Genomic DNA, 72089 nt, shown 5'->3' on the forward strand with positions numbered 1-72089 from the left:
ACATTAGCTGGGCATGGTGGTGTGTACCTGTAGTCCCAGCCACTTGAGAGGCTGAGGTGGGAGGATCACTTGAGCCCAAGGGTTTGGGGCTGCCCTGAGCTCTGATTATGTCTTTGCATTCTTGCCTGGACAACAGAGAGAGACTCTCTGTTAAAAAAAAAAAAAAAAAAAAAAAAAAAAAAGGAGAAGAAAGGTTACTGAATACAACTAATACAAAATCAATGTATTCCTTTATATCAGCAATAAAGTTTAAGAAAATGAAGTGAAAAAGTCTTTACAATTATATTTAAGCAAGTATATAACTATGAATTTAATTTTTAAAAAACTAAATAAATGCAGCATGCATTTACCTTGTATGTTGATTGGAAGATGCAATACTGTTAAAATGCTCGTTCTTCCCAACTGATCTATAGATTCAGCACCATCTCAATCAAAATCTAATAAAAATATTTTTTAGAAACTGTCAAGTTGATTCTAAAATTTGTATGCAAATTCAAAGGACAAAAAATAGCTAAGACAACATGAAGAAGAATCAAGCCAGAATATTTAAAATATAGGATATCAATACTTTCTACAGAGCTAGAGTAATTAGAGTAATGAAGGTATCAGTACAGTGGTAGATAAATTAACCAATAAAAAATGAGTCCAGAAGGAACTAACATGTATGAATATTTGATTCATAACAAAGTTTTCACTGCAGAGTAGTGGAGAAAGAATGGTTTTTCAGTAAATGATGTTGGTACAAAGTGCATATTCATAGGGAAAAAATTGGAACTTGCCTCCCTATATTACACTACGCATAAAAGTAAGTTCAGGTGTACTCCAGATTTAAGGACACTAAAACACTAAAACTTCTAGAATACAAAAGAGATTAATTTCATGGCTTTAGAGGTAAGCAGCAATTTTTAAAAGACCAAAATAAGAATTAATATAAAGTAAGAAAATAAAAATGGACCATCTTATAATTAAGAACTTAAAAGTACTAATAAGTTAGTGAAAAAGCAAACCTCAGATCACAAAAGGTATTTGCAATGTATAAATATATATATAAATATATATATTATGATAGAGTAAAAAAAATCACACAAAAAATCAGCAGGAACTTGAACAAACACTTCACAAAAGAGAATATCTAAAATAGTCAAAATACTAAAGAAAAAGGCAGTCAACCTCGTTGGTGATCATAGAAATGCAAAGTAAAACCAGGTAGACCTACCACAGACACACCAGAATGACTGAAATTAAAGCAAGAAGAAGCCATGTCTAGTGGCACACACCTGTAATGCCAAATACTCTGGAAGCTGAGGCAGTTCCTCATCTCAAAAAAGATAAAAAAATTAAAAAAAATTTAAAAAATAGTGAAAAGAGCAAGTGTTGCTGAGCATGTGACGTGAACAACTAGATCTCTCCTATACTTCCAGGAGTGTATAAATTGAACATACTCTGCAAAAGTATATGTCAGTATTTACTAAAGCTGAATGTTAGCACGCCCAATATTTCAGAAATTCTAAGTATATACTCAATAGAAATGTGAACATATATGTGCCTAAAGATATATACAGTAATGTTCATAACAGCATTATTTGCCATAGTTAAAGAAAATGGAAACGGACTAAATGCCCATCATACCAGAATACATAAATAAAATGGTTATATTAGGTTGATGCAGAAGTAATTGTGGTTTTCACAATTAACAGTAATGGCAAAAACGCAATTACTTTTGTACCAACCTAATACATACAATAATATGTATAATTCAGCAATGAAAATGATCAAACTACATGCATGAATCTTACATAATTTTGAACAAAACATAGGCATCAATGAGTACATACACTATATAAAGTACAAAAATAGGTAAAATTGATGGTAAAAGGCATGGCCATGGTTACTTTTGGAAAGGGGAGACCTATAGTTACTGAGAGGGTGTTTCTGGAGGGCTGACAATGTCCTGTTGCTGACAAGATCTGATTACACAAGTGTGTTTTCCTTTTGATGATTCGCCAATCTGTAGTGTGCATATTTTCACCTTTCTCTTGTTTGCTAATACTCGCATAAAGAAATTTGCTTAAAATAATTAAAACCACAATGTGGTGAGTGCTGTAATTCCTTCCACAAAGAGCAATCAGTATGCTCTTGTCCAATAAAAACCTGCGCAAGGAACATAGAGACACTGAATTGTGGGGTTAACTCTGCATGGAGATGTCTGGGAGTGGTACGGTTTTGATCTGTGTCCCCAGCAGATGTTATGTCGAATTCTAACTCCTAGTGTTGGAGGTGATGCCTGGTGGGAGGTGATTGAATCATGGGGTGGAGTGCTCATGAATGGGTTCGCGCCATCCACTGGCACTACTGAATGGGTTAGCTGGTGCTCATGAATGGGTTAGCGCCATCCACTGGCGCCAACCCACTGTTCTCCTGAAAGTGAGTGAGTGAGTTATCATGAGATCTGGTTGTTTAAAAGTGCATAGCACCACCCTCCCTCTCTTTTCCTGCTCCTGCCATGTAAGATGCAGACTCCCACTTTTTCTTCCATCATGAGTAAAACCTCCCTGAGCCCTCCTCAGAAGCAAATGCTGCCATGCCTCCTGAACAGCCTGCAAAACCATGAGCCAATTAAACATCTTTTCTTTATAAATCTCCCAGTCTCGGGTATTTCTTCATAGCAGTGTGAGAATGAATTAATACCGAAAGACACTTAGATAATGCTTTAGGTAGGATTGTGGAAATAAATAGATATTTTCTCGGCACAAAGAGAAGACTGTGTAGACTAAAGAAACAGCATGCATTAAGAAACTTTCCAAGACTAAAAATTCTGGGAGTGTAGCGTCTTCCTGCAACTGCTGAATTAATTGTTAAAGTTTTTGCCACTTGAAGGTCTTTCCTCCATTTTATCAATCCACGGAAGAGAAACGCAGTAAAAGATAATCTACTCCTCACGGGGCTTATTATCCATGGCCTCCCTCCTGCTGACCATCGACTAGACATGTGGCTACTCATTATCCCCAGAAGGAGGGCTCAGGGAAGGAAGGGGAAAAAGTCAAATTAGTTAATTAAGCAGCTCTGGCCAAAGGTTTGGTAGTGGGAAGAGGTTGAAACTAATGACTAAAATAACTCTGTTAGATTTAATGAAACTCTTAGTTTTGGCTTCCCCTGACTATATGGAGAAATGAGAATTAGGCTTTAATTTGCCTTTCAATAGTGTCCCATCTGACACAAGCTCTTATGCACTTAATTCAGCAATTAAAAGTTTTAATGTATAGAAGATGTTAAGGAAAAGAGTGCCCATTTAAACTTGTCATTGATTCCCTGAACAAACGCAAACTATGATAACACAAACCACACTTAGAAGTAATTTTTTTAAAAATATGGAATGCTTCACGAATTTGTGTGTCATCCTTGTGCAGAAGTCATTTTTTAACAGCAAACATTATTATTTTACTGAAATGCAATGAAATAATGACATTTGCTTTCTGTAGTCAATGACATTACATTTTTTTAAAACTAAATGTCACTAATTTTTATTTTCAAATTATAAAACATTTACCAGTTTAAAAAATTACAAACAATGTCTTTTTTCGTTAGAATTGTCCCTTGAGTCATTCAACTTCAATGGATGCATTTTACAATGGATAGCATTTCATTAGATGGGAATGTGGTTCAAAACTACCCAAGAAAGATATCTTCTGCATTTGAAAGCCAGTCTATTGATGTGTGACTTACTGAGGATTGAAAAGATTTATTGGAATACAAGTTTTATTGTAACAATCACATAATTAAGATCACACATTACCCATATCAACTGGTGCACAAATTCATCATCAGTGAACAGATTTTTCATTGACTGCCGGGGACTGTGATATGTTGGGATCTACATATGAGTAAGCAAAACATGGAGAAATTGTCAAACAGCAGCGGTCCATGAAGCACAAATTGGAAGTATTCACAATAGCGATTCACAGTGAAGAGATGACAGAGGAAGGATGATAGGATTTATATTGAGCTAAGAGAAAGTAACCATGGGGAAAATAGCACTATTAAATAGAAGCCATCTGTTTCTGAAATCTGATAATATCCATTAAAAACCCATAGAAAAAAACAGTATTGCAGACCATGAACAAAAATAGATAGTATCTGTGTGGATCTATGAAGTAGTAAATTATCATAGTGATAGGATGTTAATATATGCTTGATGGAGACTTTTACTTTGAAGACAGAAGTTTGAGCAAATAGTGACTTAGACTTGAATCTGAAATAGCCTTTTAATATGATTTGGCTATGTCCCCATCCAAATCTCATCTTGAATTGTTATTCCCACAATTCCCATGTGTTGTGGGAGGAACCCAGTGGGAGGTAACTGAATTATGGGGTCAGGTCTTTCCCGTGCTATTATTGTGATTGCAAATAAGTCTCATGAGATCTGATGATTTTATAAAGGGGAGTTTCCCTGCACAAACTCTCTTCTCTTGTCTGCCACCATGTGAGAAGTGCCTTTCACCTTCCTTCATGATTGTGAGGCCTCTCCAGTCACATGGAACTATGAGTCCATTAAAACTGTTTTGCCTTGTAAATTACTCAGTCCTGGGTATGTCTTTATTGGTAGTGTGAAAATAGACTAGTACACCTTCTGTCTCTGAACTGAGGAAGTTACTGATTTGCATCAGTTTGGTACCATCAAGTTTCTGAGTGGCTTATATAGCTAATTAAAGGAAGACCTTAAAAAAAGTGAGATAACAACCCACCTAATTATTATTTTTTAAGTGAATTTCCAGGTATGGGATATATGGCTCATGAGCACTACCATGATCTTGTCACAATTTTCAGGTTGATATTATCTGATCATGGGAATAATCATTACATGGATTTCTACCTTAGAAATAAGAATAGACTGGAATTGGGAGGACAGATTATTTTCATCTCTGCTATCAATCACTCCAGAGACCCTATGCTTTCAAGATTGTTCAATTATATAGAATCACAGACAAGAAGGATACAGCAATAATTAACCTGGTCTCAGGTGATCCATCCTAGATGAATTAGTCAAGATTTATTTTAAGGAATATTAAAGAATTGGCTTACATGATTGTGAGGACTGGCAAGTCCAAAATCCACACAGAACAGGTTGGCAGGCTGGAGACCCAGGGAAGAGTTGATGTTGCAGCGCTAGTCCAAAAGCAGTCTGGAGGAAGAATTCCCTCTTTCTTCAGGGGACCCCAGTCTTTTCCTCTCAAGGCTTTCAATGAATTGGATGAGACCGACTCACATTATGGAGAATAATCTGCTTTACTCCAAGTCTACTGATATAAATGTGAATCTCATCTAAAAAAATTCTTCCACAGAGTCATTTAGACTGATATTTGGCCGAATAACTGGTACTATGGCTTAGGCAAGTTGACACATAAAATTAACCATCACATTAGCATTCGTACTTCCTAATAAAAATAATCTGATTTGGTCAGTTTGCCACTTCCCCAAAGTGGGAAATGTTTTTCACCAATGTGTTAGAGGCTGTTGGCTTCTTTCATGTCCACTGTGTAATACTCTTTATACTTTCACTGATCCCTGGGATCTTTGATTGTGAGTCAGGAATCAGGGGAGGGTTTGGAACATGCCTATGAACCACGGCAAATGATGCAAAGAGAACTGTTAGGAATCGTTTCCTTAGAAATGGGCAGAGAATAAGGCAGGCACTTCGAATTTCAGTATTTTCTCTCAACCCTATATCCAAAATGTGTGTGTCAATTTGCAATTCTATCAGCAGTAAATGTGCACTGAATAGAAAGTTAGAATGATATTAATCCCTTTAAAATTTTCCCATTTCTCTAACAGGTATAAAATGAAATGCCAACTTGTTGTCATTTTCATTTATTTGAATACCAGTGAGGACAAATTTCCCCAAGTGTTTTTTTCTTTTCCCCTTGAGCAAATGTTTATTCATATTATTTATCCATTCATCTGTTAAAATGTTACAGTATTCTTTATACATTTGAGTGAGCTTTTTATGTACTAAAGATATTAACCTCTTTATACCTTTGTCATATCAAATATAAGCACTTCACATTTAGATCTTTGTCTCTTATTTTAGTTGTATTTATTTTAATTCCAGAAGTAGAAAATCATATATTTTCAAATCTTTCAATTTGATCTTTATTACTTTTTTCTTTTGTTTCAAAATGTATCATTCCTTTACACATCTAAAAAATATTCTCTTTTATTCTTGGCTTATATACATACATATATATGTACACATATATTCATATATATATATATAAATTAAGTTTTAAGACTACCTACAGTCTATTTGAGAGAATGGTATCTACTCCACTAAACACTCAGTTTTCTTTATTCCTATATACTTGCGAGATTATATAATTGATTAAAAAGTAAGTTATATATGTACAAATATATGCATAAACATGTATATGCAATTGTATGCATATTTGTCTACTAATACATACATATGTATATATAGAAATGTCTACGTCTATCATTTATTTAAAAAGAAACCTCTTTATCTTGACAAGGAATTATCCATCTGACAAGGCATTAATAACCAGAATATATAAGGATCTCAAATCACTGAACAGAAAAATAATTTAACAATTCAATTAACAAATGGGCAAAATATCTGAATAGACATTTCTCAAGAAAAGACATACAAATAGCAAATAAGTATATAAAAATGTTCTCAACATTATTGACAATCAGTGAAATGCACATCAAAACTACAAGGAGAAATCATCTTGCCCCAGTTAAACTGGCTTTTATACAAAAGACAGGCAATAACAAATGCTGGTGAGAATGAGGAGAAAAGGGAACCCTCGTACACTCTTGGTGTGAATGTAAATTAGTACAGCCAAGATGGAGAACAATATGGAGGTCCCTCAAAACACAAAAACACAATTACCATGTGATCCAGCAATACCATTGTTAGGTATATATATACCCAAAAGAAAGGGAATCAGTATATCAAAGAGATATTGCTTTCAATGGCAAAAATTGTAATTACTTTTATACCAACCTAATATACGCACTCCCATTTTTATTGCATTAGTATTCGTAATAGCCAAGATTTGGAAGCAACCTGAGTGTTCATCAACAGATGAATGGATAAAGAAAATGTGGTACATATAAACAGTAGAATACTATTTAGCCATAAAAAAGAATGAGATTTTGTCATTTGCAACAACATGGATGGAATTGGAGGTGATTAGGTTAAGTGAAATATGCCAGGTGTAGAAAGTCAAACTTTGAATGCTCTTGCTAATTTATGGGAACTAAAATTTAAAACAGTTGAACTCATGGAGATAGACAGTAGAATGATGGTTACTAGAAGCTGGGAAGAGTAGGGTACAGGGGAAGTGAGAATAGTTAATGGATACAAAAAATATAGTTAGATAGAATGAATAAGATCTAGTATTTAATAACTCAACAATGACTACCACCAACAATAAATTATTATACATGTAAATATAACTTAAAAAGTATAATTGGCTGGGCACGGTGGCTTACGCCTGTAATCTCATCACTTTGGGAGGCGGAGGTGGGCAGATCACCTGAGGTCAGGAGTTCAAGACCAGCCTGGCCAACGTGGTGACACCCCGTCTCTACTAAAAATACAGAAAATTAGCTGGGCGTGGTGGCGGGCACCTGTAATCCCAGCTACTCAGGAGGCTGAGGCAGGAGAATCCCTTGAACTCAGGAGGCAGAGGTTGCAGTGAGAAGAGATAGTGCCACTGCACTCCAGCCTGAGCAACAAGAACGAAACTCCATCTAAAAAAAAAAAAAGCATAATTGCACTGTTTGTAACAGAAATAGATGACAAATGCTTGAGGGGAGGAATACCCCATTTACCCTGATGTGATTATTATGCATTGTATCAAAATATTTCATGTACCCCATAAAAATTTCAAAAAAGAAAAAAAGAGAAAGAAATTTCTAGTCAATATCCATTTCAAGGTGCATCATAAGGTTGGAAGCACGCCATTTTCTAAACTTACACAATTCCTATTTTGTTCAGGAAAACATATGCTTAGTTATAAATAGTCGTCCCTCCTTACTTTCCTGCAATAGGAATAGAGATGTGACCCCGCCCTGGCCAATTAGATGTAAATAGAAATCAATGAATGGGGCACCTGAATAGTAATTTAAAGGGAGCCATATTTAGTTGGTATATTTCTTTAGCTGTTTATCTTTCTCCTTTTCTCCTTTGTCCTATCTAGAATAAGGATCTGGTACCTGAAGGTAAAACAGCTCTCTGGGGGAAGTGAGAATAAAAGCCACACATTGGGGTTGGTGTAACACAAAGCTGGAATTATCTGGGTTTTTAATGGCATCATGGAGAAGTCTTACCAGCCTTGACTTGCCTATGTCTCCCCCAATTTTGGTATGCAAGAAGAAAGACCTTCGTGTTGTTAAGCCAGGGTAGGCAGTTTTCTGTTTTCTGCAGCTCAATGCAGACCTAACAAATGCATTTACTTCTATCTAGGGGTTGTAAGGCTTTTTATTTATCTATACCACTGAAAATGGCAAATAAATCATGCTTCTTGCTTCTAAAACAATTACCAGTTTTGTTTTTAAACATTACATAAGGTAATATAATGTTTATAGAGACACTTTAATTTTAAAGGCAAGTTAAATAAATAAACAATTCATATTTCATCTCTGATATAGAAAACACATTGATCTAAACCATAGGTCCACATTTATAATTAAGCCATAGCCCTTGACACAAAGAGTTCGCATTCTAGTGGGTAAGAAAAATGTATATGGATAGTTGTGATACTGTCTGACAAGTGCAATAAATATAATATTTCCAAAGCTCAATCCAAACCCTTCTCAAAATCATTTTTTCTTTATTTTTTCTTTATTTCTCAAAATCATTTGCCTTTTATCACAGGGCAGCATTATTAACTCAAGTCCCATCACTCACCCAAGACTCAAATTTCAGGATCTTGCTTCACCTTTATGCTTGCAATCAATCCAATTTCCCTTAAATGTGCACCACATCTATCTCCATTTACAGTACCACTGTTTATATTCAGCAACCACCTAAGAATTATTGCACTAGCCAGTTGACTGGCTTCTGTATCCTTCATCTTTTTTAACTCCTTTACGTTTTTATATCTGTTACCACAGTCATAAAAGTTTTTCTTTAAAATCTGTTTTTGTTTCCCAACATCTACCAGATAAAACCTAACTCCTTAAGGTGACTGATGTGTTAGTGAGAGTTCTTCAGGGAAACAGAATGAATGGAGTAGTTATAAATAAAGAGATTTATTATTAGAGGTTAGCTTATGCCTGTAAGGAGGCTGAGAAGCTCCATGATCTGCTCTCTGCAAGCTGGAGCGCCAGGAAAACCAGTGGTATAGTTCCAGCCCAAGTCCAAAGGCCTGACACCTGGGGAAAAAAAGGTGTAAGTCCATGTCCAAATCAAAAGGCCAGAGAACAAAGACCTCCAGAGGATAAAAGAAGAGAGATGGTCCAGCTCAGCAAAGGAAGTGAATTTGCCTTTCCTCTGCCTGTTTGTTCTATTCAGGCCCTCAACAGATTGGATCATGCCCACCCATGCTGGGTCAGGCCATCTTCTTTACTCAGTCTATGAATTCAAATACTAACGTGCTTCCAGGGACACCTTCATCGACACACCCAGAAAGTAATGTTTTACCATCTTTATGGGCATCTCGTAGACCTGTCAAGTTGACAAATAAAATTAACCATCACATCTGATAAGGCCTATAACCCAAACTAGGTGCCCACAGCGTAAGTGCCAGCCACCGTGGGCAACTGGGAGTTCCCGGAATGTGTCATGCTCTTTCAGGGCCCCTCCCTATGCTGTGGGAACCCTTCTATTCTCTTCTCTACCTGACTTGTAAGAGTCTTTGTGGAAGCTTTTCTTTTCTTCCCTGGTAACTTTAGTTCTCTACCCTCTCCTGGCTCGTAGGACTTTCTTCATTTTTTCCTTCCTTGTCTCTCTGTCTGCCTTCCCTTCTTCCGCCTCTTTCTCCTATTCCCTCTTTCTTTTTCTCCATTGTTCCCTTCCTTGCTTTCTTTTTTACTTTCTTCCTTTTCTTTCTTTCTTCCTCTTCTCCCTAATCTTTATACTAGAATAATTTGTTGATATATTTGTGCTTTGTAAAAGTCCATGAGGTCTTGCAATAGGTCACTTTGTGTTACAAAGAACCTGGTTTTCATTTTTATTTTTTTGATCAAGATGTTAAGATTTAATTTCAAAACATATGGAAATAATTGCATACATTTAACATTACTGTTAAAAAAATCTCTTAAATCCTTCAGGAAACAATAATATTATTTTTGAGACAGGGTCTCACTCTGTCACCCAGGCTGGAGTGCAGTGGTGCAATCACGGCTCACTGCAGCCTTGACCTCCTAGGTTCAAGCAATTCTCTCATGTCAGCTTCCTTAGAAGCTGGGACTACAGGTGCGCCCCGCCATGCCTGGCTTAGTTTTATTTTTGTATTTTTGTAGAGACAGGGAGTCACTCTGTTGCCCAGATGGGTCTTGAACTCCTGGGCTCAAATGATCCTCCTGCCTTGGCCTCCCAAAGTGCTGAGATTACAGGCATGAGCCACTGCACCTGGCCGGTATTATTATTAACAGGAGTAATAACTAATACATCAATTACATTACTATGTGACAAACTTTGTGTTTGAGCAAATATTCAACATGTATTTGTGTGTGCACAATCTGGACAATTATATATATTGATAAATATATAATGTACATGATTATAGGCATTAAATGAAAAAACATGAGAAAATATATAATTCGTTTTTTAAATGTGTATAATTTTTTGCTGAATTCAGTGTTAAATTTGCATAAGTTAAATACATATATATTGTGACTCACTTATATTCTGGTTTTTCATTGCCCCAAATTTGATTAAAATTTATTCTTTAATCTTTCTGAAGTGGGTTTAGTTTACAGAATGAGGAGTAAATCTAATTAAGCTATTCAAGGCCTCATCAAATTTTCCCCAGACTTTAAAAAAAAATCCAGAGAATAAGATCTAATTTCATAACACATGGAAATAATTGCATACCTTTAACATTACTGTTAAAAATCTCTTAAATCCATTAGAAAATAATAATATTGTTTTTGACACAGGGTCTCACTCTGTCACCCAGTCTGGAGTGCAGTGGTGAGATCACGGCTCACTGCAGCCTCCAACTTCTCTTCACCAGCAAACAACCAGGCCTAGATCTCCAAATTCTGAAATCCAGAAATGCTGTCCTTTCTCATCTCAGTATTCATAAGGTGGCAAAAAGCACTCTCCTTTTCAATCTTCAACTCCCTACCCCCAATACAGAGTTTCATACTGGCCCTGACTAAACAGCAGATCTTCTCTGCGCTCAGCATCCAGGGCTGCCCAACTTACACTCAGAGGGCTAATTAATACCTGCCCCCTCGTGGTAAAATGTGTTGTCTTTAGGAATGTGAAAGCTTGGCTGCCCTAAGAGGTGAGAGATAAATTTATTCCATCCTGAAGAGATTATGGCCACAAAACAAAGTCTGATGTAGTTTCTCCATAGGCCACCCTGCTAGTATAACCTCTCAGTTACTCTCTCTGATTTATGTTTCCTCTTTAAATTCTGATTCGGATATTTTGATGATCTGCTCAAATGGCTTTTGGCTCAAGTCATTCAGCTGGGCCCAGGTTTGGTAGCAAATATGCTTGCAGAAAACCCACGCTAAAGACATGTCAAACAAACCGGGCATAAAACACAACGTCGAATCCTATTTTTTTTTTCTGAATCTCCAACTCCCAAGTAATGTGTAGTTAAGGAGCACAGACAACAAGTTAATTAGGTGCTCCCCATAATTCCCAAGCCATGTTCAGGGCCCTGCCTTCTAAAACTTTCAGGGGTTACTAAAGTATCTGTCTCAATGGACCTGTGCTTCCCATTTCACCTGCTGAATTTTCAGGGAAGCAATATAGTGTCAAACTGTGGTTCTCAACCCAGGTGATGTGCCTGCCTCCCAACTCCACCTAGGACACATTTGGCAATTTTCACGTTGCGTGCGTGTGTGTGTGCGTGCACGCGTGTGTATGTGTGTGTGTGTTTTGAGGGTACCAGTGCCACTGGCATCTAGTGGGTAGAAACCAGGGATGCCGTCAAGCATCTTATGATACACAGTAAAGTCCCCATCTTCAACTAATAATCCAGTCCAAATATCAACTGTGCTGAGGTTGTTAGGCCCTGGTGTAGAGGTTTAAAGGTTCTGGAGTTAATCAGACTTGCTTTGTATCCTAAATCTGTCTATTAGGTTCTCTAAAACCTAAGTATCCTCATATATACAACACGAAAAATAAGTTTTACCTTAGGGTGGTGTAATGGCTAAATGAACTAATCCATACAAAACACTTATCCACTTATCAGTATCCACAGAAGAAGCACTTGCCATATATGTTATTATTATCACTATTTTTATTAACACTTCTCATCTCAGTTCAAAAGGAATAAAGAACTTTTCAAATTAAAATGAAAGACATATACTAGAATTCTAATAAAAATGTATTTGATACAAAAAAATTTACGTACAATTTTAACCATCCTGCAGTAGAAATGAAATATTTCTTGCATTGCTACTCACTGGCACAATTGTTTGCTTTTGGTAACTTTTTTCATAACTGAAAATTGTTGCTCAAATATTTCTGTTATACCAAAGGAGTAACTCAGCATATGTGCAAGTAAGTCATTTAAAATAGTTACCAAGCACCATCAAACATATTATTTCTCTCCTGATTCAGTTCCCTTGGGTCAAAAGTCCTTATTCTTGGAGCTGGTAGAAAGACTTTCTCCACTGACGCTATAAATGTTGTCTCTCTTGAGATATCTTATGTTTGTGTCAAGCTTGCCGTCTTTAGGTACTCATAAAGTCATCAGTGTTTAAGGGAGCAGACCATGACAGGGTCCTTTCCGCAGCACTGGGCCATCTCTTGTCACGGGCACCCAGGTATCTCATAAAAGTCTATCATGCAAGTAGTGTCTTCAGTGTCTTCTCTCTGGTTCTCATTTCTCACAAGCGATTTCTTGAATTCTTGGAAAAAGTTTTTCATAGTAAAAAGAAATAAACACAGCTCTGTGTCTACCCTACTTTTCAAAAATTATCTCCTCTGCAACTTCATTTTAATAAAAACCTGCAAACGAAACAACAACTTTAAAGGTAAACTTTGATTAAACACAAGAATTTATATTCTCTAAAAACAAAGAACTTTGTCTCTTCACTATGAGCTACTAATAAGATAATGGAAAATTGCTTTATATTTTTATATCTTAAGGTGTACCCTGGGTGATTTGTATCATGTAAAGACACTGACTGCCCTGAAAATACATTGAAGTTTCTCTGAGGATAGAAATTGATTTCAATTTTTCTCTTCTTTCTCTATCTTTCCCAAACACCCCCTCCCCCGCCACCCCACCACAATTTAAGTGTCTAATTAGCTAGAGCATTTTGTTAGGTATAGCATTCTGTTAGGTATAGCATTCCTTCAGAATATACTCATATAAAATTTGAGCATTGTCTACACTTTTGAATGGGTTGCAGTAAATCCAATCCTATGTTAGTTTACAACTCTTGCAGTAAAATCACGGGATTAGAGAATTGTGCGTTGGAATGAGCCTTGTAGATCTCAAAACACTGAATTGGAATGTATTTTATAGGCTATTGGGTTCTAAATTTGGATATAAGGAAAGCAAAGGAAAGAAATGAGATGATACAAGTAGGCCCCACAGAGAGAGGGGACTGTGCTTCCTAAACTGAGATGGGAGATGTGTGAGTTACACCTAAGTTACTAAACTAAATACACATATAATTGGTTTACTTAAGGAAGAGGTCTAAGATCCAGACCCTGAGCATAGTATTATAGAGATTGTATCATAAACACATGCCATCTGGGTTATTTGTCTAACTGCCTACAACCAAAGTATTCCCTAACAGAGATAATTAGGGGAAAAGACAGGACATTCTATACAATTATTAAGAAAGGAGAATGAAGTGGAACAAAGTACTCGTGAAAGGTTCATACTTCAGAAATAGACGGTTTGCTATGGTTTCCATAGACGAATAAAATAAATGATAATCCATCAGCTTAGATTGCTCTTAGAAAGCAAAGAAAGCAGTGTGGTGATTCCACAAGAGCTAAAAACAGAACTACTATTTGACCCAGCAATCCCATTACTGGATATATACCCAGAGGAATAGAAATCATTCTTCCATAAAGACACATGCATGCAAATTCTCATTGCGGCACTATTCACAATAGCAAAGACATGGAATCAACCTAAATGGCCATTAAGGACAGATTGAATAAAGAAAATGTGGTACATACACAGCATGGAATACTATGCAGCCATAAAAATGATATCATATCTTTTGGGGGAACATGGATGGAGCTGGAGGCCTTTATCCTTAGCAAAGTAACACAGGAAACTACAATCAAATACCACATGTTCTTACTTATAAGTGGGAGCTAAACGATGACAACTCGTGGACACAAAGGGAACAATAGACACTGGAGCCTACTTGAGGGTGGAGAGTGGGAGGAGGGAGAGAAGCAGAAAAAATAACTGCTGGGTACTAGGCTTAGTAACTGGGAGATGAAATAATCTGTACAACAAACTCCCATGACATGAGTTTACCTGTATAGCAAACCTGTGCACATACTCCTGAACCAAAAATAAAGCTTTTCTAAAAAAAGAAAGCAAAGAGCAGACCCAAATAACATTTGTAGTACCTGAAGACTTATGTGCAAAATAGATCATCAACAGATATATGCTGAATGAATTAACAAACCCAAAGAAACGTTTTCTGTGTTTTTTGTTTTTCACAAAAGACCCTGTGTCTGTCTGATAATATGTTTGAGGGAAGATTTGCATTTTGGAGGCCTTCATATTACAGAAAGTCAACACTTACATGTGTTATCTTTATGTCTATAAAAATAACAACTGAGCCAACATGAGAATCATAATAGTGTTTCCTTATTTTCTTCTGTGACCAGTTTCAGTGTCCTTAAGGAGTGGCGATATGAAAATATATTATCAGTTATTATGTGACTTTGTCTTGTTTACCTCGCAACCTTCTTGCAAACTTCTGATAAAATATATGTGTGCAATAAATATTTGTTCATTGAGAAAGAAAGGCTATGGAAAAAAAGATCAGGGAGAGATAAAAGTAAGGCTTTGAGTTATCAAAATGAAGTTGTCTAAAGCAAATTTTTTTGTTTCTGAGTTCTGGAAATACAGAAGAAAACAAACAAATGAACAAGCAAACAATGAATAATTTCTGAAGTTTTCCAGTCTTGGGTTCTACCTGAGTATTATGTGTCCCATACAGAAAATTTCACTTTCCCTTCTTTCCCTCTAATGCCCACCTACTTCTTCCAAATCAAATCAGTCTTTTTTAATCATGTTTAAGACACCACCATGAATAACTTATGGTTGTGTTATAGAATTATTTATTGACTTTCAAGAAGATGATTCTACCTTATTAACTGCTAGGTTCTGCACCGAAAAATTGAGAGTCTGTAGTCTCTTTAAAAGGCAACTAATTTAACAAGGAAAGATTCACCAATCTCTTTCCTGTCATTTTCCAGAAAAAAAAAGTTTTGAATAATTTATTACCAGCTTCCTATTAGTAAATCAACACATGGCACAAATAAATGATTCCTTGTAGCTGGGGTTGTCCTTGTCATTAGAAATAGGTAACCAGGGCCTTTTACGCTTGATGATAAATGTTTTTCCAAATATTTTGATTAAAAAAAAATTTTTTTTTTTGAGATGAAGTTTCGCTCTTGTTGCCCAGGCTGGAGTGCAATGGTGTGATCTCCACTCACTGCAACCTCCGCCTCCTGGGTTCAAGTGATTCTCCTGCCTCAGCCCCCCAAGTAGCTGGGATTACAGGCATGTGCCGCTATACCCCGCTAATTTCATGTTTTTGGTAGAGATGGGGTTTCACCATGACGGCCAGGCTGGTCTCAAACTCCTGACTTCATGTGATCCACCCACCTCTGCCTCCCAAAGTGCTGGAATTACAGGTGTGAGCCACCATGCCCAGCCTTGATTAACTTCTTAAATAAAATCAAGTGTTTACTCACTTTAATCTCCCATGGATTCGGAACACTGGCAGAGGATTAAAAGTATTGTTAGAAATTAATTGATCCCAGGCCAGGAGTGGTGGCTCACGCCTGTACTTCCAGAACTTTGGGAGGCCAAGGCAGGCAGGATCACTTGAAGTCAGGAGTTCAAGACCAGCCTGGCCAACATGGTGAAACCTCGTATCTACCAAAAATACAAAAATTAGCTGGGTGTGGTGCCAGGTGCCTGTAATCCCAGCTACTCTGGAGCTTGAAGCAGGAGAATTGCTTGAACCCAGGAGGTGGAGACTGCAGTCAGCTGAGATGGCACCACTGCACTCCAGCCTGGACAACAGTGAGACTCCATCTCAAAAAATGAAAAGAAATTAATTGATCCCAGAGATCTCATCGAATATCCACAATGAAAGTTTAGGGTAGTCAAGATATAGGCCACACTTTTAGATGTCAGATATTGAATCAGCTATGGCAATGTAGACATGATCCGCTCTATGGTGAGATATGTTGTATGCTGCTTGCTATGCCTACTGTAGGCGCTTAGTAAAGATAGGGGGATGGAAATGTAAATACATGTATAAATTCAATCTTGGATTGCAGGTTTCTCCTCAGAAAAAAATACAAAAGTGACAGTTTTTCATGATTTAGCACTGATTAACATCATTCACAGCTTCTTTCTTCTCTCTCTCTCTCTCTCTTTTCCTTGGTGGCATAAGGACAAACTTTACTGAGCCCCTCAGCACTAGTTCTCTTTCTCCTGCCCAGTCTTGGTTCCCTAGACTATCCAGTCCGGCGGGCAGCAATGAGACCCACTTTGGCCAGCAGAGGCATCTCTGCAGATGGTGGAGGGCTTGCCGATGTGCCGGTGGCTGCCATCTCTGAAATGATGCTCCACAGCGTTCATGTTCACACCCCACCCCGTACTTGTGGCCAGGAGTTCCTCTTTGCCTTATATTTGCGGTATGCCCAGCCAGCCTTCAGGATGGGTTTGTCAATTTGGCCACCTCCAGCCACCACACCAACCACAGCTCTATTGGCTGAGGAGGTAACCTTCTTGGAGCCAGAGGGTAGCTTTACACGGGTCTTCTTGGTCTCAGGGTTGTGGGAGATAACTGTGGCTTAGTTCCCTGATGCCTGGGTCAGCGTGCCATTGTCTCTAGGCTTCTCCTCCAAGCAGCACATGATTGTACCCTCAGGCATGTTACCCACAGGGAGAACATTGCCAATGTTGAGCTGGGTAACATTTTACTATTTCATATTAAAATGAGGTTTAATATTTTATAATAATGGTGCTAGAATTTCAATTCATAATTTGAAAATGTAACAAGAATTTTTTTAAAGACTCTGTCTCTAAAGCCCTCCACAAAATGTGACCTCTTCCCACAATCAATTGAGACTTGCAGTGGCAAACCCCTCTCTTGCTGAATTTGATTGATCCACCTTCCATCCTGATTTCCGTGGAGACCCTCGACTGGTGCTGTTGAAGCATTTTTTGTCACGGGGCAGGAAATGATTCTTTCAGAACATTTAGCAATAAAAGCAGTGCAAAAATAAATCGACATCCCTGACCTTTCTCTTTCCCTATTTTTGGCACCAAACCTTTTGCTCCAAGTTGTCATTTTTCTACCCATGCTCATATTCACCTTCTTATTCTCCAGGTGTCCCTAAAACTTCTCCATAAATTTCTCAGTGGCATCTCCATTTCTTTCTGTTTCCAGTTATGTCCCCATGACTGGGTTTGAGACCGTTAGTATCACGTATTAATTATTCATCTTCTGTCATCTTCCTACCTTACATTCCACTACTGGTAGTAATTTAGCTGATAATTTTTTGTATTTTCAGTAAAAGCCTTGTTAAATGAAAATCCTTAAACATGTATTCTCTGAACAGGTTCACACCATTATCTATAATAATAATACAGATTGAGTATCCTTAATCTGAAAATCCAAAATTTAAAATGTTTCAAAATCCAAAACTTTTTAAAATAATTTTATTTTATTTTAGGTACTGGGATACTTGTGCAGAATGTGCAGGTTTCTTTCATAGGTAAACGTGTGCCATGGTGGTTTGCTGCACCTATCCCAAAACTTTTTCAGCAGTGACATAATATTAGAAGGAAATGCTCCTTGGAACATTTTAGATTTGGGATTTTCAAATTTGGGATGCTGAACCATTATAATGCAAATATTCCATGATCCGAACAAATCTGAAATCCAGAATGCCTTTGGTCCCAAGCACTTTGGATGAGGGATACTCAGTCCGTAATAACAGCCGCTGTGGTAATAGCTATCTTTCACTAAGTAGCTACATTATTCCTGGTACATTTCTAAGCTCTTTAAAACATATGTATTGTCTCGTTTAGCCCTTACCATCACTTGATGGAGTTTTATTGCAATCCCTATTTTACAGACGAGGAAACTGACGTAGAGAGTCTAAAAGTAGTATCTCAGACCACATGCTTGTAGGCCTACAATTCAAGCTCAGGCTCTTCTGCCTGGAGACTTTATGCTTTACTACTCTATAGTGCTCCTAGATGTGGGAGAGCTGACCCACAAGGTTTACATATTCTAAATTTTAGCAACTGATGTCAAATTGAAGTTAAAGTGGACTCTATAAATTTAACTCCCATTATAGTTAGTAATAGTTATAGTTAGTAAACATGAATAAGAGCTGCTATTTGATAGCAAAACAGGTGACAGTAGTCAATAATAATTTAATGGTATATTTTAAAATAACTAAAAGAGTATAAGAAGATTGCGTGTAAAGGGATGGACAGCCTATTCTCCATGATGTGGTTATTATGAATTGCATGCCTGTATCAAAACATTTCATGTACCCCATAAATATATACACCATGTAGCTACAAAAATTAAAAATTAAAATTAAAAAAATAAAAATAAATTTAACTCCCAGAAATATTGAACAATAGTGGTGCTTTCAGTCTTTTATTTTTATCTACCTACCAGATCAGGAAAACCAAAATCTCAGGTTTTAAAATGTGTATTCCTGGGTGTTGAAGGCCGAAAGAATGAGGGTCATGATCAACTCAGCATACCACTGAAGGCCATATGAGTAAACAGCAAACTATTTCTCATGAAAGCAGGATGTTGGCAAACTGGCAAACTGCGTCTGCTGCCCAGAAGGAATGCTGAGGGCAGTCACGACCCAGGCACAAGTGTTTCTTATGATTAGGCACATCTGAAGCCTGTTAGCAATAAGGTGAACCTGTGATCAATTAAGCAGCTGACCAATTGTTACCTCCTCCTCCCTGCTCTTTCTACTCAATAAATACGAAGGGCTGTAGAAGCTCAGCATGGCTGCCTTTGCTCGTTAGGAGCAGGGAGCCCTTTTCTTCTTCCCCTGGCCCCTTCCTTTAAAACAGTTTATTTTGTCTGAGGTTTTCATTTCTACGTTCGTCCCCCTTCATTCTGTCTCCTAATGACGGTCTCAAGTAGTAACAGTAGTAACTGCCGCAGTGACAGTCTCAAGTAGTAACTGTGAAAGTCTACTACACCTGGGGGCAAATTTTAGCCATAAAAATACACTGAATTCTTCAGTACATTAGTCTGAATTGTTGAATGTTGGAAGTGAAAGAATACAGAGAGGTACTCTAGGCTCCTATTTTATGATGGTAAAACCTGAGTATCTGAGGGTTAATATGACTTCCATAAGTTTCCACATAGAAATACAAGGTTTGGGGAGAGCTCAGATGTTTTCTATCTTTTAAAGTGCTATTTCTGCTCATCAGCACTGCCTCCTAAAACCACTTCTTTAGAAATTACACTTAATTAAAGGATTCCATGTTGATTATTTGATAGATGTGCCAAAATACTGCACTGGACATTGAATGCTCACACTAGAGGTCAAAGAAGGCATCTAGGAAGGCAGGAGGTAGGATAATAAGTCCTCTTTTCTAACCTCTTGTACTATTCTCATGAAAAATAAAATACTAAGAGAATAGAAAATGAAGGAAAACCCTGTACGTAGAATCAGCCTGTACGTTTCTGGCTACCCACCAAACATACTTATTTTAGCATTTGTTTATGATACAGACTTTGTGATTACAAAAGCAGCCATAGATTATCCAAACCACTAATGTGAAGATGAGTAACAGAATTGTGAAATTGGAATGCATCCCAGAATTAATTTTAGATAAAGGCCTGTCATGCCATATGACAGACAAGTGATTGAGGTCTAGAGATGTTAAATTACTTGCCCAAAGTAACACTGCTAGTTAGTATCAAAACCAGAATTTGAATTTAAGTTTTCTAAACATATCCATTTCCATAAAAGTAAGAATTGATCTACTCAACTTGTTCAACAAATGGCTATTAAGGGATTATTAATTGCCAGGCAATAATCTAGCCATTGACGATTTGATGGCAAGGCAGATATCTTTACTATTTCCCTGGCATTTATCACCAGTGGGGTTAGAGAATGTGGAGAATGACTCCCCCACCTCCAAGTCTCAGCTCTCGGTGTTGACGTCCTTGTGGTGGGAGCACCACTAGGAAAAAGTTTCTGACCTCCCTCTGCCCATTAGGCAGGTAGAGGGAGGTTTTCTTGTCTAATCAATGGGCTTGGATATAGAATTAGGCATGCTTAATCAGCACCTGCTTTCCTTCCTATCAGGTAGCTTCTATTCTGCTCTACTTCTCTCCTAAGCATGATTAGGACTCCAGTGGTCTAGTACCGTCTGTCTCTAGGTGAATGTCTTAGCCCATTTGGGCTGCTATAACAGAAGTACCATAAATTGAGTGGGTTATCAATAACAGAAGTGTATTTCTTATAGTTCTGGAGTCTGGAAAACAATCAAGGCACTGGCAGACCCAGTATCTGATGAGGGCCAGCTTCCTGGTTGAAGATTGCCAACTTCTTTGTATCTTCACATGGTGGAAGGCGCAAGGCAGTTCTCTCTGATTGTTTTATAAGAGCATTAATCCCGTTCATAGACGGCTTCTCCCTCATGACCTAATTATCATCTCCTAAATGCTCCATCTCCTAATACCATCAAGTTGGGGGTTAGGATTTCAACATATGAATTTTGGAGGGAACATAAATATCCAGGCCATAGCAACAGATCAATCTCTTTAATTCTGGAATCAATATCAGGAGCACCTCTTACCTTTATATAGAGGCACCTATCTCTGTGAGAAGTAATTTCAGTAATAAAAACAGCTGTTTACTCTTATTTGCTGACTCTTTTGTTCTATTTCTCATTTGGTTCAAAAATTGCTGAGGAAAAGGAGTGTTACATTTGGGATCGCCATCAAACCTAACACAAAAATTCAGATCAATTGTTATGTAGCAAAAGTCGAAGGCCCTATAGAAACATGCAAGAGTAGTTTAGAAGATATGAAGGCTGTACTATCACATTTTAGGTCATGTAATTCTGATTTGCTATCTATATTTTATTTGTGAATTAGTTTGCTTTTTTTTTTTTTTTTTTGAGGTGGAGTTATGTTCCTGTTTCCCAGGCTGGAGTGCAGTGGCGTGATCTTGGCTCACTGCAACCTTTGCTCCCAGGTTCAAGCGATTCTTCTGCCTCAGCCTCCCAAGTAGCTGAGATTACAGGTGCCCGCCACCAGGCCCGGCTAATTTTTTGTATTTTTAGTAGAGTCAGGGTTTCATCATGTTGGCCAGGCTGGTCTCGAAATCCTTACCTCAGGTGATCCACGCACCTCAGCCTCCCAAAGTGCTGGGATTACAGGTGTGAGCCACTGTGCCCGGCCTAGTTTGCTTTTAATAATGGGCCTGTCTTGCTTTTGAAATGGCATCTTTCATACTGAAATGATATTATAATTCACTAGAGAGAGATTCATTACAATGTGTGCCTATTCTAAAACTCCCCCAAGAGTTTCTTTGCTCACATAGGTATAGGATAGTGACTCATACCACGGACCTTTGAGGCGTAACTAAAGCAAAAACCTAAAATATTTTCTTCTTTAAGAAAAAAAACAGTCTTCTGGTCAACTACATATCAAATGCACTTATGATTTTTATAGATGTAGCCTAAAATGACAAATATATAGCATAAACTCTTAGAGTTAGCTCAGAAGAGCAAAGTCGGTCTGTGATGGTTATGAAGGTATGGTCTGTTTTAAACGTTACTTGTTATGTTCTGTTAACAGGGGGCACTAGAGAGTAACAGGCAGGAGAAGAAAGGAACTGTTCCTTCTTTGCCTTTCTGTTTCTGTTAATGTCACTGTGGCAATGGCAGTTGGTTCCAGTTCCCCCCTCCCACCTTCTGATTTGAAGAACTAGTCCCAATGAATTCCCAACAGAGACCAGCACACCCCAACAGCAGTGCCCCCTCCATAGAGGTCTGGCTCACCGTTCCACAGCGTCCCCCTGTTCCACCATCTGACTTGTGCCTCTCTTCAGAGATCAGAGTCTCACTCCCCTAGCACTTACTGGATTCTAGCAACTCTGACTTCTTCTCTTTGTCCCTGATCTCATGAGTGAGGCCGCTTCCTGCAATTACTGTCCCCATCTTCTTGGCATTTCCAGTCCTCTAATACTTGCCTAACCAGTTCTCTATATGATATTTCCCTGGTTTCTGTTTTCCTGCGTGGACTCTGAGCAGTTGCCCAATGCTAGTTATACCATATACATTTAGGAAAAGTTAAACTCCCAAATGGTCTTTCTCCAACCACTCTGGATCCACAGCTAACATTCAATATCCAAGTCAGTTCTAGAACACGTCAGCATCATCCACTCATCAAATCAGTAGTAATGTGAACAGACTGGTGCTCAGTAGCACTTCTAGAAGTAAAACGTTAAAGAAGAAAGTTCTCAAACAAAAACCCTTGACCATCATACTAATTGCACGGTATCTTTGCAATTAGGGCAAGGGTCAAAAGCCAGCAATATGAACTGGTTTCTGAGAAATAAGCTTAAATTATTTATGCATTCTTTAAAATTGTTTCTAAGATACATTATTTTACAACTGAAGTTGCCTCCAAGCAAGAACAACGAGAAAGAATGAGACAAAGAAAAGGGGTGTTTGGGGGTACGGGGCAAAGGAAACAGAACTACTTGTTTTTGCCTTATGTTGAAATTCCATTCTTCAGACTGATTTAGCAACTATAATAAAACTCACTCAGCAGTTTGAAAGACTAAATAAAAATTCTCCTCGTTGCTTTTTCTGAGCCTGTAAAAGATTGTAGTTTTTAATGATAATCCATTTGTGGAGTCTTCCACTGCCCACCATCTCTGCCTGTGATCAGGTTATATTCTGGTGCCCTGCTATAATCAACTTTTGATCTTCAGCATTACTTGAGTTTCTAAATATGATAATCTCACCTATCAGTGTGCCTCTCCTTTCTTTGTTTGCATTTTCCTTTTATTTTATGGCTGTAGAAATAAACACATGTTATCTCTGGATCTTCATAGCAGGAAGGGATATATGACTTGATAAGCTTTCTCACCAACTGTTGAAAATAGTCAGATTCCAGCCCAACCAAACTGGAGTTAATATGTTGCTTGCAAAAATATGTCAGACTTTTTATTATGTTACTCTTTTAAAAGGTTAGTAATTGTAGAGCTTAAATGGTCAAGGTTAAGGTGAACCTTATTATTACCTGATTATGATATTTAATGTCTTTAGTTGTGAAATCAGTTCCATCAGACATGGGGCCTGGTGTCTATTGAAAGCTTTAATGATGTGGCCCGGGGTCCAGGCAGATTTTACTAGTACACTTAGGTACATGTGTTTTACAAGAAGGATGGAGTCTCTGAGTTAAAATGACTGCAGTTTGCAGCTTCTCTTCCGAAAATTAACTCATGGAGGAAATTCTGGTCTCCTATGGCACTTCCTCTGTTTTTCTTCTTTTGAAACATAAATTAGCATTAGCCCAAACACAGGGTCTTGAGGAAATATGGAAGTTAGGTATAAAGCTTCCATTGGTAGCTCTTGGCAATTCAGTAATTAAGGTGTAACAAAACTAAATGCATCTCTACTGATTTAATGGCTTATTTGTGACATGTAATGAAAATTTGCCTGTATCTTTGAAAGACATTGCCTGGGCTTGGATGGATTCTGATAAACACTTTGGGAAGGGAACATGCGGAAGGAAGGCATAGTTAAACACCACAAAAAAATTTAACAGAGGTTGGGGCCAGGCGTGTTGGCTCACGCCTGTAATCCCAACACTTTGGGAGACTGAGGCAGGTGGATCACCTGAGGTCAGGAGTTCGAAACCAGCCTGACCAATATGGAGAAACCCTGTTTCTACTAAAAATACAAAATTAGCTGGGCATGGTGGCGCATGCCTGTAATCCCAGCTACTTGGGAGGCTGAGGCAGGAGAATCGCTTGAACCCAGGAGGCAGAGGTTGCAGTGACCCGAGGTCGCACCATTGCACTCCAGCCTAGGCAACAAGAGTGAAACTCTGTCTAAAAACCAACAAACAACAACAACAAAAACACAGTTTATATCCAGAATGATAGAATCATCATATTTTAGAGGTGGAAGTGTTCATTAAATTCAACCTCATCTTTTTTTCTGGTAGGGAATCTGAGGCCCAGAGACAAAATGTGGCAATACCAGAACTAGAGAATAACCTCCTATTCCCAAGCCCAGTCTCCTTTTACGACTCTGTGCCCTGTCTCTTGTCTCCAGTCATCTGACTGACTTGGCTGCAGTGACAGGCATCATCTCCACTTCCCACAAATATGTATGTGGTCCCACAGGCCACCAGGCAACTATCCAAATGGCCTTTAGATTTTATGCAGAAAAGTTGAAGGACTGTTCACTTGCAAAAATTCATTGGTTTTATATTTTAAAGACTTAAATGATCCCTGAAATTGCTATCCTGGTCCCATGTTCTGTCTCAGGATAGCAAAATATATAGGGCATCCCTGTGATCGGACACAGACTTCTAAAATCAACACGATGTTTCTAACAGCCTTGTTCACTGATACCCTCAACCCTATTTGGTAGTGATCATGAAAACCCTCTGCCTTTAACAGTTTATTTTAGAATATGTTGCATAGCTATTTCTGAAGCTATTTACATGGAGATAATGATAAATATGCACCAAGTTTCATGTACGGAATAATGTTTCATAACTTCATAAACAGATGTTGATGGCATGGAATGATGTTTCGCAATCACTGAAAACAGCAGAACTTCTGGGCTTGGGACTCTGGGGTTGAGGTCCCCTTATGCTCTTGATTAGCATAGAATGTGAGCCTACACTGGAATCAGAAGAATAAAATTGTGCCCTAAATTTAGATTAGAGAAGGATTTGGGGCTGGTTTTGTGTCTGGTTAAACCATCATCACCTAAGATTATTGTTTCAGTGTGTGCTTCCTGGAAATATGTATCCCAGAATATTTTTTAAATTTTTATTTTTAGAGACAGAGTCTTGCTCTGTTGCCCAGGCTGGAATGCAGAGGGGGACAATTATAGCTCACTGCAGCCTCGAACTCTTGGGCTCAAGTGATCCTCTCATCTCAGCTTTCCAAACAGCTGGGACTATAGACATACTCATGCCCAGCTAATTTTTATATTTTTTTCTCTTTTATTTTTAGAGGTGAAGTCTTACTACTTTGCCCAGGCTGATCTTCAACTCCTGGCCTGAAGCCATCCTCCCATCTCAGCCTCCCTAGTAGCTGAGATTACAGGCTCAAGCCAACATGACCAGCTCCTCCAAGAATTGTGTATAATAGTTTCTCTGCCATGGTATAGCTGTGGTTGGGAAAACCTTCACTGTGCCTTCACATTCAGGTTGGTTAGGTACTTTTTAGACTAATGAGTTCATGTGTTCTCTGGAATGAGTAGAGAAATGTTCCTTGAAAACCACCACAACTATCTTGATCAGATAGAGCTGTCATACCTGGTCCCTGGAATACTTGTGCTTTTATATTATGTTTCTATTAATATTTTATAACACTACTATGGTTTCTTTTTATCTAAAAGCAAAGAGAACTGTAGATGTTCTATGCCTCAGGCTGGATTGCACTGTTATGCTTAAAATCTCTATTACCTATCTTTCAAGAGAGGCAAGAAAAAAAGGACAAAAAATATGCTAAGTTCTCTCTTCTTTATCAACAGTTTCCTAAGTTATGGAGACAACATTCTTTATTATGATAATTATGCCCATGTCTTAAACCAATAATTAAAATAGAAAAAAAGCAGTAAATATGTATTTTCAAAAATAGTAGAACCAGGACTTCTGGATATATACATAACAAGTTTAAGGATCATGATGAAAAGACATATATGTGTATTCACACACATCTATAAGCTTACGTATCTATTCACAATTATTCATAAAGTTAGTATAGTTATTGCCTTTATCTGATTCCAAGATAATCTTCAAAGAACCCATTAGCTTTAGTAGAAATTCAGACTTTAGTCATCATCCACATTAAGAGTTTGTAAGAGATGGGATTCGGAGAGTCAGATGTGACCTACCATGGTGAAGAGGCCTGGGGCAGGATGAGATTAATTCATCTCCAGTTTGAGGGTCTTTCTAGTTTATTGGGATGCCAAGGTTATGTGTTTTCAAGTCAATGATTCTCATATGAGGCCAGGAAGGGGAGTTGCTGGAAAACGTTTAAACAATCCTCTTCCCTGCCCTTTCCTTTCCTTTTACATGCTTTCCCTTACCTTCCTTTTCCCATTCCTCTTTATCTCCACCCCATTTCCTTCTCTCTTCTTGTTGATGGTGGTGGCCCATGCTGCGTGTTCCAAGCCGGAAATTAAGAGCACTCTTGACTAAAGTTATACCTTTTTCTTTGAAAATTTACTTGTTTATTCCTATTCTAGACTATTTCCCTCAAATTCAAGCAAGATCAGAAGTACAAGTTCTAAATTTTATAAGGTTCTTCCCCCAAATTTTAGTTCTGTTTGGAACCAGTTCTTTTTTTTTTTTTTAATTATACTTTAAGTTTTAGGGTACATGTGCACAATGTGCAGGTTAGTTACATATGTATACATGTGCCATGCTGGTGTGCTGCACCCATTAACTCGTTATTTAGCATTAGGTATATCTCCTAATGCTATCCCTCCCCACTCCCCCCACTCCACAACAGTCCCCAGAGTGTGATGTTCCCCTTCCTGTGTCCATGTGTTCTCATTGTTCAATTCCCACCTATGAGTGAGAATATGTGGTGTTTAGTTTTTTGTTCTTGCGATAGTTTACTGAGAATGATGGTTTCCAATTTCATCCATGTCCCTACAAAGGACATGAACTCATCATTTTTTATGGCTGCATAGTATTCCATGGTGTATATGTGTCACATTTTCTTAATCCAGTCGATCATTTTTGGACATTTGGGTTGGTTCCAAGTCTTTGCTATTGTGAATAGTGCCGCTATAAACATACGTGTGTATGTGTCTTTATAGCAGCATGATTTATAGTCCCTTGGGTATATACCCAGTAATGGGATGGCTGGGTCAAATGGTATTTCTAGTTCTAGATCCCTGAGGAATCGCCACACTGTCTTCCACAATGGTTGAACTAGTTTACAGTCCCACCAACAGTGTAAAAGTGTTCCTATTTCTCCACATCCTCTCCAGCACCTGTTGTTTCCTGACTTTTTAATGATTGCCATTCTAACTTGTGTGAGATGGTATCTCATTGAGGTTTTGATTTGCATTTCTCTGATGGCCAGTGATGATGAGCTTTTTTTCATGCATCTTTTGGCTGCATAAATGTCTTCTTTTGAGAAGTATCTGTTTATATCCTTTGCCCACTTTTTGATGGGGTTGTTTGTTTTTTTCTTGTAAATTTTTTGGAGTTCTTTGTAGATTCTGGATATTAGCCCTTTGTCAGATGAGTAGATTGCAAAAATTTTCTCCCATTCTGTAGGTTGCCTGTTCACTCTGATGGTAGTTTCTTTTGCTGTGCAGAAGCTCTTTAGTTTAATTAGATCCCATTTGTCAATTTTGGCTTTTGTTGCCATTGCTTTAGTGTTTTAGACACGAAGTCCTTGCCCATGCCTATGTCCTGAATGGTAATGCCTAGGTTTTCTTCTAGGATTTTTATGGTTTTAGGTCTAACATTTAAGTCTTTAATCCATCTTGAATTAATTTTTGTAGTTCTTAAATATTTTAATTTGTAGATATTGCCTCCATGTGAGACATTCTCATGTGCCATCTTGCTCTATGTGTTATGGAATGAAAATGTAATTCAGTACTTCAGGAAAATGTTCTTTCACAGAGGGAAAGGCTACCCATGGCCAGGCACAGTGGCTCACACCTGTAATACCAGTGCTTTAGGGGGCCAATATGGGAGGATTGATTGAGGCCAGAAGTTCCAGATCAGCTCTTCAAAACAGACCCCTTCTCTGCATAATAATAATAATAATAATAATAACAAAAATTAGCCAATTGTGGTGGCACACACCTGTGGTCACAACTACTCAGGGGGTGAGGCTGCAGGATTGTTGAAGCCGAAGAGTTTGAAGCTACAGTGAACTATGACTGTGACACTACACTCAGCCTGGGAGACAGAGCAAGGTCCTGTCTCTAAAAAAATAAAAAATAAAGATTATATATGCTGGACACAAATTGTTCCTGGCATCTTTCCCTTAGTTTCCTAACTTAAGGCATCAAATGGAGTATAGATAGCACAATCTGATCTTGGAGTACCAATGCTGAGAGGTAGGAAGATTGTAATATTTTTCTTGGGCCCGAAATATTTATATTCCCCTTATATACTTCTTGTTTTATCATCTATTGTTTCTCCTCATAACATTACACTAAAAAATAAGGAAAATAAGGGTATGTCTGCATTCTGTCAAATAAATATCTTCCATTTCAAGTTCATTTTGCATCCTAAGTGTGATAACAATAGAAGAAAGCCATAATGGAATGGAGTGATGTCATTTGATTTACTTTACACCATGAATTCCTTTTCAAATAATTACAGACTGGTTGTGCCCCCACAATACAAATCTTCATGAATTAGTTATTTACCAGTTACTTATTGTTAAACAATCTTCCCTTAAATGATAGGTAGTGTGACCTATTTTAGGAAGCACTGTTTTGGGTCCAGAGAAACCACTCTTTCTTACTAACTGGGTTCTGAACACTTTGAAATGGCAAAAAGTTGCAGGCAGAGAACATATATGTCACCTTTATTTTTGACAGTAGAATTAGGTATGTTAAAACAAATGGCTTTGCCAACACTAAACCCTAGAATCAGACAGAGTTACCCATGTCAGGGTAACATGGGTCCAGGAGAAGTTCCCTAAGATGGAGAAAGTAGTGGGAGTGGACAGCCCATGGGCAATTTGTACATGAGAAAAGAAGGGTTTCCAAGACGGGGAGGGTCAGGGATGAAAGGTGCATGCCCAGTTATTCTTCTCGGATATGTCAATCCTAAAGATATCTTCATCTCTTCAGAGGCTGAGTGAATAAAGGGTTAGAGAGAGGTCAGAAGGATATTTAGGGGAAAGTCATTCCTCATAGGAAACAGTAGTGAGAAAAAAGCCCTTTTAATACCCTAGACTACTACACCAACAATAATTTAGATTCTGGCTCTAGCTTCCTAAATAACTAGCTCTAAAACCTTGGATTGTGGTTCTCAATCACATCCTCTACAGAAAAAAAGGCTGTAGAGTTGGTGAATTTTAGGGCCTCTTCACTTTTATAATACAACAAAATTACTGTCATTTGTCATTTGTTGAGCACTAGTCCTAGGCACTGTGTCAGAACATCTTACACTCTCCTTTATTTAATTCTCAGAAAGTCCATCACTTTATAAAAATCCAGAGGGTTAAATGGTGGTTTATGCTATACAACTTAAGTAGAATAGTCAGCATTGCAATTCAAGGTCAATGAGTCACTCTGCTCTGCTCATGATATGTGAATTAAGGTGCCACACACAATACATGAAGAAAAAAGCACTTGGTATCTTGGTATTTTTCTTTGAGTCTATCAGCCACCAAATAGTTCTCAAAATTACTCAAGATTTATATTACAACCAGCTATTGTAGCACAAAATAGAAAACGAATGTCTTCCCCAATCTGGAAGAAAAGAGCTCAGAAACGACTCCTACTTATTAGAAATTACTGAGTAAAGTTGCAAATTGATGAATTTGCAAACTAACACAAGAATAGAAAATCAAACACCTCATGTTCTCACTCACAAGTGGGAGTAGAACAATGAGAACACACGGACATAGGGAGGGGAACATCACACACCCAAGCCTGTTGGTGGGTGGGAGGCTTGGGGAGGGATAGCATTAGGAGAAATATCTAATGTAGGTGACAGGTTGATGGGTGCAGTAAACCACCATGGCATGTGTATGGTTATGTAACAGACCTGCACATTCTGCACGTGCACCCCAGAACTTAAGGTATATTAAAAAAGAAAAAAAGAATCTCCAATCCTCATTTCCAAGACTTCTCCAAAGCTAACAATTTTTATGTAGGCTGTGTTTTTGTAAAGCTTTTTATTCTCTCTCTCTGTATATGTACACACGCACATACATACTATAATATACGAATGTATATTACATAAAGAAATGTTTGTTTATTTGCAAGTGGTTATACATAAAATATGCCGCTCTACATAATTTTATAGATCTTATTTGTTAATTTTATAACTTTTTATCATATTAATTCATATGGATCTATTCCATCCTTTTTATCTGTTGTAAAATATTTATTCATATGACTATATTATAATTTATAGTCTGCAATTGATGGACTTTTTCATTGTTCTCAATTTTTCAGTGTCCAGGTGGTGCTGAGGTGACTATTGTAGAGCTTGAAAGAATGTTTAGGTAGAAGAGACTTTGAGAAGTGAACTTACCTTGTCATAAAGTGTGGGTATTTTAAATATTCACATATATAGTGGCTCTGTTAAATTCCATTTCCATCTGCAGTATGTGAGAATATATTTTTAAGTTGTCATATGATTGACTTCAAAAAAGTTTGCCAAATGGATGATTACAAATAATATTTTGTAGGTTATAATTACCTATTACTAAGGTTGAACACTTTTTAATATGTTTATTAAATCATATTTTCTTTGTTAGTAATTGCTTATATACTTTGGTTATTTTCTATTGAGTCATTTGTTCTTTCTTTTTTTATTTTTATTTTTTTGAGACGGAGTCTCACTCTGTAACCAGGCTGGAGTGCAGTGGCACGATCTCAGCTCACTGCAATCTCTGCCTTCCGGGTTCAAGTGATTCTCCTGTTTCAGCCTCTTGAGTAGCTGGGACTACAGGCACGCACCACCACGCCCAGCTAATTTTTGTATTTTTAGTAGAGACGGAGTTTCACCATGTTGGTCAGGATAGTCTTTTAATTTGTAGGAGTTCTTAAATATTTTGGATAGTATTTATGGTACATGTTGTATATATTTTCTCTAAATCTGGTTTTTTTTTTCTATGTTTTGTTGCTAGCTTGATTTTTTCATTAATAGACTATTTTTGTAGGGTTAACATTTACAGAAACATTGAGTGGAAAGTACATGGCATTCTGGTGGGCGTTATCATCCCCACATCCTTACACATGCTCTTGCTTTATTTTTAATTTCTTCGTGATATCTCATATTACCAGGAGCTTTTCATTTTGATGTAGCCATATTTGCTAATCTTTTATTTTACAAGTATTGTTTATTTGTTTGTTTGTACTTACTTGAAAAAAATCTTTCCTATCTAAGGTCTTTAAGGTAATGTCTTATATTTTCCCTTTTTTATTTTAGGCTTTCTTTTCTCTACTTAAATTTAACTACACCTTTTTTCAAATTTGCCTGTCACCTCACACATTTTTTTTCCATTGAGTACTCATACCCTAGTTACCTCACCATTCAGATGTCACTTCCATGCCATTTCTTCCCCTGAGTGTTCTCTCGTTCTTCAGGTTAGCAGCAATCTTCTTGCCTGCCAGAGAGTCTTGCAAAAAAAAAGGTAATTTTCTTTTCTTCTCCTGAAGTTTTTATATAGTACTTAAAATAGTCAAGACAGTATTATGTTTGTTTCAGTATATTATTCTTCCAAATAGTTCTTGAGAACAGGATCTATAAATCTTGATATCCCCAAAGAGTCCTACTCAGTGTCTCAAAGAATAGGTTTACCATTAACTTCTGTAAAGAGAAAAAAATGTATGTTTAGTTTGGACAACTGAATGCTCATCTGGGACACACAGTAATTATTTCCAAATACTTGAACACCTATCCTAGGTTAAAGGAATTGAAGTGGTCCTATATGGTCAATAGATCATTGCTAAGGGCAACTATACAATATTTTTCTCAATACGAAGAAGAAATTTTCAGCAAATAGAATTCTCTGAAAATTGAACGAACTCACAAAGGAGTGACTTCGTTATTCCCAGCTTCATTCAAGCAGCAACAGTGCATTAATATTTCTTCTAAAGACCTTTGTACACACAGTAGTCCTACTGAAGGAATGAATGACATGTTAGCTCTATTTATATGCTTTGTGAGTTTTAATTTTAAACATTGACTCTTGATATTGGGGTTTCTTCTCCATCTTTCCAGACATCAGTTACACCCATCTCTGGGGATCACTTTATTTTTCTTTAAACATGATTTGCTTTTTATTTACAAAAATGCTTAGGGTATTTATCATGTTGTTTTCACCACTCAAATAGATGATTTTATTTTCATTTTTTGGATAATAACTTATAGAGGTTAAATGAGTTCTAGGAGGTTCAATATTAAATTTATTTAACTGCTGAAACCTTGTCTACAAAACCAATAAATACACATACTGTGCTGAGAAATAAACATATGTTTAATACTCTATGTACTCTTTATTAAATTGATTTATTTTATGTTTCCAAATTTGTGTATATAAATATTAATGTAGACATTCTAGGTGAGATAAACATAACATGTTAAAAACAGAACAAAACAAGTCAGAAGCTTGTGATTCCATATTCTACTTTTTTTTTTTTTTTTTTTTGAGACTGAGTTTCACTTTTGTAGCCCAGGCTGCAGTACAGTGGCACAATCTCGACTCATTGCAACCTCTGCCTCGCGGGTTCAAGAGATTCTACTTCCTCAGCTTCCCCAGTAGCTGGGATTACAGGCATATACCACCACTCCCGGCTAATTTTTTTTTTGTATTTAGTAGAGACAGGGTTTCACCATGTTGGTCAGGCTGGTCTCGAACTCCTGACCTTAGGTGATACACCCGCCTTGGCCTCCCAAAGTGCTTGGATTACAGGCATGAGCCACCGAGTCCGGCCCCTTGTTTGTATTTTTAATTTAGACTCTAAACTAAATGGCAGGAAAGCAGCATTTTGACAATGCTATGTATATTGCCCAGAATATGGATGAAATTTTAGTAAATGTGAAGTAAAGCATAAGGAAAGCCATTACTTCCAGACAGAAATTTGTTTATTAACTAAGAACTAGGACATTTTCCAGAGTCAGAGTGCAATAAATCAGCAAGGCAGGATGATAGGAGAATCCTAAACGCAGATTAAACATAATTGTAAAGAGTCTCTAGCAGTATTTGTTCTTCTTTCAACAAATAATTTTCATGCTTTAGCTAATTCCGAGGCTTTTTCTTAGGCATGGAGAACAAAAGCTGAGTACCAGTGAATCTTGTTTTATGGCTTCTCTGGAAGAGAAGATTTGCTGAAGTCTTCTATTTTTGAGCTCTAGTCACCACTGCTATTTGCCTGTTCTTACAATCAGTCAGTAAGAAAAGGATGAAATAGTTCAACTTATTATGCTCAAGATAATGTTATCTGTCAGCTTATTAGCAAGGTGCTAGTTAAGTAGTTGACAAAAATATTAATGACAATCAAAGCCATCTGAATGAACTTGCATGCTGGAATCTGCAGTCAAACAATGGAGGCCCCATTTCATCAGGAAAGGTAGGTGATAATCACACTATCAGACAAGTGACAGTGACAGCCAAAGTAAGAAAGCCGGTGATGGTTGTATTTCAAATGGAGTCTCTTCGGTAAGTCCATTGTAATAAATCTCAGAAATAACGACGTTACCTTCAGGGTCAGCTTTTAGTACAAAGAGCAATAACAGAACAATAGAACAAAGAAAAGCTAGCAGGTGATACTGGCTGTGGTTAATAAGCCTGGGAGTTATATTTGAACTTAATGTAACAAGATTCTTAGGCTGAATAAAGAGATTCAGCAGAAAATTAGACATTCTACTACTTAGTAGAATCTTCCCCATTGGGCAATTTCCAGCTGCTATAAATTCTGGAAGTTGGTCAATAGCATTTCAGAGGTCTGCTACTACTGCACAAATACCTCAGAGGTGGAAAGGTACTGGGTATACAGCTCAGAGACCTGAAGCTTCTAGATAAATAGCTCAGTGGTTGGCAGCTCGTAGGCCTGTAGCTCGAATAGTGATAATTTCTCATTAAATAGCTTTGGGGTTGGCAGCTGTTGGAAATATAACATAATGGTGAGACGTAGCTGGGTATGAAGCAAGGATTTTGGTAACTTTTATACCCCAAAGTACTCAATCTGCAGTGGTTTAGAGTTTGGAAACTCTTGGATAAGCAGTTAAGTTGTCCAAAGCAGTTGGAACCATTGCGGAGGGTTTGGCAGGCTTTGGATGCATTTCGAGTGGGTATGTGGCAATTGCATACATACCCGTTGGTCTGAGTGCATGGGCTGCAGCTGGGGCTGGGGCTGATGTTGGTAGTTTCACAGACACTGAGGGCTTGGCCTGCTGATGGGGAGTTGCAGGGCACAGAGGAGTTTGACGGGTCACAACGAGTGGTGCTGCAGGTCTTGGGCTCACAGCTGGGAGATTCGCAGGTTGGTGCTTCACTGTAGGATTCTTGGCAGTAATCCAGGAGCCAGAGATTTCCTTGGTAGCTACTGGGTAAGCAGTGTCCAAAGGTAGGGCTTAAATCATTGGAGCTAAGAGTAACAGAAGAAGTCACTGGGATATAACAGTGAGTTCTGTATGATGGGGTACTGCAGACCCCAGGATAGCCTAGAGTAGACATGGAGCCTGCAGGAATGCTCAGTGGTCGCTGTGCAGTGTGGCTGTGGCCTAAGGACGTTTTATAGCTTCCCTGGTGATTGTCAAAAGCCTCTCTAGACTCTTCCTTCTCTCTGCTTGGGGCAATAACACAGCAACATCTCATTAGTGTGTTGGTTAGCCACAGAGGCTAATGTTTTCACACATGTAAAAATAAGTTTATTTTAATTCTTCAAAGTATCCATAATCACCACTTTGACCATCACCCATCACTCATCATCTGTAGACCATACCTTCAGCAAATAGTGATTTTCATGTTAATAGGCAAACTCTCATCTGTCAATCAGAGGTTAACAAGAGTTCATGGGTCAATGGGCTTCTGCAACATGGTTATTTAAAGGTTCACAAGGACTCAAGTAAAGCAAGGAACCTGTATTTTTCCACTCTGTTAACTACTGGAAAACACTGAAGGACTTAATCATATACTCTGAAATAAGCCAAGTAGTTTGTCTGTCTCAACATGGTTACTCAAAAGCAGGCATTGACCTTTCAAGAGTCAGTTTCTCCAAATATGTGCTATACTCTTACCCGTGCAGGGTCATATACAGGTAACAGCTTCTCATGTAATGTATTAGGAGAAGTTCATAGGAAAGACTCACAGCAATACTTGGGAAACTTGGTCACCAACACCTGGCTAAAAATGAACTTGTTCCCAGGGGGCATTGGTTGCTAAGCAACCAAGACTTCTGTTAAATCCCTTCTTAAAGAGTGTCTGCAATATGCACTATCAAATAAACCCAGCTTTGCAAGATGATACCTTCCTAATTGACTAAGATTACATATCACGTGTTCCATTGCCTGCTGTAAACCCCAATTGCTGTCAGATGTAAACATTTTCCCCATTTTCCCCCAGATAAGTTCTCTTATTCTTTATCTGCTTTCTTTTGCACTTACACTTTATTTTCTCCTGTGTTGAAAAATGCAGTTATTTTTAGTTTATCTCAACAAAAGGAAATAACTGTTTAAAAGTTTTATCTGAATAAACTGTATAGTTCTTACGAGCACTGTATATATTAAATAGCACTTTTTACTACTCAGTGTGAAGGCTAAAGAATTTTTTTAAAGATTTTAATTTAAACTGAAGAATTGAAATTTTGTTCTTCAAAATATAAAATTATAATTTATAATTCCAGCCTCCATTGAATTGGAAACAACAATGCATTTATTAACTGTGAACAGTTCAGACAGAGAATAGAACAGTCTTCTTCAAGGTAGGATCAGCTATAGGGATAGTTTTTAAAATTAACTCTCTTTATAGCAAGCTATGAGATTTCTCTCACTGTTTTCGGTTACTTTTCAGTTAGATTTTTCAAATGCACAGCAATTTAAACCTACAGATATTCTCTTTTTTAAAAAAATCTCCATTTTCTCAGTGCTTTTCTCAGTATTTATTCTGTAAGTTGACAATAAGCAATTCTGTATTAAACATGTTTTGCTGCCTTCTACAGTTTCTCTCAGGCGACAAAGGCCACAATCATGAAACCATATTTCCAGCAAATTGTTTGGCTATAGAGAGCCTTGGGATTTTGTGCAGAAAATGTTAGTCCTGAGGCAGGCAAAATAGGAAAGAAGATACATAGGCAGTTAGTTGATGGCCAACTTTCTGCTAAGTTACTGAGCCCCAGTGATACACAGAAAAGCCACAGGTTGATGAAGCTTTATTTCTACATTTCTCTATTGTATCATTGTTGCCTCTAGTCTTTTTTTCTTAGGCATCCTTGAAGCAGGTTTGAGGGCTAACACCATTAACAAACACAGAATGAGTTAAGTCAATTACTGTAAAGCTCACATTCTTCCCTTCCATCTTAAAATTAAATAGTGAGGTATTTTGAATTAATTTGATTCACACAGGTGTAAGTCTAAAAAATAATGTGGAACATCATCATATGGCATGACCAATATTCAAAGCATGAGCCATTACAACATATTGAAATTGATTTTGGTATGATGATTTTGGTATGTTTATTCTAAACAAATAAACAATGAGATTTGAGAAAGGAACCCTAGCTCACTTCCTCTCATTTGCTTTTATGTTTCCCCTCCTTCCTTACTCAGAATGTCACACACCTATGGAAACATCACCCCATCCCATTCACACCATCATTTTCTGTACATGATACCTCTGCAGAATTGTCTCCTACTCTAATCTCAACCTTTGAAAGAGATGGAGCACACAGCATCAGAAATATAGCAAATATCAGGTTCATAGTAATGGCAGGCTTGAGTAGAAAATAAAGACCATTGTCGTTTGAGTGGCATTGTGGTCTGAAGGCTTTGGAGAGGCATATGCATTTCTCTGTTTTCACTTAACTCCTAAAATAATGTTTTCTTCCATTAATTCCCCTGTTATTAGTATTTGTTGTGTGCGGAAGACTGAATAATGCACCCATCTAAGAGGCTCACTTTCTAGTACTGGGAAATCTGTGAATGCTACGTGACATGACAAAAAGGGACTGTGCAGGTGTGACTAAATTAAGGATCTTGAAGTGGATTATCTGGCTGGACCTGATGTAATTTCCAGACAATATGAGGATGGAAACAGAGTTTGGAATGACGTGGCCACAAGCTAAGGAATGTCAGCAATCGTTATAATCCAAAAAAGGTAAGGAATGGATTTCTGCCTGGGGATTCCAGGAGGAATCAGCACTGATGATAACTTCACTTTGGGTCAGTGAAGCAGATTTTGGACTATTAGCCTCTAGAACTGTAAGAAAATACACTTTTGTTGTTTTATGTCTTTCCATTGAGTTTGTGGTAAGTTGTTACAGCTGTCACAGGAAATACACTATGCCAGAAAAGTATAGGAAAATATAACAGATAGTCCTATGTAGTTTGAGAAGTTTGCACTCTGTATTCAGGGAAAGTTTAAGATGTAAGGAATAAGCTTCCTAGCTATCAGATAATTCAGAGAGATACCAATACTGTGGAATACGCAACAAACTTCCTGTATCTAATGAGCCAGTAGACTCCTTTCCTCATGAAAAAAGAGTTATGGAACTCTTTCCCAATTTTATCCAAAGGTTAAAAATCCTTTAGGGTAAACAGAAGATCAAATAAAGCTAAATTTTCCAGTAAATGGCCCTTAAACAAAGTAATAGAGGACACTTTTCTAGTCTTTTAGGTCAAACAAAATTTTATATTCCCTTTTGCTACTATATATATAATGTATTTTTCCACTTGCCAAAATGGTGTTAAATTAGGCAAAACTGATCTTATGATTGAAAAAGCAAAATGTTTATGAATACATACTTATATAACAATTGAATTGAAAATATTGAGTCAAAATGATTCTTAAATTTAGCATTGGTAACCTAAAATATTGGTTACTTGCTGTTTACAAGTAGCATTTATATTGCTGTAAATGTAATGCAGCATTTACATTGTGGGCTTAATAGATCATTAGTGGTTTAAGAAGCTGAAGAACAGATGAGAAATATAGAAAATTTTAAGAAACAGAAATAAATGAAGGTAAAGCCTTTAAAAAATGATAGCACAAATGGGTGGAAAGATAGAAATTTTCATGCTTAAATTCAGGGAAACATGGTATACATGTAATGAAATACAACTGTAGTAAAAGTTAAACATTTTTAAATGGAACTGTCAGGACTGTGCCCTAACGAGTTCTGCATTACTGTCTTGCTGATTACCATTTAAATGTATTTATTAGCATGTACCTTGGAAAATTGTTCTCTCTCAGTATATCAGTATCTTATGTAAAACTGGAGCTAATAGCATGTACTTTGCAGGACTTTCCTGCAGATGCAATGAGATAATAAATATGAAAATACCTAGAAAAGTGCAATGGACATAGTAGATGCAAATTAACTCTTTTCTGTCTAATTTTCTAACGCTCCACTTTAGGGAATTCCAGTCACCAATTAGACTAAAAAATATTATTCGCCATTTACTTTGATGTTGTAAACACATAGTACTACAATAATCATTGTGTCCTTTAAAAGTAAATGCTAAAAATGAACAATTCTACCTTGTGTAGTTAAGAAAAATGACTTGCTTGACAACAGGTTACTAATGACTCCTCTTGTATAACTCAAATCCTTCAGTGTCATATATCATTAGCTAGTTCCTGGAAGCCGTATATGTATTGCTAGCAATAAAGGCTCAATGCTCAAATTCCCTGGATTCTAATCCTGTTTCTGATGCTCAGTTTGACTACCATGTGTTTCTGTAACTTAATTTCCACATCTTCAAAATAAAGCTAATAGTAGTATTTGCTCCATAGGTGGCTGTATTTATTAAATTAAATAAATACTACTAATAGTAGTATTTGCTCAATAGGTGGGTGTGAGAGTTGGTCAAGCACAGCATAGGAAATATAGTTTTGTGTAGCTGATGTTTTGATGTTAACCTTTATCATTATCATCAGCCTATAATATTTGTTAGTATTATTATTTTTTATTGTCATTATTGGATCTCATCTAAAACTTACTGCATTTTGTATGTGTACATCAAAAGCAAGAAGAAAGAATAAAGAAGGAAGGAAGCAAGAAAGGAAGGGATGGAGGGAGGGAAGAAGGAAGGGAGAGGAAGAAGGAAGGAGGGAGGGAGGAAAAATGGAAGGAGAGAGAGAGGAAAGAAGGAAGGAAGAAAGGAAGGAAGGAAGGAAGGAAGGAAGGAAAAAGGAAGGAAAAAACAAGCCAGATAGGCTGTTTGAGGCTAGGTAACTTGCTATGTTGTGTATAAATTATATGTTGATCTTAGAAATTAAATTTGGAGGAATTGAATAAGTTGAAGGCATTTACCACCATTTAAATGGGAAATAAGGATCCCAGAGAGGGCATACTCCATAAAGGTACACATCATTAAAGTTAGTCCACCTAGAGAGAAAGGCTGGGAGGGGCTGTGGCAGAGAGGAAATAGTTTTATTTGAAGTTTAGGTTTGTCATTCCAGAATTGAAGATTATGGTCACCAAGTAATTGATAACTTCCAAGTGGCTTCTAGATTAGTCAAAACCTGAATAAATAAAAATAGAGATAATATGAAAGACAAAGAAAAGTCTTTGAACTATAACTTATGTTGGTCTTCTGGCAAGTTTCTTGACCTATTGAATTTTCTTTTCTGTAACAATGAGGATGATAGTATCTTTTCATACATGCATTGGAAGATTATTGATCATGTAGTGGTATGCCCGGTACATTGAAGATGATCAATATGGTGGAATAGTTATTGGAATATGAGCAGTTGCTTGTAAGAAGAACAAGTTCCCAGTGAGTGGGTGGAGTAACTGAATTAATTAGTTACATACATATAAGAGAGAAACAGGTTCAAAGTAATAACAATTTTCTCTATGCAAGGATCCATGGGTGGGAAGGGGGGAGGACTTAAGTTTCGCTCAAGAGGAAAAAATATTGTGCTGTCCATTGTACAGAACTTAAATTTATGTAACCCCTATGTGCTTAATCTTGTGGGGCAGGCTAGACATTGTAATTTGTTCTGTTCAATGGTAATTTAGAAGACATGTGTAGCGCTGATGAGCAATTAATTTTCCTTACTATTTTCTCTCTGCCTCTACTGGCATTATTCCTGATAGTGAAGATCCTCTATGCCTGGGTCCCAGAATGAGAATGATTTGGAAGCTGAAACAATGAATGTGTAGTAGGGGTGATAAGTAGACCATTCCAATTTTAAGCATCTGGAATTTTGAAGTTGTTGGTTGCTATGGCAAAATGTAGTCTATTCGGGCTAAATAATTCTCTTTTTAAGTGTAGAAAATACAGGTGCATATTTAATGTTTAAGTAGTAGGACATGTGCAATCAGATTCTTGAAAGGATCTATCTTGCCTGCATTTTTCAGATACTCTTTATTTTCTTTCTTTTCATTATATTTGTTTAATGAAACTAACAGTCCTTAACTTCATTGAAGATAATGAAGAACCAAAAGATACTCTTTTCTATATAATTTGAAGACAGTTTATTTATAAATAACCATGAAAACTTGTCTTCCTATTCAAGGACCTATTACTGGCATAGAAATCAAGAATCCCTGGCAGTGAAAATTTTCTAGTGAAGAAACAATTACAATCTCTTAGAATTTGATCAAGTAAAATGGTACAGGTTAAAACAGCACCTGAACTATAAACACAATGATCCATCAGCCTAAGAACAAATCTTCAACCTAAAGATAAAATTTCTGTAAAACGCTGTCAGGCAAGACACTGAAATGACAATTCAGCATGTTCTTCTAAGAAATGGAGATTACCAACCCACAAAATCAGAACAAGCTGGTTGGAAACTGCTGTGCATGAAGGAAACAGGTTGGAAACTATGAGACACATAATTCAGGGATCTGAAGCTGTTGGATATAGAACCTATAGGTTGATTACCATAGGAGAAATAGCTCAAAGGATAGCAGGTCCTGGACACAAAATTCAGTGGTTGACAGCAGCAAAAAATAAAGCTCAGTGATTGACAGCCATAAGAGAGGTAGTTTTGAGGGTGGCAACTACTGAAAAAAATAGCGTTGAGATCTGTTATGCATTGAGGATTGGCAAGAACTCGAGAAATAAGGATTGATAGAAAAACAGCTAGTTGAGTGGCAAGGTCTGGAGACACAGTAAGTAGTAGAAAGTAGCAAGAAATTTCACAAATTGCAGGCACACGACTGGATGAATGGTAGCTGGAAGGTTTACCACATGTCTCTGGGGAGTTTTCTAGAAGCCAAATTCAGCGTTGGTTGGACAAGCACAGAGCATGGTCCCAGTTTACATGAGCAGGCCAGAGTGCAGTGGATGAGGTGACAAGGACATGGCAGTAACTCCCAAGACAGCAGAAGTTGTAGTTTCCGTAATAGCAGATGCTGGCTGACATGATAAAGTCTGAAGTAAGGCTTTCATTCAGATAAGTAACAAAGAATAGCTTATCTAAGTCTACATCAAACTAGACCAGATTTCTTCTATACCTTGATAACTATATACCCAGACTCTCTGCCTCCTCATATTTTAGATTAACTTGCATCATAATATCTCATGAACTTAGTGTTGTGTTGCCTATGAAGATAACTTTCTTCCCATCCATAAAATAATTTTGGTTTTAATCTTCTATATATCTACAATTGTAATCTTTCTCCTGTTTATCAGGTTTGAGAATGTATGTGATGTAATCACTTGTGTATTTTATCTGCTTTGCTTCTGCTTCCACTCCTAAATAATGCTTAATTAAAAGGAGTCCATTTGAATGGATGTTTATCCTATTCATTATCTACAAGGAACCCCACAGTTAGGAAGGCATAGTCCTCATCCTGGAAGAAGAGATACAATGTTGCAATGCTTAGAGGAGGTGTTGATGTCCTAAAATAATTTCCATATATCAAAGTTTCTTGGATTTTCCAGACAAAATATCTCATGCTCTTCCCTGTTTTTCATACTTAGCTGAAAATCTAATTATGTGATGTTGCTATCTGTATATTGTCTTGATAGTCCATTTTATATAAGCATATTAGGGTACATTTTAAAGAGCTCAGCTCTGACAACTTAATATTTTTCATACTTAAAAGTTGTGTTTGATTTCCAAAGACTTGAGAAAAGACACATAATATTTCTACATGGTAACATTGATGACATGCTTGCTTTTATACTAGTGCAAATGTCTTACATGTACCTGTGGTCTTCAAATAAGAGGATAAACATGATATCAATAGCCATCAGCTTGTGTACTAGCTTTCCAGAATTAATGGATGTCTTCACCTGAAGCAGTTTATCAGGAGGACCAATCTGGTCTTCATGCAATTAGCTAAACAAGGATTACGCAAAACTATAATATCACATAAAAAAAAGATGTCCGAAGACTGCTTACTTGGATACTATGGAAGGAACAACAATCCTTATTTTGGATTCTTCCCCAAACAAGCAAGTTAATGTTTACAGACATCTATTTCCTGGAGTCTCTTGTCTTCCCAAACCAAAACATTCCATTCTCAAGCATCTTCTCACTTATCAACAGTGACGGAGTTGTTCATGAGCAGAGGACACTAAAGATTCCAAGTAGCCACTCGGTATCTTAGAGTATCATTGATGATCCTTTTGTTGAATACTTTCCTATTGTACAATAGTCCTGTTGTTCCTGCATTGTTCGTTGAAGATTCTGGAAGGCTGATTATTATTTTAATTTTGAGGAAAAGATATTGAAATATCTTTTTAATTGGAAGCTTTTACAGAGCATTCAGAAAAGTGCAGATATCTCATCACACATGCAAACATGCACAAAGGAAGAAAAGAAAAAAGAGACAGAGAAAACACACTTATGATATATTTTTGATATTTATTTACATAAACATGACATTGGTACAGATGGAGTATAAGGTTCTTCCTCTGAATTTCACATTTTTTTGTTTCAGATAGTGAAAGAAAAAATGTTTGACATTTCACATGGGGAATTTTCACAGTTAATGTGCTACATTCTTGTTAAAGAAAGCCTCAGATCACATCAACGTAAAAGAGGACTGTTAGGGGTAAAAAGGAACAGAAGAGATGGGAATCATCAAGGATTGAGATAAGTTTGAGAATCTGTCTGACATTTTTCCATCTGTTCTGAGAACTTTAAGCATTCCAGATAAGTGAAATCTTTCAAATCCTTATATGCTTCCAAAGAAGATTCCTCCAAAGTGAAATATCTTAGTTGAGGTGTGTGCACCTCACCTAAATGCCTCATAATTTAGTTGAAGTTTATGTTCGCTTCTTACATTCTTTGTGAAATTTGAAAACAAGTGGTAACCAACTAGTCTATAAAATATTTTCCTCAGCATATCGGCATGTTAAATATGCGTTTCAAAACCAAAATTAAAGTTTTTTTTTAAACCATAGTGATAATAGATTTGATCTCAATAGAACTGCTATTGAAATATATCTGGTAACTGGAAAGTCATTAGGGCCACAGTTATCAAACTAAATATAATCCCATCATTAATCATCAGTAATTAAAATTTAAGTTAGATGTGGGGCATGTAAATGAGAGAAACCTGGTATCATCAAACAATGTATTACATCTTGATGACAAATGCCAGAGAAGCCCTATACATATACCTACCTGACACGTGTCTTGATTTATTATTTCTGATTCCATTTATAATTTCTTCAAATGTCTGTAGAGACTAATGGTTCTTTAAGTTTAAAGAATCTCCATGTAGCTACCTGGCTTAATAGCCTGAGATCAAAAAAGCTACTGAGAAGTTATATATTTTGTTTGAAATGATTGGTGGAGGATATGATGAAATTAACATAAAGTAATAAAAATAGCATTTAAGAGTTCACATTTTTACCTTGGGAGGCTAAGACGGGCTGATCACCTGAGGTCAGGAGTTTGAGACCAGCCTGACCAACATGGAGAAACCTCTTCTCTACTAAAAATATAAAATTAGCCAAGTGTGGTGGCACATGCCTGTAATCCCAGCTCCTCAGGAGGCTGAGGCAGGAGAATTGCTTGAACCCGGGAGGTGGAGGTTGCGGTGAGCCGAGATTGTGCCATTGCACTCCAGCCCAGGCAACAAGAGCAAAACTCCGTCTCAAAAAAAAAAAGAGTTTACATTTTCATTCTCACATACTAATTAACATGCTAAATCTTATTTAGAGTTTATAAGTCTAATACATCCTCCATATTTCATTGGAGTTCTTTGTAAAATACAGATTTTAATGACTCCTAATTGCCTATATAATAAAGTACACACTCCTCAACAAGGTTCATAAAATCTTCAATATCTGGGATCAACATGTATTTTCAACTTCTCTTCGTGATCCTATTCCAAAACCCCCATATTTCCATTTCAATTTAATGTTCAAATTTCATAAAACCCTGCTTTTTAGTCACAGAAACTCTGTGTAGCTACACCCTTCTGGAATATCCTTCTCTATTGTACCTCTGCAAATTACATTTTTAAAAGCAGATTAGAAATGGCTCTCTCAGAGATATTTTCTGCATCTCTTTACCCATATCCATGCATTATGCCTTAAACATTGCATTTGATTTTCTCCTTTCACTATAGAGGTTGGAAAAAATGTTCATATTGGCCTAATTTTCTTGGTTGTGTGTAGAGATAGGGGGAGGGATCACTTTGTCAATTCCTCACTCATCCTTTCTTAGAGATACTCTGACTTAATAGAGTATTGGTCCCAACATAATGATTTATAATTATTTTGTTCTTGTCAAACGTATATCATCTTGGCCCAGGATGAATAATGCTCATTCAAGAATTTAATAGCGCTATGCAGTACATCATCACATTTGAAACATCACATACTTTCAATGCATACAATAGGCAAATAATACCAACCAAGAACCACATCAAGAAGAGGAGTGCTCCCATTTCTTTCCTTTCCTTCTTCCTATATCTACAGAACTTTATTCAAAAATTAATTAATGCAATTACACAGGATATTGAACCTGTTTGCTTAGGTTCAATATCTATGAGATAAAGATATTTTATAGACTATCCCTCTAGTCTCTAAGACTTTGACCTCCTTGTGGCCAGAGATATGTCTTATTCGTATCAATTTTACTAGTTGCCAGTTCCTTGAACAACGTAGACAGTCAATAAATGTTTTTGAATGTTAGATGAAAGAAATAAACTTTTTTTACACTGAGATCAGATTTTTAAAAATCCAAGCCACTTATTTGACATTGTTCCTTTGATTTTCTCTTTTTTCTTTATTAGCCACTCCAATTTAATATCTAGAGTCAAATTTTTGATTCTGGTCCTAAAAATTTCATCTCCTATATTTCCTTATCTTAGTAAGTTTAAATTAATCTACTCAATTTCTCAAGCCAGAAATCAGAGTACCAAACATGATTCTTTTATTTCCCTTATTTCCCACTTACAAACAATAAGCAAGTACTGTTTCTTTCTTCAAAGTATATCTCAAATGTATCTGCTTCTTTCCATATATGTGATCTCATCATAAATCCTCCAAGCCTTCCTCATTCTCACAACTATACACCTTACTGATCTGCTTCACTCTACCCTTCTACTCTATTTCTCCTCTGAATTTCTTCCTCTCGTTAAGTAAATTCAAGTTTCTGACCTATTTCATTTTCTTTTGTTGCAAAGAATTTCTTTTAACATTTCTTCCAAGGCAGTTCTCCTGGCAACAAATTCCCACAATTTCTATTTGTCTGAAGGATAAGTTCACTGGATACAGAATTGTAGGTTAGTTTATTATTATTATTATTATTATTATTATTATTATTTATTAGGATTTGGGGGGACAGGTAGTATTTGGTTACAAGAGTAAGTTCTTTAGTGGTGATTTGTTAGATTTTGGTACACCCATCACCCAAGCAGTATAAACTGAACCCAATTTGTAGTTTTTTATTTAAAAAAACCTTTCAATATTCTGCTTCAGTTTTTTCTTGCTCGTATGGTGTCTGATGAGAAGTCTAATGTGATTCTTAATCTTGCTTTTCTATAGGAATGATGTTTTCTTCCCTTTAGTCTCTTTCAAGATTTTCTCTTTGCTTTGCTTTTCTGTAGGTTGACCATGATATGCCTAGCTGAAGGTATTTTGGATTTATCTTGACTGGTGTTTTCTGAACTTCCTAGATCTATGTTTTTTAGTGCCTATAATTAATTTTTTGAAATTCTCAGTCATTATGGCCTCACATAGTTCCTCTGTTACTTATTTTTTCTTCTGATATTTTCATTATGTATACATTACACATTTTTTGTAATTGTTTTACAAAGTTGACCTCCAAGCTTTTTAAATGCTGCACCAGAAACTGACACAGAAACTGGAAGTCCAGAAATTTTTTTTTCTTTTTTTTGGGGTGGAACCTCACTCTGTCACCCAGGCTGGAGTGCAGTGGTGCAATCTCGACTCACTACAACCTCCATCTCCGTGGTTCAAGCGATTCTCCTGCCTCAGCCTCCTAAGTAGCTGGGATTAAACGTGCCCACCACCACCCTCAGCTCATTTTTGTGTTTTTAGTAGAGATGGGGTTTCATTATGTTGGCCAGGCTGGTCTTGATCTCCTGACCTCAGGTGTCTACCCACCTTGGCCTCACAAAGTGCTGGGATTACCACCACGTCCAGCCTACTATTCTATGTAGTAGAATATTTTTTTTAAACATCTATTTTTTTAAACATCTCTGTAATTAATTCATGTAGCTATAGAACTGAAAAAAATAATTGCTATGATCGTTGATTTAGGTGCCCTAAATAGGGACAGAGTAGTCTGAACATTGTAGGGAGTGACTACACCTTCCCAAGACAGAGGCTCCAAAAAAATGGAAAGGCATTTCACAGTTGAAAATATGCCTCTTATATTTAAATTATCTAATCACATTTTCCTATATTGGATTATATTTTATATTTGTGAATATTCGGAAGGAATCATTTCAAGGTGGATGTATGATAAAATTAGTCACATATTTCTTGTGTTTGTAGAACATGTTTACTGTTTCTATTAGCTGTGAACCATTCAATTACGTTGAATTTTAATCTTCAGTATTGTTACAATATGATGTTTTTTCTGCTTTTTTGGTCTCTTTGGAGACTAGCAACATAATCAAAATTCACTGGTATATCAAACTGTATCAGAGAAGTAACATTAGTATTCAGTTATGTATCATGAGAAAAATAATATTGTTTTGAATTCAAATTTGAACTCTCTCACTTACTAGTAATGAAATTTGGGCATGAGGTTTAATCTCACTAAGGCTGTTTCTTCATCAGTGAGACAGAACTAATGTTAACAATCTTGCAAGTTGTGAGAAAAATTAGGTTTAATATTTATAAAAAGCCTGGCACCAGATATATGAAAAAAATCATACATTTTTTCTTCCATTATTTTTTCTTCAGGGACTGGTGTTAACAGCAGAACTGAAATATTTGAAAATCAAATAAATGATTGTAAAATAAGGCATATGTTCTAGAACAGGTGAATGTGGTTTTGAATCTCAACTGTGCCCTAAAACTTTATGTATGTATGTATATATGCGTATGTGTGTATATCTCTATTTATCTATATTTTAGTTTATTCTTGGTTTATTCTGAACCTAAGTCTTCTCGTTTGTAAAAACATAATAGTTTTGGTACAGGAGAGTGGTTATGAGGATTAATGTGGTCATATATAAGATGTGCCAGGCACATAGTAGTTATTCTCCATGTTCCCCATCCAATAGTAAACACTTCTGTCAGAACCGATCAAAATCAAGCCATGGTACCCACTTACGAGCATCAAGTTGATTTGACAAAACAAGTAACTGAGAAACTGGAATTTGAAAAATAGCAATTTTAGGAAAGAGGGCTATAGTCTTGTAGTTAAAATGCACATTGGAAGTATTGGAACAGTGTGGTACAATAAAGCAAGAGCATCAGATGTTTGAATTCTGCAAAACAAAGTTATATTTTCCATAGTTGTATCAGAACTTTAGATATAATGTGGTAGTAGATGTAGATGTTCTTTTTTTTCCCCTCAATTCTGTCTCAAATTAGTCCCTGTTACAGAAAGCTTTAGATGTTCTACCAAGTCTATGCTCTCCTCTTCTTTCTGGACACATGATTGCATTTTATATATAACAGCCTCTTGTGAGGTTAGGAAAGGCCAAGCTGCTGAGTTCTATGCTAAACTGCAATGGAGTGCAACCTCTGGGGCAATGCTGACAGTCACATCATAGTCAAGTCTCTGTCAACTAATCCCTGACTGCATGGAGGGCTTCTCTGCTGATTTTGTTCCTGCCCAATATTGTTAGAAAAACAAGAAGAAGTTTAAACTATTGCATATTTGTGGTCTCGTTACAACACTTAACTTATTCTAACTTGTTCTAAGCAGGAGCATCCTGCTTACTCTAAATTTACTATTACTCGAAGGATACTGATTTCAAATTCCATGTAGCCATATAGTGCATGAACACTTTGACAGTCACTAAGTCATATTGCTCCATGTACTTTGATTTTTTTCATAGGTCCTTTAATAAATTATCTTCTCTACTTCTGGAAACCTTCAATAGTCTCCATAATTAATTCAGAGTCTAAAAGTCATCCATGTTACATAAAGTGATTGACATATCTTAAGGGAATCACTAGACAAAAAATAAGGTACATGTAAATGATAACATACGAAAAAGTATGATTTCTATACCAAGATATGATTTATTAGAAATAAAATAGATGAAAATAGTTTTACCCAAATTGAAAAACATCAAGCTTTAAAATACTATACATATATGTGTGTGGGCATGTGTGTGTGTGTGTGTGTGTGTGTGTGTATGTGTATGTATGATAAGAAATCCAGAAGCAAAGAAAAGTTGTTAAGAATGTTTGGTATAGAATTGGAAGAGATAACATAATCCATGTAGAATAAGAAGCCACTGATGAATGATCTATCAAAGCCAGTAAGCATGAGTTTTTGTTCCAGCTATTCATGATGATTTTCTTTCATAAGTATACTGACAGTTGCTCAAGGAAAATAAATATGGCTGAAAGTTGCTCTATGTATAACTTATGGGTCTCTAGCAGTCAGACTTGTAGCTAAGAGGTTGGCATCCATAGGACAGATTTCTTAGGGGTTGATGATCATAGGTCAGGTAGCTCAGTGGCTGATGGCCATAGGGAAGGGAGTTCAGTTGTTGACAGCCATCGGATTGGTAACTTGGAAGATGGCAGTTCAAAGGCTGTCTACAGGATTCTGTACAATAAGAACTGGAACTATGGGATGAGATAGGAAGACAGCTGGTTCCTTGATGGGATACGGACACATCAGAAACAATGGAAGAGTAGACAGAAGGGCCGCAGGCACCACCCTCACCACATGACTTGTGACAGTTGTTATGGTACGTGAGCTCCACAGTTCACCTCAGTTATGCAGAGAGCACTGGGTGAGGTGACAGGAACTTAGTGGGGATTCTAAAGGGAGTGAGAGCTGTAGTTTTCAAGGCAGAAACTGCTGTTAAGACATAGTGGAGACAGAAGATCAAGCCTTGATTAAATTGCAGAGAGCAGGTTGCTGAAGTGTAGTTGTTGTCTATGTGACCTATCGTTTCTATATACCCTGAATGCTGGGTGTTGGCTTCCTCTGTAGCCCATCCTCCTGCTCCTATTTTGGAATCATTTGTATGACATCTTACTAGAATTTTACTTAGTCGCCTGCCAAACAGTCCTCCCACCACCCTATAAAATATATATTATCAATATCACATCCTTCAAATAACTGTCATTCCAAAGTCAATCTGGTCTTCCTTGCTTAATCTTTCTTACAGTATAGGTAAACTGCTTCTTTAGAAATCACGTTCCTTTGTCAGTCTTGACAATTCCTTGAAGTCACTGCTAAAAAGCCACAAATGGATCTGCATAATTGGAGAGAATTTCTTTATGGCCATTTTTTTTTCATAGAACCAAACTATCTATATATAAATATTTAAAAGTATTAGTGAGATTTTTTAGAAGAGCTAAATGATGAAAATTCTTAATTTGGGAACTGAACCTTATTTTGCATTCTTCTGAGACATAACCTAGATCCAAAACCTATTTCATCTCTGGGAAATTTGACATCACTTTCAAGTGTGTCTTTCCAATGAAGAATGTTGGCCTCAAAAGCTTTGACAAGCTTTACTAAGATCAACACCCAATGAGCATATAAGTCACTGTTCTATATTTTGTCAGCATGAAACTGAAGGTGTCAGCGCACATGTTTTGATAGGTGCTGTGTAAGAAAGAGGCCATCTTGCCTTGGATGCTTGCTAGGTAAATCTCAGCATGATATTGCAAATATGAAGAGAATGCTTATGTTTGTAACCTGTTTCTATATTACTATTTTCCAAGGAATATATTCCTGTACATAAAAGATTTTGAAATAATTCACGTTTTTCTAATTAGTTTGCTAAGAGAGGCCGTTTAATTTACAATGAAATTTTTTTCCAAAAATGCACTTTTTGGTTGATTATTTGGAGTCAGAATGTATTTATACATGGAAAGCAAGTGAAAATTCCTAGACTAGTCTTCCCCAAAGAAACATATTTTTAGCCTAGTAACACAAATGAACTCTATGACTCAATTTTGACCACATTAGGATAAATGGATCTTATTACTTCATTGAGGGGTTTCATTTGAAGAGACTACTTAGATTATGGCACGTCTGCAAACCTGCTTTTGGTGGTACCCATTGCGGTGGGAAAATAGTAGATCTTATCTAGAACATTGTTCCTCCTTCTAGTTCTCAGTGTGAGAATCATCTTTTTCAATGGTGAAGGAACAAGAGCTAACATTTATGGTTCAAGCAAATGTAACCAGAACTCATGATTTGGCACTATCTAGTTATAAAGCTCTTAACATAACTTTTCTACATTTCATTTTTCTTGACTATAAAATGGGCACATTAAACACCATTTCACCAGTATCTTTAATGATTTAATTTTTAAAATGTATATGAAAGATTCTGAGCATTATCCACTTAGCACACCCTGGATGAAGTGGCTTATGCAAATTAGTCTGACTGAGACATGAGGCACCGAGTATTAGTCAGGGTTCTCTAGAGGACAGAACTAATAGGATAGATATATACGTGAAAGGGAGTTTAGTAAGGAGAATTGACTCACAGGATTGCAAGGTGAAGTCCCATGATAGGCCATCTGCAAGCTGAGGCGCAAAGAAGCCAAATAGTGGCTCAGTCCGAGTCCCAAAACCTCAAAAGTAGGGAAGCCGACAGTACAGCCTTCACTCTGTGGCCAAAGGCCCGCGAGCTCCTGGCACACCACAGGTGTAAGTCCAAGAGTCTAAAAGCTGAAGAACTTGGAGTCTGATGTTCGAGAGCAGGAAGCATCCAGCATGTGAGGAAGTTGAAGGCCGGGAGACTCAGCAAATCTGCTCATTCCACCTTCTTCTGCCTGCTATTTCTAGCAGTGCTGGCAGCAAATTGGATGGTGCCATCAAGATTGAGGGTGGGTCTGCCCCTCCTTGTCCATTGACTCAAATGTGAATCTCCTCTGGCAACACCCAGAAACACCCAGATACACCCAGAAGCAATAATTTTCATCCTTCAATCCAATCAAGTTGACATTTACTATTAACCATCACACACAGTAATCATGGCCAACATAGAATTGACTGAGCTGGTTTTCTAGATTGCTGTCACACGCTGCCTTTTTCAACTCAGCTTGTGGAAAAGGGCAAACCTTCCCCCACAGAGGAAAGACATTTCTTAGTTGAGGGTATATGAGTAGCTGAACTTTCTTGCTCAAAGCCTTTAAATCTCTCATGGCTCATTTATGCAAATTTAGTAATTAGATAAAGTCTTTTCCCCATTTGAGACAACAGGAAACTTACACACTGGTGTTGAGTATATATCAGTTCCTGTGTATGCATATTCAACAGTCATATTTATATGAATCCCAATGATATTGGTAGCACTATAAATACCTTTTATGATCTTTGGATAAACTGGAAATCAAGTAAGTCAGATTGTAATTATTTTTGTTGAGTGTCTGTTATAACTAGCAACATACTCCACCCTCCTTGCCTTGAAGAGTGGAACATGTATTTTTAAAGTTTGGCCAACTGACCATTAAATTTAAAAAATGGATACCACAGGCAACATATCTTTCCTAATCCTACAAAGAGATGTTCTCTAATAATTTAGGACCCTCAAACCAATTAAGTTCTCACATACCCACAAAAGTTCAAGTGTCTCCATGATTCATGAGGAGTTATCCTTTATATTTATCAATAGCCAACCATGGAATTGTGCTATTGTGTGAGTGGATTGATTAGCCATGGTTAGATCCCCATCATCAGATACCCATGACATAATTAATTGGGCATTACTGAACATAAGGCCTGTTTTTCCTTTTTTTGATTCAGTTAGTATACAAGTCTATATTTAGTGGAGTATATAATGCTGATTTACCTCCAATATACTATATTTTCAAGTACATGTATGGACAAAAATGCCACAAGTATCAAAAGAATGGAAATGTCACTATCTTTCCCCTGAGGCTATAAAAACGTAAAAACAAACAAACAAATAAAAGCAACTGAATTATTTGTAACTCCAACTGCCTTCTAAACCTCGGTCTACTTACAAGGAGGTTGATTTGTTATTTTGAGAACATGGATTGGTGCAGATGTCTAAGTTTGGAAGTAAGATTTAGAGAGTGCTGAACTTTTTTACATTCGAGAATGAGAAGATTTTGGAGCTCCCAGAATTAATCCAAATGTGAGATAACTGGAGACAAAAGAACACAGGGGCTGGTATGGGAAAGAGTTATGCTATATGCACTGTCAAATGGCCCCACTATTTGAATAATCTTTAGAGTAACATTATTGATTCGTTTCTTTTGGAAAATAGTAAAGGGCTATGTACAGCTTCTGGGTGGATAATGAGATAACTAACCAGAATAGAATCAGTAAACACTGGGCCATAATACCCAGGGAATTAGTAGAAATGGCAAGATGGCATAGGATTTCACAGATCATGGAAATGATAGGGATCAGAGTCAATTATAGCCAAGAATAAAAGGAGGACAAAATTCTGCCTTATTTTCTAGCCCTATCTGTATTTCATATCATGAAATTGTAAAGCTAGGGAAGATCCCAGTAAATCACCTGGTTTTCTCATTTTATTTAGAATTTGTTTCTCTTTATGTCATGAGGATAGTTTCTGTTTCTACATTTTGAAATTTATTAATATTTTCTTCTGCAGTGTCTAATCTTCTGTTAAAGCCATTTATTGTGTTTTCCACCTCACTCATTTTAGTTTTTATCTCTGTAATTGTGATTTGAGTCTTTGTTTATATCTTCCATTTCTCTAACATGAACAATATTTTCTCTAGCTTCTTAAATATATAAATACAGTTATATTAATTGTTTTAATGTCCCTTCCTAACAATTCTGTCATCTGTGTAATTTCTGATTAGTTGTGGTTGATTTATTTTCTCCCTATTATAGGTCGTATTTCTCTGCTTCTTTTCCTGCTTGGTAACTTTTGATTGAATGCCAGATATTATGATTTAACATTTTGTGTGTGTTGTATATTTTTGTATTCTTATAAAAACTCCAGTGATTTGTTCTGGAACACAGATAATTTACTCAGAAACAGCTTGATCCTTTTGAGTCTTGCTTGTAAGCATCATTAGGTAGAACTAAAGCAGCATTTAATACAGGATAATTTTAGCCCCAGGACTGAAAGAAAACCCTTCCTAGTTTTATACCAGTTTTCTACTCTGTCTGTTGAGAATATAAACTATTCTCAGCCATCTTTGGGCTCCGATTATCTCTCTTCTAATTCTTTTGGGTGTCCCTACACTCAGCTTCATGTAGTGCACTGATGGTTATAACTCAGTGAAGGCTTTGATGTATCCTCTGTAGATCCCTGCAACCCTCTTTCTATTCAGTTCTCACAACTGTCTTTCATGGAATACTGTGCTTTATTTGCCTATTATCCAAAGTCCTGAAAACGCATGTTTTAGATATTTATCTAGTTACAGTATTACTTCAGATGGAAGAATAATCTTGTCTCTGCAACTCCATCTTGCCTGGAAGCAAGTCCAAATCATCTCGTTTGAATCTCTGTTTTTGTACAGATAAATATCCAATAAATAAAGAAAATCAATTTACCATAGTTTTTGAAGATAATTAAATACAGACTGCGTATTTTGTAGAGTCATAGAGATAGTTTTTCTTACTGTAAAGATCTTGTTTGTGTTCAACAATCACCATTCCTATTTTATGTTAATCCATTGTCTTCACTTATGGTTGTTTTGAGTATGAAGATCAGTTTCTTAGGATACTTTTCAAGCAAAAGAAATAAGTTATGCTTCACTTAAGGCCAACAAGCCCCACTTCTTTATTCTCATATGTATATAAAAGTTCTCAAGAAATTTCTTTGCTTTTTTTAATTGTAGTTATTGTTGTTGTTTTAGAAAAACAGGGAGCAATGTTCTACCAAGGGACCCTCAAAGGATGAATCTGGAAAGGAAAGGAATGTCTCAGCTATCAAATATTTAATTCCCTACTAATGCAATAAAAAGTGATATTGTCATTGCATAATTCTTCATATATATTGCATGGTCATCTATGTCTTGGATGTAGCTTTTTCTCTTCTTTTTCATAAATATTTTTATTCAATAATATGTCAAACGTGATATCATAATAATTACCAAAGTGGATAAACCATTATGAAATGTAAGTTTACTATGAAGAATATTTTGATGAGTCTTTAAGCAACACCTTCCTAAGGCCAAAGGCTCAATGAATCTGCAAGGGTTTGTGACGTCTAAAACATTATCTTCTCACATGGAATATATATACATATATATATATTCCTCACAAGAAATATACAAGATGAAACTAGAGATCTTCTTCTAGAAAAAAGGAGTGTTCAACAACAAAATGAAACAAAAGTATGAGGTTTGTTAAAAAAACACAAGAGCCAACTAATGTAGCTCTTAATGGTCAAAGCTGGAAAATTTTGAGCAAAAAAACCACACATAACATTAGATTATAACCCAATGTATTGTATTTATGCATTTATACAGATATAAATAAATAATTGTGTAAACAGAAAGTAGAAGAGAATAGGCGAATATTCGAATGGAGAAGGACTCCAAGTAATATACACAGACACTCCTTAAAGAGGTAAAGAATGATTCCCACTTAAATGTGAACTGCACAGAGTGGATTTCTTCCAAAAAATACAGTATGAAAAGGGGGGAAAAATGAGTAACTTCACAGCGGAATCTTGATGAACACTACTGCAGCAAAGTGATCGAGGTTAACACCAATAGTGATTAGTCATGTTGATGGCGTGTGCTCTTGATGTGGAATTTTACCTCGTTGGTCTTTCTTCTGCAAACCTAGAATTCTATTCTAATCCTGAGAAAGATATCAGCCAAATCTAAATTGGGGACAATCTGTAAAATTCCTGACTGACACTCCTTAAAAATGTCAAGGGCATCAAACACAAGGAATATCTGACGAACTATCACAGACAAAAATAGCCTGAAGAGACATGACAATTAAACATAATGTGCTATCTCAAGTGGGATCCTAGAACATAAAAAAGACATTAGTTAAAAATTAAAGAAGTGTGAATGAAGTATGGATGTTAGTTCATAATAATAAATCAACGTTGGTTCATTAATTGTGACAAATATGAATACCAATGCATGCTGTCATTAATAGGAGAAACCAGGTGCAGGGTATATGGAACTAGGTATTATCTTCATGACTTTTCTGTAAATATAAAACAGCTTAAAATAAGAATTTATTTATAATGCAAACAATAGGTTAAATTCTTTACTAATGAAAAGTCAAAGAGATTTGTTTATTTTACATCTTCATCAGCTTATTCCATAGCTACTTAGGCTTAACTTTTGTCAAATAAGCTAACATTTAGTTATAACTCACATTTTGGTACCATTCAGGTACTATTTATAATGCACTTTCTCATATTTCACCTCATTTAATTTTTGTGACAAGTGTCTGAATCAGGAAGGCAGGTTTGTTTTACTGATGAGAAGATAAATTTAAAATTTTACTCAATTTATCCACGTCACAGAATTATTAACAAGCACAGCTGAGATTATGTTAGCTCTTGTGATATCTTACTTAACATTTTTTTTTTTTTTTTTTTTTTGAGACGGAGTCTGGCTCTGTCGCCCAGGCTGGAGTGCAGTGGCGCGATCTCTGCTCACTGTAACCTCTGCCTTCCGGGTTCACGCCATTCTCCTGCCTCAGCCTCCCAAGTGGCTGGGACTACAGGTGCCCACCACTACGCCCCGCTAATTTTTTTGTATTTTTAGTAGAGACGGGGTTTCACCATGTTAGCCAGGATGGTCTTGATTTCCTGACCTCGTGATCCGCCCACCTCGGCCTCCCAAAGTGCTGGGATTACAGGTGTGAGCCACCGCTCCCAGCCCTTACCTAGCATTTCTTTGTATCCCCCTTAAGAAAAACCATGCCATTGTTAAAAAGGAAAATATCTTTTCCTTTGACTATAGTCATAGAGCAAAAAGCATATTACTATACTGTTTTTTGAATGCTATATAGCACTATTGTAGCCTATAAAACAATGATGATAATATACTTTCCTAAGTGACTTCCTCACATATAACTTTACTTTCCCTCTGGTAATAAGAACTGGGCAACTGATTGTACCTTTTTTTCTTCTACTTTATTTCTCAGGAAATGAAGTAAAGACAATGGGTTTCATGGTGAGAAACTTTGTTATTACGGTCCTGACATATCACCAGGCAGTATTCAAGGGAAGAAGAATTTAACATTTGTGACAGTTCAGTAGCTCTATTTCTGATGAATGAACAACAGCTGTAAATATGCCTTTGGTAGGTGTTTTCAAAGTCTTTATGAGTTTTGGAGGCTATTTACTTAAAAAGCGCACAATTTTCTAATTGTAACAGGTTATAGAAAACTAATACTTTACCAGGAAATCTAAATAGGCCTGTTGTGACATCACTACATATTAACTTATGTGACTAATTTACCAGTAAGAGTAAATAAAGCACTGAGGAAAATGTAATCCGCTGCACACATTGTATATTTCTCTATACATTGCATTTGTATTTTAACTCCTAGAATTCATATGTTTTTTAGTAACTGGTACAATACATTAATTTTAGGACACCATCTTGTAAATAATGGGCACAATTTTTCTAGTTGCTGAAGAGTTGATGGAATTTCAACTTAATTAATTATGAGGAATTTGCACATACATTTTATGCGACAGTCACTAATGGCTCTTCCACACCTATATCCCACCATGTTTGCTTAGTAGTTTTATGCTTCTAATCCACAGTGGTCACTTGAAAATTCATCAGCAAGATTACACAATTTTAATTACTTTCCATCTTTGAGAGCCATAAAAAGGTATAGCATAAACCCTAACTACAGTCTTAACTGGGACTCTGTGAACCACTGTTGAACAAGGTTTAATCCCTTCTAGACTTAGTCCCATGAAAGTCTCAAAATAAGGATTTGAGTGGGTTTAGTCAGAATAATTTATAAATGATAAGAAAGCCTTAGGCCTGGCACAGTGGCTCATGCCTATTATTCCAGTGCTTTGGGAGGCAGAGGTGGGGGGATCACTTGAAGCCAGGAGTCTGAGGTCAGCCCAGGCAACATAGTGAGCCCATGTCTCTCAAAAATTATTAAAAATTAGTGGCACATGGTGGTGCATACCTGTGGTTCTAGCTACTAGTCAACAGCTGCCTCAATATTAGGAAGCAGGAGGATCTCTCGAGCCCAGGAGTTTGAGGCAGGAAGATCTCTTGAGTGCAGGAGTTCGAGGTTATAGTGAATTATGACTGTGCCACTGCACTTTCACTCCAGCCTGGGTAATAGACTGAGACCCTGTCTCAAAAAAGAAAAAAAAATGAAAAAAGAAAAAAGGAAAAGATTTAGGAAGAGAAACATCCAGAAGAATCCAGAGAAAATATTACAACACACTATCTGGCACACTTTTGAAAGTTAATGAATACTTGCTGAGTGAATCAATGAAGAAGTCAGCAAATCACTCAAGTTACATTTGTCATTCTTTATCAAGCAGCTAGAGCCCTCTCATTAATTAAAAGCTTCATATTCACTAGAATTAACAAATAAATATTAACAAAAATTATATTTTTAGTACCTGAGGAAGCACATTTATTAGGTGTTAAAGCAAGTCTGTTCTCACTTGGTGGAAGACACACAAACAAAACCTGAGGGACTGTGCTGGCCAGGAAAATCTTGAAACAACTCGTACAAAAAGAAAGCGTTTTATTTGGAAGAGTTTTTTGAGAAGTGATATATGGCAAGCTATATTTAGCAAGAAATCTCAATCCTAATATTGATTCTGCTTAGCCAAACTTGCTGGAAGGTAAATGCCAGGTCCTCCAGAGAGAGCACAAGCTTTAGAAATCACCAGAAGCATAGCTCAGAGATCTGAAGTTGGCTGACAAGGTTAACGTTTGGCATCTGCTATGCATCTAGTCAATGGCTGGCGACGACAGAAGACATAGGTCAAAGGGAAGCCACTATCAGACATATAGTTCAAGATCTAGTAGGTACAAGAGAAGTGGGTCAGTGGATGGAAGCTGTTAATCAGGAATCTTGGTATGTGGTGTGTGTTGGTGGATGCTGTGAACTACAGACACAGGAAGTAGCAGGAACAAAGTGAGCTTCTTGGCAGAGTCTGGACACACGACAATCAGTAGAAGGGCCGCGATAGATTTGACAGTTGCTGAACCCACAGTTGGCTGGCTGGCAGCTGGTGGGTTTGTTACTGTTCTCCTGGCAGTTGTCCAGGATCCAGGTTGGAAACTACTAAGTAAGCAGAGGGCACCTCTTCAGCTCACTCTTCTAGAGCAGAGAAAAACAAATCAGGAAAAAAGAATGTAGCAATAACTCCTCAAAGAGCAGGAGCTCTCATTTCCAAAGCAGCAGTTGCTGAAACACATGAGTTAACAAAGTGAGTTTCAGAAGATGTATAGAAGCTTTTTCAAATGTGCTCATCACCTTCTAAGCAAATTTCCTATATATCCTCACTGCTTTCTGGCAGTTCCGTATACTCACTCACTTCTGTCTTCCTGAGATTCTTTTACCTGATGTCATTCCCTTAATAGTTTGTTCGGATGTCCATGAAAATGCCCTCCAGCTTTCTTGTATAATTTTACTCATAATTTTAAATGTCTCAGCTATTAACCTTCATTCTTTTCATTTTGTCCAGGAAATATTCAGAATCATAACTAGCTGAGATGGAATTCCTTCTTTAGGATACGGTGCAAGAAAGAGGGGAACGTAAGTGCTCTTTTCCACAGGTGGTGGATACAACATGCCAAAGAATAGGTTAGTGGCTTGCAAAACAAAGATGACTTCTCATCCTTGAAGGTTTCACAGTTCTTTTTATCAGCAAAAAGAGAAAAAAAATATATACAATGTGGTGGGCTTTTTATAAACTAAACTCTTCAAAATAAAATATTATCATTTATTCTAAGATTCTATCCAGATTGTATCTCCATATAAATTCACCCATCTAAATAACATACTAGGCTGGGTGTGGTGGCTCACGCCTGTAATCCCAGCACTTTGGGAGGCCAAGGTGGGCAGATCACCTGAGGTCAGGAGTTTGAGACCAGCCTGGCCAACATGATGAAACCCCATCCCTACTAAAAACACAAAAATTAGCTGGGCATGGTGGCGGGTGCCTGTAATCCCAGCTACTCGAGAGGCTGACGCAGGAGAATTGCTTGAACCTGGAAGGCAGATGTTTCAGTGAGCCGAAATTGCACCATTGCATTCCAGTCTGGGCGACAAGAGTGAAACTCTATCTCAAAAACAAAAACAAACAAACAAAAACTAGCACGTAAAATTCAAATTAATTGGAACCCCACCTGAGGTGAATTGGATTCCAAAGTCCTGAGAGATTTTGCAAATGTTTTTATAGACCCTTGTGAGAACTAGAAAATTTACTAAGATTTGTTTGGAGGGTGCTCTTACTTCTGGTTTATTCTGATTTAGTTTATTATTTCATTAAAAAAATCTAACCTATTCAAATCACAATATATTTAAAAGATTTCTGATACATGTGTCCAAATCCACACTTGGACTACAGTGATGAGTATCTGGTTCCCCACCTCCTCAACACGACTAAGTATTGTTATACTAAGTCAGCAAACATAGTATGAGACTATCCCTGAGGAAATTTTTTTCTTTCAAGATTTCTCTCTCCCTGTCTTCCTTTTTCTTCTTCATTTTTGCCATCTCTTCACACTACTGGGAAGGAAATAGAAAGCATTTTGTTTTACTCACAGTTTCACCTTCATAATAAATAGAGTAATGAAGTGTAGGTCTTTTTGTAGGAAAGAAGGCAACAAGTATGCTTTAAAATATAGCAGTCTCTTTACCCTGTGGTTGAGAAAGTTCTGTAATCAATCCATAAATTTGTGTTACAGATATTTCTTGTAGGCCGTCATCACCTCCAGAGATTCAGCTGACTTAACAATACCAGGTATTTATCAACCAATAAGAATTTCATAAAGAAAATGGAAAGTGCTCTTCTATTTTAATGGAGAATGAAGGCTCATCAATACAACTGTCCCTAGAGCAAACAAGAACAGACAGCGTGTTATGTGTGGGCTGTATAACATTTCCTTGTGTGGTCTTTTTTTTTCCCACTGTATTGTTTCATCTGATAATTGTCTATTTATATTGGGAGCCAGAGGTAGATTGTACTTGTATATGGAATTAAAAGGAATAGAAAAAGTGAAAAGGCAGCAAAATATTGTGTTTTTGTGTGTGTATCCTCTGAATTTGCCTCTGAAGTCATTGGCCTTGAGTGCCTAGGTAAGGCTAAATTACTCCTTGGAAGGTTCTATAAAAAATTCCGTATTAAGTACACTGCATTTTTTTAGGTCATGGAAATAAAATGATTTTGACATTTGCAATAATGCACTGATTTGAGTTTAGAAGAAAACATAGCCTGCAATTGATTTCACTAACTGGAGTGTGACCTATATTGCAAACCCTATATCCTTCCTTTAATTTTTAAATAATTAATTGCCAAGACATACAGATACTAAAAAATTTTGATTGTTTCTTCAGAGAATAGTAACGTCTTTTGTCTTTTTCTTTGGATGAAAAAATAAGATAATAGCAGAGGAAATACAAAGCTAAAACACCTGTGATCCAGCACAACTGTCAGTTAGAAAAGTACAAGTCAATGTCCATAGTCAGCTGATTAAAGTTAAGCAGGTGCATCAAAAATGATGACAGGTACTTGTGCATAAGAAAGTATGAGCTTCCATAATTGAATTTTATCGCTCGATATCTTCATGTGGGCCTATTTCATAGAATCATTTTAATGTGAATGTTTCTGTTATAAAGGGGATATGTTATGTTTTGCTAAATAATTTTATCTACATGTTGTAATAGAACTGGTCAATATAGATATAATTAAGAAGACCAATAATAATTTATTCAATAGTGCATTAGTTCATGGGAATAATTTTAAAAACTTGACACTTTACTGACTGTTCTGCAATGAGGCATTAAGTAATAATATGGTGTTTATTATTGACTTCATATTAGATAAACTTAACATGGGCTTTAAAGAATTTACTGAAGAGGATTAAATACATTTTTGAGGGACCACACTCTATTATTTGATGAGATTAGATTACTACAGAAAGTAGCTTTGGATTCATTTTCTAATACTGAAAAGTTCCGGCATTTGGTTGAAAGATCTGTATATCATGTCCAATTTGCAGTCCCGTTCCTTTGGATTCAAGTGAAGAACCTTTATCAGAATGACATGGTCAATACTATACTGCCTATGCAGAATGGCTTTTCCTCAGTTCACCCTTGTTGGGATATGAACTTTGAAGATTTCCTTTTAGTTTATCCTATATAGTTTATCCTATAGCCTCTCACTAGTAGCACTTTCTGTATGTGGCACATGATATAGGTGCCTTGTGTGCAGTAAATTGCCTGCTCATGTTGTCCCGGAGGCCTAGATGTCACATAAAGGGTATTCACCTACTTGAAAAAGGTTACTGCTTTCCATAGTATAAAATTACTGGAGTATGCATAGGACATGAATGCTTTTAGTAATCGGTGGGATTTTTCCTAATTAATGCTATCTATCAAGACAATTGTTACACACCTCAGAGTATAAATAGCCACATATTGTATTTTAAAAGTAGATCTCTAGTTTCATTGCCAGATATCTCTCAGCACAAACTAGATTAGTATGAGAACAACCTGCATTTTTTTCAATGCACAAACCAAACTTTGAACACCTGCATTCCAAGTACAAAAAAAGTCCATTGTAAATATGTCAGCAAGAATTAATATCATTAATGACATATGCTTATTTGATCAAGGGAATACATTAAAATATAAAGAGTAATTTCCTATAAAAAAGTAATAAGACCAGTAAAAAGGAACAGAAATGTCCAAATAATTCGAGAGAAGAAAAGTGCTTGGACCTTGAATAATGTCACAAACATTTAAGTACTGTCATTGCAATATATGTCAGAAAAGTTATAGAACTAAGAAAGTTTTATTTTATGTATTTCCTTTAAAGCTGGCAATCAGGTTTACTCTGATATCTTAATATATGTTTTGGTAATTTTTAAGCTTTAAAAAGTGAGTAAAATGTTTACAAGGTATTGGCTGAGGAACTTTGTGTTGGAAGTTAGTAAATATCAGTGTCAAATTGGAAAGATTTTGCATATTTATATTGCAAGGGAAAAGTAACTAGGCTTTCTTACTTGGTTAGGAAGGGCACTTCCATATGTCATCTCTATGATTTGAAGTGGACTATACTTCTCCTTTCTATTGGTTTAAGAATTATACACACTGTATATTCTTCTACCACATAATAACTTAGAAGGATTTATTGAAAAGTTCAAAATCTGCTGTTTTTGTTTTTATTCCATTGATGAAATAAATGCATGAATGGGAGTAACAGAATATATTAACACATCTAGAGAAAAATATTTGTGCTTATCCCTGCATAGCTGCTGGTACATCGCAGATAGCAACAACAAAAATCCATAACCAGTGCTATGATTTGGGTTTCTTTTCCATAACTCATGTTGAAATTGAACTGCCATTTTGATCTTGGGAAGTGAAGCCTTTAAGTGGTGATTAAGTGGCAGAGTCTTCATAAATCCTGTTATTTCATGAGTGGTTTAGACTCCTGGGAATGGGTTCCCTAGGATACCCTTTCTCGTCTCACAGGCTCCTTTGTTCTCTCTCATCATGTGATATCTTCCACCATGTTTTCACACAGCAAGGGGATCCTTATCAGATGCAAACCCTCTATCTGGAATTTCCAGACTCCATAGCTAAGAACTGATAAAAATTTCTGTTGTTTATAATTTGCCCAGTGTGTAGAATTCTGTTACAGCAATAGAAAATGGACTAGGACTACCAGCCAAAATCTTAGGTCAGAACCTAAAGTGACTCCAGTGAGACATTAGATGAATAACTGATTAACAAATCCTAAAAATTATAATTGCAAGCTTTAAAAAATAATCTTATGAAAGAATAAGTCTTGTTATGTAACATGGACCACTTGGATCTTACTATCTCAGCAAGATGCTATAATTCATAGTAAGCAAAAGTTAAATACTCGTCTTTAATTAGAAGTCTATCTTGTTGAACTTACTCTGCTTTTGGAAACAACCAATGATTGCTAAATACATTTCAGACATAACTATTTGAGGTGACCCTGTTGTTGGCAAAGGGTCTAGTGTACTGAACATATTGGCAAACTCTCTGATACTGCTCTTTCTTCACTCGATACTATCTAGCTGCACTGGGTTCCTTTTATTCTGCCTTCTCCCCAAGTTCCTGCCTTTGATCTTGTTCTCCATGTCTAAAACGGTTGACTGCAGGATGCTCTCCTTTTAATATTTCTAGATATGATTCAAATGAAATTTTTGTTAAAGCCAAAATATCCCAACCTTGTTAAAATTAGCCAGCTCCCCTCTTTTTATAATATAATTTGTATCGCCTTTATACTGTTCAATATACTCTCATATTATCATATTTCTTTATCAATATTTATGATTTATTTTTTGTCATTCCCCTAGATTGAGTTGTCTATTATTGTATTTCCAGAACATAGAAAAGGGCTTGGCATACAATAGAAATTCCTTATTATTGACTGAGTGCTTATGTATGCTGAAATTACTTAGAAGGATAAAAATGCATTTATCAAATGATACAATGAATCACTGACTGAATTATCAATCTGAAATGTTTAAGTAGATTCTCCCAACCGTTTCAGGGAACATAGTCCAAAAAAAAAGAGCAAAGAAAATGACTGGTTGAATGATTTAAATGATAAGTGGAACAATGAGTAAGTAATCATGTCACTGCATATGTTTTAAATATTTCACTACACGCTTTTCTTGCATGCATGGCTTCCGACAAGGAGTCTATTGTAATTCTTGTCCCAGTTTCTCTATAGATAAGGTATTTTTCCCCTGGCTTTTTTTTTTCAAGATTTCACATCATTTTTGTTTATCTGAAGTATGAATATGATATGCCTAGGTATAATAATCTTTTTGTTTTATTCTAAAATGCTGCTTGGTGTTCTCTGAGCTTCCTGAGTACGTGGTTTGGTGTTTATCATTAAAATTTGAAAGTTCTCTGTCATTACTGCTTCAAAACCTTATTTCTTCTCCTTTTGACATTCAAGTTAAGAGTATATTATATGTTTTGAATTGTTCCATAGTTTTGGATGTCCTCTTCTGTGTTTTTGTGTTTGTTGTTGTTGTTGTTTTTCTGTTTTTTTAATCTTCGCATTTCAGTTTGGGGTGTTTCTATTGGCTTAGCTTCAAGTTCACTGCTTCTGCCCTTCACCATGTCTAGTCTACTAATGAGACCATTAAGATAATTATTCATTTATGTTGCAGTAATTTTTATTTCTAGCTTATTTAATTCATTCTTTAAATTTCTATCTCCCTGCTTCCATTGTCCATCTGTCTTTATATGTTGTTATATCTACTTTTCCCATTAGAGCTCTAAATGTATTAATCAGAGTTATTTTAAGTTGTGTCTGATGATTCCAATGTCTGTCTCATATTTGAGTCTGATGTGGATGCTTGCTTTTACTTTGGAGGCTGTGCTTTCATTGCCTTTTGGTGTGTCTCTTAACTTTTTTGTTGAAAGTCACTTGTGCTATATTCAGTAGTAGGAACTGAGGCAAATTGGCATTTAATGTTAGATTTGAAATAATTCTGGCTAGAAGTTGGGCTGTGTTTAATATCTGCTGTAGCTGTAGGTGTCAGAGGTTCAGATTTCTCTAGTACCCTTAATTTTTATCTACCCTCTTGGCTTTCAGCTGACCTAAGTACTCCTCCTTAGAGACAATCTGTTTCATGGAGCCCTTTCAACTATAATCCACTGTTATTAAACTGGAGCCTTGCCGGTGTGGGGGGAAAGATGGAGGAGAGGGGAAGCATTTCATAATCTTATAATTAAACCTCAGTCTTTTATTGGACTGTGTCCCTGAGCTGTGACCTTCACTGGTATTTCTTAGTCCTCCCTACTTAGATGAGCCAGAAAAGGTAGTGTAGGCATCGTGTGGAGTGGGAAAAATACCCTTTCCTTGGGTTGAATAAGGTCCTGGTAAAGTCTTTTTTTCCTGAAGAGTAAGGATTTATGATGGAGGAGGTTCTGAGCATGCTTTTCTAGGATTATTCCCCTCTTTCTCTTGACAGAGCCATTGGGGCATCATCCTTGGATTTCTTCCATGAGAAACCTGTGGGAACCCTAGAGGCAAAAACCATGAAGTATATGAGGTATGAGGCATCCTTAAGACTGTAGCAGCTAGGAGGGTTTGATACACGTGCTGGTACACACTCAGCCTCCAGAAATTCCTCAAAATTTATGATTTAAGTATTCCTACCAGATGATGGCTTCAGCAACTTTTGCTCTAGGAAAGCATACTCCAGATGTGACTCTAGACTCACCTGCTTCCCCAGATTTTGGAGTGGAATTTGGCCCTCCAGACTTAGCTCTTTGATGGGTTCAGGAAAAGTCATTGATTTTCAAGTTGCCCATTGTTTTCTTGTTGTAAGACAGGATTGGTGACTCTTAATCTCTTTACAGGTTGGAATTGAAACCAGAAATCCATACATTCCTTGAGTCATCATCCCCAATGGCATCACTTTCATTAATTTCTGGAAAAATTCCTCTAAGCAAAAATAAAGTTTCAGTGGAGAATGAAATTAATGTTTATACTGGCAAGTGACTATTCAGAGTTAAGTTTAGAAAGAAGACTCAGAATCCAAATTCTACCCTCAAAATATCTGAATAATCTGTTAGACTAACTCTGTTTTCATTTTTCTTATGTACGACTGATTTAAAGACTGTAATAATTATTCAGATATATGGTTACTTTTTCCTCAACCCACTTCAATCAAGACAAAGAAGAAGATGATTCTGTGTGTCTTTCTCATGTATTTGGTAGGTGAAGTCTCATCTTGAAATTAAGGAAAAGTAGTGATGCTTCACAATTGCTTTTGATGGAGACTTATGCTTTCTTGATTAAAGTTCAGTTGAGAAGGGCAATGTATTATTTGCGCTTCTGGTTTGACAAAATGACGTCAGCTTTTATAAAATCCAGTTTGAAAATGACTACATCCCGAAGGTTAATCACAAGGAACACAATGGTACCTGAAAATTAATAAAGAATATTTAAATTCTGTGAAAAGAGGAGCCTAAAGATCTACCCTCCACTTATCTTACTCATGGGAATAAAACCTATACACAGCTAGAAGTCAAAACATATCAGATAGTACATTGCCCTGTAATTTGCTCAAATAAACAAATCTTCATATTACACTTGTATGTAGTTTACTGTGGAGAAACATGGACTATGAGAAAACTTAAAAATAAATCTCAGACAAGTAATTTACAATCTCTATAATTGTGGCTAAATTAGGAATTAGAGCTACTGTGCTGGATATTAAGGAAATTAAATTAATAAAATACTAAATCAGACACAGCTGGCAACAGACAATTATCAAAGGTGGATTAAGGTATAGCTGTTAGCAGGTCCTGTCTAGTCATGGGATAATTGATACAGAACTTTCCTTAATTCCTAGCTCTTGGACTTGTAAGCTATGGGGAAATGAGAAGCAAACATTTGTTATCCCCAGACTCAGGAAAGATAGCATAAAACAAAACTCCAAAGGAAAAAATGTGAATTTCTCATCACCATCCAATCAAAATGCAATCTACTGTCATTGTAATCAATAAACATTTACAGAGAGCCTAGTCATGGTACTGCCGCAAAGGCAGCATTTGAAGGGCTCAAAGTATAGAGGAGAGTTTATAAATGCAAATAATGAAAAATAAAACATGTTAGTGAGGTAACGCTAGACAATTAGTCAACGGAATAGAATGGAATCTAGAAATAGACCCATCTATTTAAAGATAATGTATTTATGAAAAAAGGGGCACGGAACTGCAGAGTAGTAGAAAAAGGAGAGTGTTTTAGGAGATGGTGCTGATTCAACAGAATTTTGACCCCTAACTCACATCACACACAGGCACACAGACACACACACATAAACACACAAACAACTTTTCATTGATGGCATATTTAAATGTGGAAAATCAAGTGAGAAAGTTTCTAAAGTTAATATTTTTATTAATTTGGGGTAAACAAAGATTTATTTAAAAGGATGAGAAAATTACTAACTATAAACAGAAGATCAATAAATTAGATTCATTTCTGTTAATCTAAATACACCACTAAGGGCTTAAAAAGACAAGGAATGATATGGAAGAAGTTATGCTAAATATGTATAATCAACAAAGAGTTAATATCTAGACCACGTAAAGAACTATTCCAATCCTAAAGACAGACAAACCAACTAAAAACAGGGACAAATGACATGGATGTTAATTCACCCCAAAAAATTTAAATGGCCAAGAAACAAGAAACATTTTATTTAAAAAGTGCTCAATTCAATGGACTATCAAGAAAATTAAAAAGAAAACAAACATTTGTTAGAATTACATTCTCACTAGAAGTGCTAAATGTAAACAGGCTGAGAACTTCAAGTGTTGGTGAGGGTGTAGAACAACTGGAATTCTCATACTCTAATAGTAGAAGTCAATATTAGCATAACTGCAAGGATAACTTTGTAATGGTATAAAACAGAGCTGAACAAGCACATCCTACATAACTTAATTCCACCCTTACACATATTGCAGAATAGAAATAGCTCCAGATGTGTATTAAAATATAGCTCAAGAATACAAGAATATTCTATACACTAATTGTAATAGATCCAAACTAGAAACAACCCAAATGCTCATCAACAAAAGAATGTATAAATATATTTTGGTGTTTTAACCTTGAATATTATGCACGCAAAAAATTAAAAGACTACCGGTACATATAACAATATGGAAAAATCACACAAACATAATATTTAGTAAAAGAAGACAGACACCAATGGGTAAATACTTTATAATTTCATTTTACAGTTCAAGAACATGCAAAAATTAGTTAAGTATGTTATATGTTAACTAAAATCTCATTTAAAATGATGTTAAAAATAACAATTCAACAAGATTAACAATAGACGTATGGCTGAGATAAAATTCAGGCTGAGACAATGTGTGATTAGGGTGACAGGCACAGAGAGGGCCGGGGAAAGGCTTCCAAAAATTAGGGATACAGATGTCACAAATTCAAAATATCCAGGAGAGCAAGCAAATAAGGCAAATAATGAACCGGAATGAAATTAACAACAGTGGCATGACCATGATAATAAGTGGAACTGGCACTCTGCTTCATTGTCAGGAAGTCTCTAGGGCAAGATGGAACTGAGAACCAGAAGTGTGTGCCCTGTCTAAAGGGAACAGCTGCAAGTTAGCGCTTGCCAATCACTTTCTTGCACAGTGATATAGTTTCTAGCTTTTCTAGCTTTTCTAGTTCCTCAAAAAGGTAAATATTCAAGCCTTTACAACTTTATTTTCTTTTAATTTGTGAAATATATACCCCCACACATTTTAGGTTGAGTGAGAGAAAAAAATGTATCTTTAATTGTTACATGTCCCATAGCTTATAACTTCTGGCAAATTCTGTGATAGTTCAGGACTGTTTTGTTCACCTCAGTATCTTTTGTGCCTGGCATATAGTATGCAAGCAGTACATTTGTTTCTGAATAAATCAAAAGATTAATTAATGAACTCAGACTGTGTTTTTTCAAAAGTAAGTATGAGTTTTCAAAACAGAGCTGAAGAACATACCGTTCTCCATGATGACCTATGCAAAAGGATGGATGATTGTAAAAAGCATATGTTTGGGGACCTATGTGTAAGTCAGGATCGCAAGAGCTTAGTTTTATTATTTGCAATATTGAGCAAAAGAGCATGAAGCCAGAGAGGTACGGGGGGAGAAAGACAGTGAGGAAACTAGGTGTCATGCTAAGAGGTTTGAATATTTATCTTATGGGAATAGATTATAGGAAGTCATCAAAGGCGTAAGCAGAAACTTGGTTAGGTTTGCAATTAGAAAGAACATTCTGGTGGAAGTGTGTTCAGTGGGGTAGAGAGATAAGAGACATCATTCCTAATTTTTCCTTTTCAAAACAACTTTCCCGAGGACTTTTTGGGTCTCTCAAGTACATAGGGTCAGAAGTCTAAAAAGCAGCTTAAGGAATAAACCATCAAACAATCCCTCTACTGTCGGGTAAGAATATATGGTTGAGTATCACTTGTCCAACTCAGTCATCTTGCAAGCAATTGACGTTGGTTATTTCTGTGTTAAAATTAAGTCATGAAACACAAACCACTGAACCAGATTCTTAATTTGGACTTAATCACATTTATTATAGTGTAAATCAAATACATTCTTCCCAGACCAGAGCAACATTGAATAGCATTGTAAACTAATTTTTTTGAAGTCAAGGAAAGATGAAAACAAGATAAAACATGTGAGAGAAGCAGCTTGCATTAGATCAGGCACAGTAAAACTAAGAAACATCAGTTGCTACTAGCAAAGAAGCAAAAGTCCATGGAGTTTGAATTTTTGTTGTGGATGCTCAGAGTGATTATTCACTGGAACAAAGAAGCTACTGGTTTCACAGTCCAGAGCAAGATGGACGACACTTGTTGAACACATGGGTCAGAGGTTGGCAACCACTGAACAGAGGCCCCAGAGGTCTGAGGCTGCTGGACACAACGTGAAGACTTTGAGGACGGTAGGCCAAGCAGCTCGAGGGTCGGCATCCAGAAGTGAGGAGGTTTTGGGGTTGGTAACTGTTGGACAAGCAGGATTGGGGGCGATAGCCACTGGGCACACAGCCTCCTATGGGCTGATAACTACTGAGAAGCGGCCTCAGTGGACGACAGCCGCTGGACACATAGCTCTGTGGTCTACAGGATACTGGAAGGCAGGAACTGGAGAAGAAAGAAGCAGGAAGAAAACTGCTTCCTGGGCAGGGCCTGGGTACGTAGTAAGCAGTGGAAGAACCGCAAGAGGTTTCAAGGTTGCTGGTCTCACAGTGGGCCGGCTGGCAGCTGGTTGGTTCACCGCAGGTCTCTCGGCAGTTGTCTGTGACCCAGGTATGGTCTTGAGAGCTAGTGGGTAAGTAGAGGACATCTCCACAGCTCACGCTGGTAGGGCAGAGGGCGATGGAGGTGAGAGGAATATGGCAGGCGGTTCTGAGAGATCCTGAGCTGGAGTTTCCAGAGCAGTAGTTGGGGCAAGACATAGTGAGGTTGTAAGAGCAGGCTGCGGTTGAGGGAAAGAAGCGAGTGTCTGAAGTTTGTTCTGCCCTTCCTTAGCTTGACCCTTTATATATCCCTAGAAGGTGGTGCTTCTGCGTGCAGACGCTTCCTCTTGTTGTATGAGGATGCATCAGAACTCTTTATTATAGCCAAGGAAGTGATGCTTCCACCTTCCATAAAACTGGATGCTTCTTGCAATGCCATCCATTGATTAAGTCTATCTATAAACCAATGCAACTGCATTTTAATAGGATCTGTCCTTCTTAAATTATCCAAACAAAACATACACATTTTACAGGCTATGTACTTATTCCAATTACAACCACCATTGCACAAACATTCTTAAGATTCCTCTCTTAGAATTGTCTTTGAAAGTTGTAGCAACTTCTTTGAAACAATGACAAATTACATCTTTCTGAAGAAAAATTCTATTCTTCTTGGAAATTGCCAGAAGTGAGTAACTTGGAAGCAAGTATAAGAGAAAATGAAAATCCTCGCAAACTATATGACAGAAATACGGACAATTTGAATATGTTTTGCTTGATTAGAATTTATTTTTCTAAGTTATGATTTGCTTTATTTCAGAATTCTATTTGGACTTGACTTTCTACCAAAATATCTCTATTCAAAAATATGTGCTCATTTTAGTCATTTCAATAAATAAATAAGCTGAGTGAAGCTGAAACCTTGGCTTATGTTTAAGGTATTCTTGAATACAGATAATGAAGTTGGGCTAAGTTAAAATTATGTATCTGACTGAACAAAAGCAAATAAGTAGACCCTTAAAGAAAGTTAGGCATCTTGACATTTTTCATGATTAT

At 36.7% G+C, this 72089-nt stretch overlaps 3 protein-coding genes and 1 pseudogene across 3 annotated transcripts; all 4 read right to left on the bottom strand.

The window, feature by feature from the left end:
- Nucleotides 1–16891: 16891 nt before the first annotated feature.
- Nucleotides 16892–26799, bottom strand: LOC129022245 (large ribosomal subunit protein uL2-like; annotated as a pseudogene).
- A 6627-nt stretch (nucleotides 26800–33426) lies between these two features.
- Nucleotides 33427–35068, bottom strand: LOC129022694 (keratin-associated protein 24-1). The gene has a single exon (XM_054468965.1). The coding sequence runs from the start codon at nucleotides 35033–35035 to the stop codon at nucleotides 34286–34288; it is 750 nt and encodes a 249-aa protein (XP_054324940.1). The 5' UTR covers nucleotides 35036–35068; the 3' UTR covers nucleotides 33427–34285.
- Nucleotides 35069–41257: 6189 nt separating this feature from the next.
- On the bottom strand, nucleotides 41258–41567 carry LOC129022271 (keratin-associated protein 25-1). The gene is given in 2 exon segments (XM_054468304.1): nucleotides 41258–41542; nucleotides 41544–41567. Coding segments are annotated over 2 exon segments (309 nt in total).
- Nucleotides 41568–70340: 28773 nt separating this feature from the next.
- Nucleotides 70341–71532, bottom strand: LOC129022622 (keratin-associated protein 26-1). Its single transcript, XM_054468895.1, has one exon. It carries the CDS (start codon nucleotides 71250–71252, stop codon nucleotides 70620–70622), a length of 633 nt encoding a protein of 210 aa, XP_054324870.1. The 5' UTR covers nucleotides 71253–71532; the 3' UTR covers nucleotides 70341–70619.
- Between the last annotated feature and the right edge of the window lie 557 nt (nucleotides 71533–72089).

The sequence above is a fragment of the Pongo pygmaeus genome, chromosome 22, assembly GCF_028885625.2.
Source record: "Pongo pygmaeus isolate AG05252 chromosome 22, NHGRI_mPonPyg2-v2.0_pri, whole genome shotgun sequence".
In the NCBI taxonomy this organism is placed as follows: domain Eukaryota; kingdom Metazoa; phylum Chordata; class Mammalia; order Primates; family Hominidae; genus Pongo; species Pongo pygmaeus.

What these genes read in the sequence shown, in the direction of transcription:
- LOC129022694 (XM_054468965.1), bottom strand. Translation starts at nt 35,035, where the DNA reads ATGTCTACTCTAGGCTATCCTGGGGTCTGCAGTACCCCATCATACAGA.
- LOC129022622 (XM_054468895.1), bottom strand. Translation starts at nt 71,252, where the DNA reads ATGTCTTGCCCCAACTACTGCTCTGGAAACTCCAGCTCAGGATCTCTC.